The sequence below is a fragment of the Durio zibethinus genome, chromosome 23 (assembly GCF_047325235.1).
Source record: "Durio zibethinus cultivar Kanyao isolate XHJ-2024 chromosome 23, ASM4732523v1, whole genome shotgun sequence".
In the NCBI taxonomy this organism is placed as follows: Eukaryota; Viridiplantae; Streptophyta; class Magnoliopsida; order Malvales; family Malvaceae; genus Durio; species Durio zibethinus.
The window spans coordinates 18,451,359-18,523,447 of record NC_143184.1 but is presented as its reverse complement, the minus strand read 5'-3'; the positions used below and the strand labels follow the sequence as shown (position 1 = coordinate 18,523,447).

At 28.7% G+C, this 72,089-nt stretch overlaps 1 protein-coding gene and 2 pseudogenes across 2 annotated transcripts; all 3 read left to right on the top strand.

Moving 5' to 3' along the window:
* Positions 1-17,709: 17,709 nt before the first annotated feature.
* On the top strand, positions 17,710-19,288 carry LOC111313229 (protein RETICULATA-RELATED 3, chloroplastic pseudogene; annotated as a pseudogene).
* A 38,543-nt stretch (positions 19,289-57,831) lies between these two features.
* Positions 57,832-59,158, top strand: LOC111313628 (protein RETICULATA-RELATED 3, chloroplastic pseudogene; annotated as a pseudogene). The gene has a single exon (XR_016332776.1). The product of XR_016332776.1 is annotated as a protein RETICULATA-RELATED 3, chloroplastic pseudogene (transcript).
* Positions 59,159-67,522: 8,364 nt separating this feature from the next.
* On the top strand, positions 67,523-71,587 carry LOC111313629 (mannose-6-phosphate isomerase 2-like). The gene is made up of 5 exons (XM_022914301.2): positions 67,523-68,043; positions 68,529-68,696; positions 69,497-69,712; positions 70,540-70,806; positions 71,027-71,587. The coding sequence occupies exons 1-5, from the start codon at positions 67,741-67,743 to the stop codon at positions 71,339-71,341; spliced, it is 1,269 nt and encodes a 422-aa protein (XP_022770036.2). The 5' UTR covers positions 67,523-67,740; the 3' UTR covers positions 71,342-71,587.
* Positions 71,588-72,089: the final 502 nt, after the last annotated feature.

The following is a 72,089-nucleotide window of genomic DNA, read 5'->3' as shown; positions in this document are numbered from 1 at the left end:
AATCAACTACATTAGTTGAAAATTTGTAATTTTCTGAAACATGAAATGATTTCTATTAGAATAAAAAGAGTAATCATTCAAATGAACTAATACAATTTTAATGATTCGGAAAGATATCTTTATGATGAAAGAAAGTTATCTTTGATTGAATAATACAATCAAATAATCACAACTTTAGGATTTAATTTTTATAAATAAAAATTGTAAGTGTTCATTTGAAGTAGTTTAAGAAGTGGAATAGAATCGATAATTTATAAATTCTCTTTTTCTCCCAATCTTATCAAGAAGTGGCTAGTTTATTTGATAGTTTCCATAGAAATTAATGTTCAAAACTTGATATTTTTGTTTCTTCAAGGGATGTTTAGTGGTTTGATATCACAAATGTAAAAAAAAAATAAAAAAAAAGGTTTCAATGTATCTTCAAGGCGTTTCAGTTATATCTCTTATGCATACCATAATTAATAAGAATGAAATAAACCTTAAAGAAAGTGGCATTTGCATAATCTCTTGAAGTCAATTTTCTTTGCTTTTTCAAGGTGTTATCTTAAGTTCAACCGAAGTTTGAAAAAAAGACTGCAACCAAAAAATACAAGAAAATTATCATCAACAAAATCATGATAAAGCAAGTCTTAAATTTTCTAACACTGTAGGGGTCCTTGTCATTGAACAGATTAAGAACTTCCAATGTTGAACCAAATTACACAAAGGAAATGAAGGTAGAGCCACCAAATATTACATTCCTCTAATTGTTTCATGCTTGTATCCATGTGGGCTTAGTCGAAAAGAAAATTGAGGTCTTTAAGACCATTATTAAAGTTCGTGGAATTATTCTCCGAGCGTAACACTATGAATGTGTTGTTAACATGCTAGGTCAGGCAGGGCTTTTTAAGAAAGCTAAGACATTCATTGATAGTGATTTTGAATATCAAAGTGCATGTTATTGTCTAAACCCTATATCTCATAAAAATATTCACTTCCAAGTGTGTTCTCTTTGATGAATTAAAATTTCCAGTGTCTATTCTTGCTATGTCTTATGCTTCAAGCAACACTAACAGTTTCAGTGGACTCCTACTATTGATGTTCCTGTTCTAACTCAAATTCCTTAGCAATTGCCAACTCAATTATTTGATTATATAATTTTGTTTTGCCGAAATGGATGTTGGCTTTTGGTTGAGAATATGGATAGTAAGGATGTTGTTGAATTAGAGCATTAGACATTTCTAGGTTCTTAGCTTACTGAGTTTAATTAAGTTTTATTAATTAAGCTTGTGGGCTGAGTTATAAGGGTGAATTTAGAACGGCTGATAGAGAGCGTCAGGGACCGTTGGCCGCCTAAGTTATTTGAAATATATATGATAATTTTAAATATGATATAATAATATAATATAAAAATAATGTAAAAAATATAAAAGTCATATAATTTAAAATTTTAGTAAATATTACACATGAGTTAGGAAAAAATAAAAAATAAATTTTATATTTGAAATATTGACATAAATTTTCACATGAAAATTTTCATATTTTATCCGTATTTTATATGATAAAAACTAAGATTTTTTATTTTAATTTTCATAAAAAACCAAAAAATATATTTTTATATTTAATGTGTTAACCCAAATTATGATATGATAATTTTTATATTTTATATATGTATTTGATGCAAAACAAATACGAATATAATAATCATCTCAACTAAAAGTACTATTAAGAATAGCATTTTTCAATTAAGAATAAGATAAAATTCTATTTTGACCCCTCAAGATTTTTTTAATTTTTACTATAGGGGTTTTGCTTTTTAGCGGCATTTTTTTTACCGTTTAGCAGCGTTTATTAACATCACTATAAGGTTACGGCATTTGTGAAAAAACACCACGTAGAGTGTCGCCTATACATGCGTCGCGATAAATAGTGGTGTTTTTTAAAAACACCTTAATATTAATGGCGTTTATATCAGAAGTACCATCATTTTAACGGCGTTTATATCTTTGATACACCGCTACTTTAGAGGCTTTTGAATCTGAAAATGGCTCAATATTAGCGACATTCGTATTTTTTAGTTAATGCTATTTCAGTTGCGTTTTTCTGAGAAAAACGCTATTGCATTGAGGGCATTCGTAACAGAAAATGCTGCTACTTTAAAGGCGTTTGAATCTAAAAATGCCTAAATATTTACGGTGTTTGTATCTTTTGGGCGCCGCTAATTTAGTTGCGTTGTTATGAGAAAAACGTCATTGCTTTAGTGGTGTTTCTATAAAAAATGCCACCTAACTAGTGGCGTTTGCTGGAAATAGCGTCACTACTTATAGTGACATTTTATGCTACAAATGCTACTAAATTATTCATTTAGTGGCATTGCCCAATGCAAACGCTACCATTATATAAAAATGTATTTTTTTTTAGTTTCTTATAATAAATTTTATTTTCAATAAAGAGCTTAAATTCAGAAACTAAAATTAATATTAACTTTATTCACATTTAAATATACATCTAATTAATACAAAGTTTAATAATTAGTATAATAACATTCAAATATGATAAATAAATTAACCAAATAAAAAATTAAAATGTTTGAAATGGATAACTACATACATTTTGCTGGCTGCCAATTGATGAAAAAAATTTTTCACCTTGGTCACTAGTGTGCTCAACAACCTACTGAATAATGCCATACAATTTTTAACATTTCATTGTATGCTTATAGTAAATATTAAAAATTTTAATATTTACTAAATATAATACCTGAGTTGATGGAGCACCAAGATCATTTTCTAAAAATTGTTGTTGCACAAAATTCATAAAATGATCGAATTGATCATGCAACTGCTAAAATTTTATACGTTCTACCTCCATTCTAGCATGTTCTTCTTCAATTTTGGCACGCTACTTTTCTCTTTCTTCTTTCATTTGCTGAAAACATTGTTGCATAGTTTGCAACTCCCCTCTCAATATTAAAATGTCTCGCGAAGATTGACTTGCTCAAAGTGTAAATTACGGAGTGTTATGTCTATAGTAGACAGATAGTGTTAGACCTAATCCAAGGCCTCAGACCCGTCAATGCCTTTCTTTTCCAGCAACTTCTATAAATATCCGAGTTTTCATTTCTTACATGGTGAGAGAACCTTCAGATGCTACTTCAATCTCAGCAGCTATTTTCCCTTTTGCTTTCTCCTATGAATTTGTCATATACAACTATCAAGTTTAATAATTAATTGATTATATGTTAAAAAGAGTTAATTTTTACTTTATGTTAAAATAGATGATACAAATTACCACAATTTCTTATGTTTCAACATTCATGTACGATCCGTTTTTTTTTATATGTATTACGTGAAAAAGTTCCACACGTCTAATTGTACCACCCATCTTATTCTCCTATATAAAAATATATGTTATTTGATAGGATACATATCAACCGCAACTAATTTATGCATATCATTCTTGTCAATCAAGTATTAAAATTTCAAATAACTTTAATCTCCTTTATTTATATTTTGGCCTTGTAACAACACAATAGTCTTAAATATATACAAAGAATAAAAGTATTTTGGACTTTCACACATATCGATCATAGAAACCAAATTTAATTATTTTCTCCCAGTTTAATATGAAGGATTGAAGCCATTCAATATGTTGAAAAGCATCCAAAATTTATTTGTATATTTGCCTTTTATATGCAAAAATATTCTCAAACAAACATAACTGACAACATTTTCTCCCATATCAACCATAGAAACCAAATTCAATCAATCGGACAAGCTTAATATCAAGTATTGAAGCTATCGAAAGTGTTAAAATACAACAATAACAACAACTAGATAATAAAGGCGTAAATATACGTAAATAGTAACTTTTCATACATATCATCTGTGTAACGAAGTTTAAAACTTTCAATAAGTTTAATATCATGTATTGAAATAATCAGATCTATTAAAACATAATAATAAATGTTAATTTCCATATTTACCTTTTAACGATAGAAAAAGTTCATTCCTTGGAATAAGTTAATTATCATAAACTTACTATTTCTTTTTGCTTTCTTGTAAAAATTTTTTATCCACTTGTGTGACTATATTTTTGTTGCTTTCTGCTACCAATCCCAATTTGTTCTCTTTCCTATTATAAAAAATAATTACGTATATGATAGAAATACAAATATTACCAACTGAAACCATCAAACACTTTCATCATTTAATTCTATTATACAAAGTTATAAACTAGTACCTCTCTTTTTCTTGAAAACCAAAATCTAACCAGTTGTCCATATTTCCACCTAATCACATTATAGGGTAGATTTTGCATCATCGCCTCTACAGTAATATTTTGATCGAAATACTTATTCTTCAAACTATGCTTATAATCTTACCATTTCTTTCCCAATGACTTAAGCACAAATGAAGTTGGTATTTCAAGTATAAATCTTGACTGTAATAATACAATAAAAAAAGTTTCAATAAGTAAACAAAATGTAAAATAAAAATTTTGAATATATCTAATTAATTAGACTAATACCTCAATAAAGTTTAACGTATCAGCCTTAACTTCTTCTGCAATATTATGCCATGTTTCATAATGAATAGGCAATTTCATTCCATTACGGGCTAGCACGCCTAGAATTCCAGCCAATAGTTGAGCCTTTTCACCAATTGGTTGCCTATCAGAGTTTGTAGACACTACAATATGCTCGTTAGGAGATAGTGCAAACAATTCCTTCAAAGTTGTCCGGCCTCTAGTCCTCCATTGACCATTGTTATTAACTACAACAAATATAAAATATATTTGTAAAATCACAGTACTTTTATCATTATACTCAAATTATAAAATTGGAGTATATCATACCTGTATTCAAATTTAAAGCATAATCAATTGATGTCATACTATCTAAACCTGGACCTCCAATATTGCCAGATCCAATATCAGTTGAAGGGTTAGAAGTGATGGAGTTAGATCCGACAGTACGTTCATTTACCTCTAAAAGATTCAGTCCATAGCCAATATTTACAGATGCTGTAGACGGTTTTGAACTAATATCTCTGATATGTTTTCCTTTCCACCACTTCTCTGCATTGTAGCTTACCTACATCTTAAAAGTGAATATAGAAAAAATGTTAGTTTAGAAGATATATAAAGACATAAACAATTTAAGAAATCAAAACCTACGATATATAAAGAACATTTCAATTTAATTAAATCAAAATATAATGTATGATTTAGAAGACAATAATTATACAGTAGCGAATGTGACATTATTTACATACTATTATTTACTACATTATGTCCTAAACACTCGAATTATAGGTGCACGGAATCATGGTTTGTAAATGTCTTCAGTAACATCTTCGCGGACCCATTGAGCGTAGGTACTGGAGATATTCTTATCTAAGTTTTGTTTAGCAAAAGGATAATATTCAATTCCATGTTCAACATCATCTTTGGTATCTAACCCCGTATCAAATAAGTCTCTAGGTGTGTTTCGTAGAACAACAAACCAACCCAATTCTTTCAGATCTTCAGAGTAAAATACTTGTTTGACTCGAGATGAAAATATATAAGGTTTATCGATGAGTTGTTGTCTAGTGTGAATTAATCGAGAAAAATTCACAAGTGTAAATCTATACTGATCTTTCTTAAGACCTCTCGCACTATTCACATCTACCTAATCACACCGAAATAAGATAACTTTCCACTTGCCATAATAATCCAACTCAATGATGTCATTAATCATGCCATAATAGTCAACATTTCCCTCTAAAGGGTTTTTGTCCTTAGCACTAGCATAGCTAGTAGTTGATGAAGTCACAACAACTCCTGAATTTTGTGTACTTCTAAATCTCTCACGGGATTTTGTGTGAAATCTAAATCCATTAATGATGAAACCTTTGTATCATTTCATAATCCGGTTCAGACCGTGTGAAAGACACTTCACCTCTTCACTAACAAGCCTTCCACTCCAAACTTATAAAAGTAGAATAAATATATATGTTATTAATGTTATAATCACCATAAGCATTCTATGTAGATAAAAAATAATGGGAAGTATGGCATTACTTACAGTTGCTCCCAACCATTCATGAAAGTTTTCAGTGAACAACTTATCAACCTCTCGAGGGTTTGATCGTCGATAACATGTAGGATCTCTCAAATTATTTCTATACTCATTATAAAGCATCATGATAAAGTATTAATACTAAAAAAAAAACATAATAAATTATGCCTAATGTAATGAATAATTTTCTTGCTAAACAACTTACGTGCGAAACGATTCAATTGAGTCATGATGAATAAGAACATCTTGATGTGCTTGTGGCCAAAATTTATCATCTAACTCCACCAATTCAACTTTGCCTAAGGGTTGTCCAAAACTTTGAAAAAGATAATTGTAGGCCGAGTCTGTATGCTGTATACCAACATTTCTCGAAAGTCTATTAAATCTCATTTCAACATCTTTCAAATAATGAAAACAAAATGTCATACACTCTTCTACAAATATCTTTCAGCAATAGAACCTTTTGGATATCGTTTGTTGTAACAATAAGACTTTAACCTCCCCAAAAACCTATAGCATAGAATATTAGTCATATGTCATTTTAAGTAGATTGGCTTGATAATCAATAAAAATGTAATCAATTTATTAACAAATAATACCTTTCAATAGGATACATCCATCGATAATAAACCGGCCCTCCAACTTTTGCTTTATATGAAAAGTGGATAACCAAATGCATCATAATAGTGAAAAAGTTTGGAGGAAAGATCTTTTCTAAATGGCATAAAGTAATCACGGCTCAATCTTGAACTTTGTCAAGCTCTTCCATATTCATACATTTACGACATAGAGATTTAAATATGTTACTCAATTTAATTACCACAGAAATTACTTGCTTTAACATTGAAGAGCGTAAAGCAATTGGAAGTAAGTCTTGCATCAAAATGTTATAATCATGTGACTTCAATGAAAAAGGTTTTTGCTCCTTCATATTCACACATCTTGATATATTTGATGCATAGCTATCCGAAACTTTGACATTTTTTAAAACCTTGCAAAACACATCTTTTTCAGTTTTAGAAATCTCAAAACAAGCAGCAGGCAATCGATATTTGCCATTATGAAGCAACATCGGATAAAGGTCTAGGAAAATCCCTATATCAACTAGGTCAAATCGACTCTTTAAGTCATCATTGCATCTTCTATTCATATTGAAAATTGTCTCGATAAAATTTTTGTAAACATTCTTCTCTATATGCATCAAATCAAGGTTATGACGTAATAAATTATATTCCTAATAAGGCAACTCAAAAAAATATATTTTTTTTTCACAACTCATACTCATTAGGGTCATTTACTTCATCATCCTCTTCATCACTTTGAACATCAAGATCACTAACTTCTGTATGATTATCACCAACTTGCGTAATACGAGGCCAGGCACCTTCAAAGATTTTCCTCACTCTTTTCCTTGATGGAGTCATTTTTTCATATGTGAAATTGATATCTTTTAACTTTGACAAGATATTAGACCCACTAATGGGTAAAGGCGATCTAATCAACTTTTCATTTCCATCAAAGAGATGTTTTTTAGATCTAAATCGATGATTATCATCTAACCATCGACGATGTCCCATATAACAGAACTTTTTACCATTTCATAACCATGTCGAACATATTTGTGCAGCCTAACATGGACAAGCATAATGACCTTTTGTACTTCAACTAGATAAATTCACATATGTAGGAAAATCGTTCATAGTTCATAATAAAGCAGCACACATATTGAAGTTCTCTACTTTTGATGCATTATAGATCTCAACACCTTCTCATTATTGTTTTAACTCTTTAATAAAAAGTTGTAAGTATATGTCTATATCATTACCCAAACTTTTTTTCTTAAAAATTATCATAGACAATATAAATGATTGTTGCTTCATAGCAATCCATGATGATAAATTGTAAGGAATTGATACAACTGGCTAAGTATTATAAGAAATACTCATCATTTGGAATAGGTTGAATCCATTCGATGCTAGTCCAAGCATAACATTCCAATGATTAGATGCAAAGTCTGGAAACCTAGAATGAAATGACTTCCACGCCAAAAATTCTATAGGATACTTCAATGATCCATCATCCGTCCATTTTTCATGATGCCACCTTATTGAATCTATAGTTTTGGAAGACATGTAGAGTCGTTGAAGTCTTGGTATTAATGAAAAATAGCGTAAAACCCTAACAAGCTTTTTTTTGACACATAACTCATCACTATCATCATTCAACCTTTCATCGAGGTTTTGTTGACCTAACGAGAAATACCACACAAATGATAAGATTCTTAATTTTTTTATCCCCCCAATATAACATGCAATCATTGGGAAAACTATGAATTTTCTCATATCCGAGACCTAAATCCTTGATCATCTTCTTTGATTTCTTACAAAATTTAAGGATTTTTACAAAAAGAAATATTTCTTTCATAAACTGTAATAATAAAGTGAGAGAGTTTTTCGTCCATCCACATAAGCATTTCAAATGAAAAAGATGAACACAAAAAGACAACCTTTGAATGCTTCGATCCCTAAAAAAGTTTTTTATTCATCTCATCAAGCAACCTATAAAACTTAGATGCTTTTCTTATAGGTTGTTGGTCACATACACCTATCCCAGGTTCACCAAATTTATGCATTTCAATATTGGACTGATTAAATCCTTCATTTTGGGGAGAAAGATTACAAAAATTTTGGTTATGAATGCTAAAAGCATCTCGCAACATGCCTTTAATGTCATCTGCTATAAAGGGATCATGTTGGTGATGGAAAGCCTTTGATGTTAAAGGAACTATAGTGAAAGATCTTGAAGGTATAGACTCTCCATGAAAATACCAATTAACATATCCCGATAGAAATCCAATAAAATTATATGCTCATAAATAACTTTACGCATTTGCCACTCGATATTAGCACATTTCACACATGGGCATAATATTATATTATCTTCACTTGTATTCTCAAATGCAAAATTAAGAAAATTTTCTACTCCATCTCTATACTTTTGACTTTTGCATCCAACTCTTATCCATTTATTACTTGCTACATTATCAGACCAAATGTATATAAAAAATTAATATGAAAATGAACATGTAGAGTTGCATAGTTTACTATGTTTTAAACAAAAAATAATAATAAGACTAGTACTTACACAAAATGAGAACTCTTTATTGTGAAGTAATTTATCAGCTACCAAATCTTATGATTGTTAAAACTCTACTGCTAATGTAGACAGTACCCAAGAGTATGTGTATTTGGGATTGACATAAGGTCAAATAAGATGGGTTTTATAAAAAAAAAATTTCATAAAAAAAAATTATGAATTACAAAAGCTGAAGGAATAGTCGAATGAAGTAAAAGCTAAAGTCAATAAGTTATGAATAGTCAAAATAGGTTTCTAAAAGACAATGCTCGAATACTAAAAGTGGAAAGAAAAGGAAAGTAAATTATATTTGGTCTGAAAAAAGAAATAGTATAATAATGAAGATGAAGCTTGAAGTTGGTGCTTGATTGTACTAAGTTTGGGAAGATTTCTATTGGACAGGATTATGGAAGGTGTTTACTAACAAAAAATGCCAACAATAATTCCCTACTATAAATTTTTTGAATATATTATAGGCATCTTGAACATATCACTACACAAATTCTAACACTATTATTTATCCAACAAAAATGCCTTTAATAATTTATATCATAGTTTGTAGTTAATTATTGAAAGCAGTTGCAAAAAACAATGCCTTCAATAATTTCTCTGAAAAAAAATTTTGGATTATTAAAGGTATCTTTTATTATGACATGCCTTTAATATACCACGATGGTAATGGAAGGTGTTTCTTAGAAAAGGCACCTTTAATATACTTTTGAACTTAATAATTGATTAGTGAAGGTATTTGTTAATAACAGACGCCTTCAAAATTTATTCTTTTAATATTTTGGAAACTATTAAAGGCATCTTCTATTGTAAAATGTCTTCTATATACAGCCACATAAATTTTAACACTGTTATTGAAGGCGTACATCCAAGAAAGATGCCTTTAATAATTTTTATCACAGTTTGTAGATAATAACTGAAGGTAGTTACAAAAAATATCGCCTTCAATAATTTTCCTCTCGCAGATTTTTAAAAGCGTCTTTTATTATAAACCGCCTTCAATATACCATGATGGTAAGGGAAGGCGTTTATAAGAAAAAACGCCTTTAATATATCTTTAAACTTAGAAATCCATTAATGAAGGCGTTTGTTAATAACAGACGCCTTCAAAATTTATTCTTTTAATATTTTAAGAATTATTAAAGGCTTTTTCTACTGTAAAATACCTCTTATATACTGCCACACAAATTCTAACGCTGTTATTGAAGGCGTACATCCAAGAAAGATGCCTTTAATAATTTCTATCATAGTTTGTAAATAATGACTGAAGGCGGTTGTAGAAAATAATGCCTTCAATAATTTCTTTCAAAAAATTTTTACGGATTCTTAAAGACGTTTTTTTATTATAAATCGCCTTTAATATCCCACGATGGTAATGAAAGGCGTTTATTAGAAAAAATGCCTTCAATATACCTTTAAACTTAGTAATCCATTACTGAAGGTGTTTGTTAATAACAGACGCCTTCAAAATTTTCCCACAAAATATTTTGAGAATTATTAAAGGCATTTTCTACTGTAAAATGCCTTCTATATACCGTCACATAAATTCTAACACTGTTATTGAAGGTGTTCATCTAAGAAAGACGCATTTAATAATTCTTATCATAGTTTATAGATAATAACTGAAGGCGGTTGCAGAAAACAACGCCTTCAATAATTTTCCTTAAAAATTTTTCGTTGATTATTAAAAGCGTCTTTTATTATAAACTGCCTTCCATAAATTATTATAAGCTTTGGAAATCCATAACTATTGAAGGTAGTTTTTTATTAAAAATGCCTTTTATAATTTTTAAGAATTATAAAAGGCATTTTTTTTTTATAAAAAAATGCCTTTAATAAGTTGGTTGGACAATTTTAAAGGCTTATAATTAAAGGTGTCTTTTTTGTAAAAAATGCCTTCAATAATCTCCAATAAAATTTTCAGGTGATTATTGAAGGTGTTGCTCCATGGAAATGCTTTTAATAATTAATTTTATATTCATTTCCTTGCCTTGAATATAAGAATTTGCAGAGGCCTGATATACAGAACGACTAAAAGCTGCATTATTCAACCAAACAAACCAAACTCTTAAACACTTTTCTAGCAGACCATTGCTTTCTTTCTCCCATTCCTCGCCACCAACCTTTCATAAATCACCGTTGCAAACCTCTATTTTAATCGATAAGTCTTTTTTTTTTTAGTTTACTATATTATTTATGCCTTCAATAGTTGAATTTTTGTTTTTTCAGTTCCTTAATATTGACATATGTGTTTATATATTTTCATTAACATCATTGTCAGCGTAGTCATCCAAGATTCTATTCATATTGCAAGTATACTATTTCTATGTAGTACGCATTAAATATTATGGTTTGCTGAACCTTGTTAACTGATATTGTATTGTCGAATGGCATTGTATGATATTAAGGGTCTAAATAATATTTCATGTTGAATGGTTTGCTGAACCTTGTTGTCTGATATTGTTTTGCTAAATGGGTTTGAATGGGGACTGAATGGTGTTTCTTAGTGCTTTACTAAAGGGTGTGCATGAGCACATTGTTGAATGGTGTGCTAAATGTTGTTTCTATACATAGTATGGTATTGGTTATATTAAATTAAGTGCAATGATCAATTTAGAAGGTCATATTGTGTAATTCATATAATTATGATCAATATTGTACGTAATATGAACTTCGAACAACATCATTCTCCTTCTAATAAACATGCAGAAGAAAAAAATGTAGGCCAAAAAAAAAAGGGAAAGGGCCCAAAGAAACAAATCAAAGTGACTAACATAAAATTCATGTTGACTTCAATCAAAGTGGGTAGCTTGTATCAGAAGAAGCTGCCAAGATGGCTATTCATATTGGAGCCATCATCCGTTAGAGGATTTCAATTACGTACACCGATTGGCGATGAGTTCTTGATGATCTAAAGGATGAGATATGACAATCCGTTGTGGTATGTTTATTCAACTATTTCATAAAATTTGTTATATGATCATTTAATTGAAATTCAATGTGTTGATACTATTTGTGTTAACTTATTTAGGAACGGTTTGACGTCCCAATTGAGTGTAAAAAGATTGTATTGCAATCTACTAGGAAAGTTTTCAGAGACTTTAAAAGCAGATTGACAACCTAATATATTTTACCGTTGGCTGGTGAAAGTGATGTTTTGGCTATTCCACCTACAACATATACAGATGTCATAAGTGTTGAAGATTGGACAAATTTTATTCAACATCGACTTTCAGAAGATTTCTCGGTACGCAAACCCATTACCAAATTAGTCTAAGTTTATAAGTCTTTATGCAATATAGCCTTTGATCTTCACATGTGATTGACGTAATTTCTTGATTTTGTAAAAAATCAAATAATAACATCGGGACATTTAGCCCAAATAGCAATATCACCATCGGACAACAAGAAAAGGATATGCAACTGTGAAGTATAAGCTTGTATGTATTTGCACAGTTATTTTATACTCATTAATGAATATTTATGAACATTCATTTCATACATTCTAATTCTTTTTTTTACGGTAATTTAATAAGAATCTGTGAGCTCAAACACAAAAGTTTTCATATGGGATGTCTGAAAACAAAGACATCTACGGAAGGATGGATCATTCGTAAATGAAGCAACCGAGGAAATGGCAAAAAAGATTATATGTATAACTACTTTTTTGATATAATGTATGATTGGCATTGTGGTTGTATGCATGAGTGTATACTAGCTTATGTAGATTTGTTCTAATAGCCCCATTTATTATTGTCTTTCAAGATAATTATGCCGTCAAAGTAAAATCTGGTGAACTAGCAACCCAATATGACGAAGATCCTTTGTCTTTAGCATTAGGTGCTAAAGAAAGGCCTGGTCGGGTTTATGGGGTTGGTAAATTTTTCTTGCCATCAATGTATTTTGGTAAACAACCAAAAACCCCACGAATGAGAAATGCACAATATGAAGTAATAATTCAACAACAACAACAACAAATTAATGACCAGGAGCAATGCCTCAATGACCAACAGCAAATACTCTCTGCTTTGGAGTCCATGTTGGTAGCAATGCAACAAGTTATGCCAATACCCCAGCTTGATAGCATCGTCCCCGTACAAGAACCTTTCGTTGCAAGTAAGGAAGCCATCCCATCATTCGCTACAACCCAAGAAGTATGATATTGTTTATAATTTGAATATTAATTTGTTTATTATATTGATTGATTTGGTTTTAATACTTATATTTCATTAAATATTGTATGAGGATGTACAAAGTCAAAATCTGAGCCTTGCCCAGGCTTCCATGGATGAGTTAATAAAATATTCGCTAAAGAATTGTACTGACGAAAACTTCATATCCATTGAGTCTGGGGAAGACATATTTGATAAACAATCATTTTCTTTCATTAGTGTGGATGAGGTGAAAAAATTTTGTGAAATGGATGAATTATCAACTGCTGAAATCGTTACTTATATGAGGTTAGCTTATAAATACAAATATGCACATTCAATATGTAGTAAGTTAGTATTAGGTTGTAATACTAACCAGCAGTGTTGATTGTTATCGTGTAGCTTCTTGTATAGAGAGTTGAAGGGGAGACAGTTGACGAACAGATTTAGATTCATTTACCCCAACTTTATTAGTGAGCAGAGTAGCACAGTCGTGTATCGTGCTAATCATGTGATCCTATGCATGAAAGACTGGTTGATTATTATTTGCTTTTATATAATGCGCAATAAGTTATATTCCAACCTTACTTACTCCAACCTACTCTATTCTATGATCTGATGCGTATTTTGAGTATATCATTGTTATTATTTTGCAATCGTCATTGGGTGCTTATTGTGATTGACACCAAATTCTTAACGCCATACTTTCTTAATTTAGTTAATCCAATGGCGATGCCTAACCCCAATATTCAAACTTTTATAAAGAGTTATTACAGTACTTTATTATATTATATATGCTCTGTTTCTTTATAAGAAATTTTATTTATGTTCCCACTAATTTTTGTTCTTTTCAATTTAGGGTAATATCTACATTCAATAAGAAGATAAAGAAACTGAATGGGTGTCATTACCGGTAAATGTCAAAAGGAGCTGGATGAAGTCCGTAAAGAATGGTGTGATTATGTATTGTCATTTATCAATGTTGATAAACCTTTAGGTTAGACATTGTTGGTTGAATGTAAATATATATGCAACAAATTGTTATAATGTTTTTAACATGCCATGTTGAATGGAAACTTTAAGTTTGTACATTGGGGGTATTGATTTAATATTATTGTTATACTTAATATGAATACACTATGTGTACTTATTAAATTACTGAGTACGATTATTTCAGAAAAGTATATTAATATGGCAATGTTATCAGTTTTAATTTCGAATATGTGGTTAATTTTTTGAAATACAACAATGTTCATTATGCAAATTCCAAACTGTAATTCATAGTATCATATATATAAACCAAATGTTTTCTGGACATAAATATACAATTGACAGCAAACGTTTTTCTGGGCATAAACCTACAACTGACTTTACATATAAAGTATCAGTTATGTTTTTTTGATGCAATTAATGAAGGCATTTTTAGTAAGAAAATGCCTTCAATCACTTCTAACAGAAAACACTGAAGGCATTTTGGACAAAAAATGCCTTCAATAATACCAACTAAAAATTAATCGAATGGATTATGAAGGGTGTTTTCCTATGGGTAACGCCTTCAATAATCCCAACAAAATGTTTATGAAGGCATTTCTGGATATAGCCGCCTTCAACAATCCAATAATTAAAATTTATCGTTGGGAATATTAAAGTCATTTAGAGCCTAAAACGCCTTCGACCATCCCATATAAGTTTTGTTTATGGAATATTGAAGGCGTTAATTACAAAATTGCCTTTAAAAATCTAAAAAAAAAAAAATTATTGATTGAATTATAGAAGGCAAGTTCGGCCAAAAATGCCTTCAAGAATCGAGTCCATATTTTTGCTATCGATTATTAAGGGCGTCTCTCCACGAAAAATGCCTTCAATATTCTATGAAAAAAATTTTAAACCAATTGATGAAGGTGTTTTTGGCAAGAAAATGTCTAGACTAATTAATAACAAATAATCTATGCCTAAACCCAAAAAAAGGCTAAATTAAGGACAGATCGAACCAACAACCTTATAGTAAACATCCGTACAATCCAAATAATTTGATAACTTTAATATTGAAGGAATTTTTGCAGAAAATAAAAAAAATTTAATAAGCCTGGGAAATTTTTAATCTAAATATTAAAGGCATTTCTTGTAAAAAACGTCTTCATTAATCTAGTACAATTTTTTATGACGTGATTATTGAAGTTGTTATCTGTCAAAAATACACCTTAACTATTCACTGAAACTTTTAATAAAAAATATTCAAAGCGTTTTAGTCGAGAAACGCCTCTAATATCAAGCGTTGGGTGGCATTTATAAGTAACAACGCTGCTATTTGAATATTTAGTGGCATTTGGATAATAAACACTTAAAGTTTTATAAAAACACAGAAGCTAGTAGCGTTTGTAAGTGAAAAGTCGTTACAAAACTACCGCTAAAATGTCATTTTGCTGTAATGTTTACCTTAGTTTTGTAAAATTTATACCTTAATATGTTAACTTTTTAATTTTTAAACCTCATTATTATACATAATTTTCTACTTTCTTGAATTCAAAATTTTTCTTCTCAATCAATCAAATAAATACATTGACATCAATCTCATGTGATTTCAATTATTTTCTTTGCTAATAATATCAAAACAATTTAAGAAAATTAAACCATTACTATAATTTTTATACAAAATTAATTGTGCATTTAACTTTTCTCAAACTTTTTCTTCTTTTATTTTCTATAACCTTTTAAATTTCTTTTAAAAATACAATGCGCATTTAACCTTTTAAAATGTATAATGATTTCTTATAAACACGTAGAGGAAGCATGAATAGTGAAACGATCGATAACACCAATAGGAAAATAATTGGCTTAGATATAAAAAAACCTTTAGCAAAATTAAATGATTATTTGAAATTTTATTATTTTATTACAATAAAATTAAGATTTCAAATATTTTTTATCCAATTAAACCTTTAATCATTTATTTTTATCAAATTAAATCCTTAATCATCGATTTTTAAATGGTTGAATTCTCAATTACATTAAAATAAGTGTTAATGGTTATCTAATTTTTGTCTAATAAAAATTCAATTGATGAAAATAGATGTTTGAGAAATTAATTAATTGAAATAAATTGATATAAATTTAGATGATTATTTAATTTAAATTTAGGAGGTTTTTTATATTTATGTCAAAATAATTTTTATTGATACTAGAATGATTTCCCCAATCCACGTGAAGCATTAGTATTTTTAGAGCCATCAACATTAAACTTCATTCTACCGACTAACTAAGTGACCAAGAAGAAAGATTTGAAGTTTTGCTGCAAAAATTCAAAAAAAAAAAAATCTATTCAAGTTAATAAAAAATCATTAAAAGAGAGAAACCGGAGGTCATTGCACAATTACGCAATTCTATTATGAACGAGATTCTACGTTCATTTTTATTTTTTTTTAGCCCCTTAGTTACTGAATTATATCAAAGCTCTATGGATCAAAGACAAAATCATTTAATGCTCTCTCTTACCATTGAACACATTCTCAGCTTCTTTATGGAATTAAGCACAAGATATTCGTACTTGACTTTTTGAACAGAGCAAACATGCACATATTATTTAGTAAAATGCTTTGGTGCAACAAAATGCTATCTTAGTAGACTATTTTTAAATGATTAAGTTCTTGTTTGTTGGTACAAAAAAAAAAAACAAAAAACAAAAAACTAATGAAATAATGCTTGTAAATGTGTTTATTGATTTTTATTAATTATTCATTTATAATTAAAGAGTGATAATAGTTCGAATCGAATTTGATTTAATTTATTTTTTTGGATAATAGGTAAAATTTTGAATTTTTAAAATTGAATTCAAATCTAAATTGAATTTACATACAATTTTATTTAAATCGAATTTTACACATTTGATTTGATTTTAAATTTTATTTTTTTATTTTTTTAATATAATTTTTAATATATTTAAATAGATTTAAGCATAAAATAATTATTTTTATTTTATAAAAATTTAAAATATATATATATAAAAATAAATAAAAATATATAATTCAGTTTAATTCAATTTTTTATAGCTTTTTACTTTTCAATTTAAAATTCAACCTAAATCTAATATATATTTAACATCTAAACTTATCCAAACCAAATAAAAATAAATAAACTAAATCAAATCAAACATTACACTTCAAAAGAAATTTTAGTTTTCTTCACTTTTTTCCTCACCCTTATTCATAACATTTTCCATTGGTTTTCTTATCCTAAAAGAAACGTTTCACATCCATGTGGGGTTGCATTGCAGATTATTTAAAACATACACCCCTTAGTTACTGAATTATATCTATCAGGTTTTGATTAACTCTTTGCAGAGTTAAGTTTGAGGAATCCATTCAATACGATCAGATGGCGGCCATGGTTCAGTATCGTTTACCGATGCTGACAAGGCAATCCGCTTGCATGAGTCTGAGCCATCGATTCAAAACACAATCAGCAGACGTTGTTTCATCCCCTCGAAACCAAGCAATCCGCTTTCTGCTCTCAAAGATTTCCGATTCCAAACTTCACATTTCATGCGGTGGAGGAGGCGATGGAAACAATGGTGTTGGTCGTAGCAGAAGAGGTAGAAGAGATGAAAATTCCACCTCAAACTCCGGAAACAAATATTCATTTCAGGATTTTGGCATTCTGGGTGCTTTCCTAAGAGGATGGAGAGACAGTGTTGCAGCAGATCGCCAGTTTCCGTTCAAAGTGTTAATGGAACAGTTGGTGGGAGTCAGTGCTTGTGTTGTTGGGGACATGGCTTCTCGTCCTAATTTTGGTCTTAACGAGCTTGACTTCGTTTTCTCAACTCTTGTTGTCAGTTCCATTTTGAATTTCACTCTCATGTATCTCGTGACACCAACAACGTCAGCTTCTTCTTCAACTCTCCCTATTATCTTTTCAAAATGCCACCAAGTCATATCTTTGAATCTGGTGCATATGTCACGGTCCTAAAAAGGAGCCATAAATTTTATATCGACTATGTATTAAAATTGATCATGGGATATAAGAGTTCACATCACCTTCAACTTGTAAAGCACCTTTTATGAAACAAAATCATGAGATCAAGGGGGCCGAAATAGATAATACCTCACAAGTTAATATAAACCATGACAATTAGGCCGATCTGGGACACTGAATAAGACCATGCCTAGTTCTTGGAGCTGCAGGAGCCTATAGCTTAAATGATATCATAGCCAGCTCTAGGAGTACTAGTGATGTGCGGTGGGTTTTCGTTGGAGTAGGGAAGATGTTACGGTCCTAAAAAAGAGCCATGAATTCTACATTGGTTATGTACTTGAATCTCATATCGACTGTATACTAAAATTGGTTATGAGATATAAGAGTTTACATCACCTTCAACTTATGAGACACTTTTTGTAGGATAAAACTGTAAAGTCAGAGGGTCAAAGAATACAATACCTCACAAATTGGTATGAACCATGACAGTTAAATTAATCTAAGACATCGGATGAGCCTATACCTGAATCTTGGAGCCACACAAGCCTGGAGCTTAAGTCTAAACTCATAACACATCCACCTTCATGAACCATTTTAGGACTCTTATCTTCAAAAGAGCAGTTTTTGCTACTGTTGGATTTGGTGTAGGCCTTGTTGGAACTGCAATCTCAAATGGGTTGATCAAAATGAGGAAGAAAATGGATCCCAGCAGCTTTGAAACACTCAACAAACCTCCTTCTACCTTTTTGAATGCCCTTACTTGGGCTATTCACATGGGCATCAACAGCAATTTGAGATACCAAACCTTGCATGGGATTGAGTTCCTGTTGTCCAAGGGAGTGCCCCCTTGGTATTTAAGTCATCAGTAGTGGGTCTGAGATGCTTAAATAACATAATTGGAGAAATGTCATTTGTGATCCCAGCAAGGATGATAGGGTCACAGAATGTTGTTCTAGAGAAACCAGCAATGGTGAAGGTTTGATCTGCTGTCCAGAAGGAGAAATTGGTGGATGCATTTGACAATTTGGACAACAATAAAATAGTTTTTTAATACTTTTGCATGTTGTTTTAGTCATTTTCTCAGGCTTTGTCTAGCATGTGATCATAATAATTGTAATAAGATCCAAGAAATATCGAAATTTGATAGGAAAAAAAAAATCGACTTGTTTGAATTCAGATTATTGAGAAACTTAAAACAAAAAATTATTAGATCAACTCTTGATAATTTCTCTGAGACCTATTTGTATTTTTTGTTTTTGGAAACTAAAATTAACAAAAAAAAAAATGGTAGTAACAAAAATTAATGAATGAAAGAAAAATATATTGATTTCACTCATAGTACGAAGAACTGGTATAAAGCACAGATATTTCACTTTCATTAAGATAATTCACATTTTTTTCGAGATTGTATCAACTGGCGTAGCAAATTCTCAAAGCGTATCACCTTTAAGATACAATAGCTCAGCTATATCTTTGTAACTCTATAATTCTGCACTAACGAATAATAAATCTAAAAAAAAAAAAAAAAACTGAACACCTTCTTTACCTAAGAATTAAAAAATATCTAACTATGTGTGGTTTATAGAAATAATGAATAGAATGGATTGTTTGTTATTTGATTTTTAGAACCTATTTATAAGCTTTAGAATTTGCAACCAATAATAATTGAATTTATGATGAATATAAGCTAGTATTATTAGGAGCTAAAGAAACTTTATTATATAGGAGTTACATACTATTAAATATATAGTAACGATGAAAATGTTTTTATTATTAAAATAATGACAACAATTCCCTCTTTTATTTTAATAATAAGCTTTATAACAAATGCTATTCATTATTTTTTACGATTTGGACATAGATAAATTATTATGCATAATAAAGGTGCGCAGCCATATTAAACCTTTTACTTAGTGTAGTAGCAATTTTTTTTTCATAGTCAATAGTATGCCATTCGCATTACAATTTGATTGTAAAGAAACACAAAAATTTTATTACACACATAATAATTCAAATGTTCATGAGCTTCTAATAAGCCAACATATTAGGCCATATGCTTAATCCCAATTTTAGAGAATGATCTAGAAACTCGCCCAAACAAGCTTCATAAGAGTGGCCCTACTCCACCACCTACATAAATGAAATCTATTAAAGAATGTTCCCATAACTACTCATAATGAGCTATAGATTTCATTAAGATTTTTTTTATTAAAAAAATTCAACCTTCCGAAACATTAGTAGATAGACACACTTACATCATAGGGATGGATAAATGAGCTTAAAGCCTTGAAATGTGTATCATTCACCAAACCATCTCTCTATGATTTGTTTTTCCCATTGAACTTAACTCTTAGGATTTCTAATCATTACATTGGGTTTCTTTATTGTTATAATGTATAGATTCGTGGACCTATCGCTAGACATTGATTAGAGTAGTCACCACCAATCTTTTTTATTTATGTGTGATTGATCGCCTAATTAAATTTGTTCTATCTAAAGAAGAGTCTTATGATTGACTTAGATATCTTTAAATAGTATATTTTGATCTACAAAACCAGAGTTTAGGTTCAGAAGTACAGTTACGTGTGAGGAAGGTTATAGCACCCTCACAACACCCACCTAAAGGATGAAACTAGTTTGATTTCAAATTATCTAAGCCTTAACCATATTTGTAATTTACCAAATTTTTTAATATTTAAAAATAATCTTAAAATTGTCCCAATAGTTTGGTAGTAATTTAAGATAATTTTTTCACCTCATTAGTATTTATGAAGACTAGTATCCCACTTTGAAGAGGCTTCATCGTTAGATTTATTAAAGTATTTTATCAGTAAAGTCTCCCAATAGTTTGGTAAGACTTATTTAAAGTAAATCTTCCAATAGTTTAGTTAGATTTTATTACAAAAGATTTGTAAAAAAGTTTAAAATTTTCATTAAGTCTCTCAATAGTTTAGTAAGATTTAATTTAGAAAGTAATCATCCAATCATTTGAAGGATGAAAACATTTTTTGTTCTTTTTTTTTTTTAAATTGATTTTATGAAAATTTTCAATAGTTTGGTGGATTTCATAAAATTTAAATTTATGAAAATTCTCCGATAGTTTGATACAATTCATGAATTTATTTGAAAAGATTTTTTATATTGTTTTGTTTCCAAAAAAATTTGTAAAATAAAAAAATAAATGAAAGAAAAAAAACTCAAAATATAAAATGAATAAAAATAAAATAAAATAAAAAGAGATACCTACAAAACGGATTAGATCTGAAAGTAAATAGAAGCACGGATCAACTAAAACACACGTGGGTTAGGACCTTTCCCATCATTCTTTTTTAAATACTCATTGGCATGAACTGGTAGCGATTCTCTTCCAATGCTTCCCAAAGTTAGAATGTCCACTGTTAAGATTTTTGCCTTTTTTTTGTATTTTTTTATCCTTATTTCCTTGTGTTTTCTATTTCCTGAAGATACCAAAACTCAAATACTAACAAGCAAACTACTAATGTAGATTAGATACTACTATCTCCAAATTTTCCTCTTATTTTTTTGCCTCTTTCTGTCTTTTCCTTCAATCTCTGATTACTGGCAAGATCTAAAGATCCAGATATTGAATGTCTTTCATCGCCAATCCTAGAACACAGACTATCGCTGCTAAGTTGACTACCATCAAAGCTATCTGAATCATTCTTGCCACCCCATCTTATCTCCTTCTTCTCTTGTGTCCAAAAATCCACAAAAAAATCCATAATCAAGAACGTGTAATTCCTGTCTATTTATTGCCCTAGTCTGCTTGATTATTTTTTTTTTGTGGCGTGGCTTATGGTTCTGGGTCCTACCTTTGTGTGTTTATTGTGAAATTGGAAAATTTCAAGTAATAAGAGATTACTGGAAATTAGAAAATTGATGTGGTTGTACATTCTGTAAGTCTTAGCTCTCTTCCACACCTTGTTGGTAATGGATGCTTAATCTGAATGGCAATGTGAACGACACCAAACTGATTTGCTAGTACTGCCGCTCAAACAATGGGAGGATCAGGCCGTTTTAGTGAATGGCTTAGGCAATGAAGGGTGAGGGTGGTTTTTTATAGTATCCAATCCTTCTTTATTATGAATCAATTTTAGTAATGTAATTACAAAAATTACACACCAAAATTTCTTGCAAAATTTCCAACATAATTTTTCAAACTTCCCTCATTTTTTTAATAAAACAAATTAAATCAAATTAAAACTTTTCTTATTAGACCCAAAGCTTCCCAATCAGGTCTAATTAATAGTTGAGGGTTCATTTTTGTTCCAAAAAAATCATCCCAAATAAAATAAAGTATCTACAGCTACCCTTCTTTATGCATTTTCTATGAAATAAGAATTGTACAAAGATAAAAAAACATCCATTTTGTTCAAGTCTGAAAGTCGAAATTTAAGAAGTGATCAAAATATGCCAAAATGATCGAGACTAAACTACAAAATAAGAAATAAAATGATCTGGATTGAACCGAAATCAAAACAAGGGATTAAGATTGAACCGTAAGTTAGAAAAATAAAATGATTTGGACTGACCCGAGATCGAAATGAGTAACTGGGATTGAACCATAGGTCAAAAAAATAAAGTTCACAATTTCAACTTTAAATCCAAAGATTCATAATTTGGACATTCAAAAATTTGTGAGGTTCTGTAACAGAAGTTGAAAGATCCTAATATTTCAAGTTTAACAAAATTGCAAAGATTAAAAATTTGCAAAGGTTTTCAAATTCGCAAGACTCCAAGATTCACAGAGGTTCTAGATTCAAAAAGATTCTAGGTTTGCAAGGACTTTTAGATTTGCAAGAAAAACAATTTTACGAGATTTCAAGTTTCGTAAAGGTTTTAGATTCGCAAAGATTTTAGGTTCGTAAGGACTTTCAGATTCGCAAGAAAGATAGATTAATGAGATTTCAAGTTTCGTAAAGGTTCTAGATTTACATATATAGATTTACAAGATCTCAAGTTTTGCAAAGGTTCTAGATTCATAAAAATGCAAGGACTTTTAGATTCGTAAAAAAGAAAGATTCATAAGATTCTAATTTTTGCAAAGGTCAAAAAAATGATCTGGATCAAGTCAAGATTAGATAACCAGGAAGAAACCATGAGTCAAAAAATGAAACAACTATGACAAGTCAAGGTAAAAAATAAATGATTGAGACAAAACCATGAGTCATAAGAAATGATTTGGACTAAGCCAAGATCGAGTGACTGAGACAAAATCATGAGTCAAAAAATGAAATGACCAAGACCAAGTTGAGGTAAAAAATAAATGACCGGGACGAAATCATGAGTCATAAGAAATGATCTAGACTGAACCATGATTAAGTGATCGAAATAAAACCACGAGTTAAAAAATAAGATGACCAGGACCAAGTAAAGGTCAAAAATAAATGACCACGACAAAACCACAAGTCATAAGAAATGATCTGGACTAAGCCAAGATCGGATGACCGGAACGAAATCACGAGTCAAAAAATGAGGCAACCGAGACAAAGTCAAAGTCAAAAACAAATGACAGGATGAAACCATGAGTCATAAGAAATGATCTAGACTAAGTCAAGATCGAATGATCGGGACAAAACCATGAGTCAAAAAATAAGATGACCAGGATCGAGTCGATGTCGAAAATAAATGACCGAGATGAAATCACAAGTCATAAAAAATGACCTGGACTGAGCTAAGATCGGATAAGTGATAACAGAGTAGTGCAAGTGCATGCCTTATGTAAATGTAATGCATATAGAGTTGATGTCATGAAATTTCAATTGTGGTGACAAGGTTCTCAAGACTTCTTAAGTCCTTATTAGTTTCTCAGTATTAATAGTCTCAAAGCAAATTTTGTCAATTGATCTATGTTATTCTTCTCATCTGGTCACAACTCATAGGTCATGTCAACCAATCCGTCATTGAATTCATTATCAAGTCATCTTGTTTGCTCATTTGTAAATCATTTTCTCATGCTTTTTTTCATTTATCTCATCCTGGATTTCTTTCAAAAGAATGGAAAACTCTTTATGAAAAATGCCATTCATTTATTTGTCATCATTCAAACTAGTGACAAACATTACACATTTTCTTAGTTCATTTAGGGAATGTTCATTTGGTAAAAGGTAAGAAAAATGGATCTTTATTATTAAAAGAACAAAAGGTAGGGTCAAGAACAACTCAAGGGTGAACAAAGGCAAAATGCTATGATTTATTCAAATAGGACATTAGCATCTAAAATAATGATTATTCAGATAATTTTGAACTCAAAGTCAGGATCATCTTTCGAAAACATATTCTATTAATATCTTCAATCTTTAAGCTAATCATCATCCTTATTCTAAGGACCTTTACATGAAGTTATTTTTTTCAAGTTTTCATATTCACTTAAACTGCCCCTTCGGATTTTTAGTTTAAGTCTTTCTTTTTTCTCTTTTTTTTTTCTTGCTTGTTTCTCTCTTTTTTTTTGCCCTTTTTTTGTACTTTTTTTCACACTTTTTTTTTATTTTTCATTTCTCTTTCCTCTTTTATTCATTAATGACATTTTGATCAAAGCTTCACACCCTTCAATGGCAAACCTGCCCCAATTCAATTCATAATTCTCTAAATCAAGTATTCATATTTGATCAAAATAGACTTTTAAAGGACGTAAGTAGGTTAGGGTAAAAGTTTATGAAAAAAATAGATAAAATATGCCCAAATCATACTTGTAGGGTAATCAAACCAATAATCATTTCTTAATCTGGAGCATTTTGACATTTTGCCCCATCAATTTTTTTCTTTTTTATTTTTTTTTTCTTTTTGATGGAGCACATTGGCATTTTACTCCATCATTTTTTTTTTCTTTTTTCATTTTTTCATTTGTTAGGAAAACTTGATCACAAAAGTGTTTTACCCTAAAGATGAACAAATTTCTCAAACTTTACCCCCAGTGTAGGGGTGATCCTTGGTTTGGGTTCCTCAAAAGAAAATTTTAAAAGGCTCAAATCTAGTAACAAGGGATTTTTTTTTGGAAGGATAGAAGAAAGATAGCCATTTCTCATTTCAAAGATAAATACTCTCAATGATGAACATTCATTAACTAAGAGTAGACTTGTGAACGATTTTAAGGATCATGTATTGCATCACTTTTGAAATTCTTCTCTAGATTTATCTTTTTATTCAACAATCCTAATGGATCAATAATCTTCATCTATCAATCTAATCATCATGAATGATGTTTTCAAAATCAAATCCTGAATTATCATCATGACTATCTGAACATTCAGTTGTTAAAAATGAAGAATGGATATGAAAAAAAGGTATAAAAAGGTAAAAGTAGATAATTGTGATTCACTCAAAAGAGAAATGTCATGAAAATGCATCATATTTATCGTTTTTATTAAAATGATGAAAAATAAGATGAAATCTAAGTACATAAAAGAGATCTATATTCTCAAAAAATTTTAAGATGATAATTAGTTCCAATTAGCTCTTCCAAAGTCATGCCCCTAGATGATTGGACAAAGAGTCTTTGTGGATGTCAGCTCTCCTAATTCATTGAAGCTCATCAAGCTTGCTCAAATCAAATTTTGCACCTTATGCTTGAAAACAGGGCAAGTTTATATGGAGTAACACATATTTGCATTATGATAGTCACATATGGCATTAACATTATACCATTTAGGATAGGGTGACTTCAATAGTTCCAAAAAGACTGAAGATACTAGGTTATCTTTAATCAATTCTGAAAATAGCTTAATATAGGTTATGGGAATAAGGTCAATATAAACTCTCTCTTGATTGCCCCTGGATCTTTCCAAACCACTCGTTTGATTTTAGGCCTTGAAATTAGTATAGTAACAAGATTAGGCCCATATACAGGTGCTTGAAAAGCTGGTTGATGAGGACTTAAAGTGATGTTGTTCATGGTTGGGAAATAAAGTTGGTGAAAAACTTGTGCAACATTATTGGTTGTTGGGTAGTAAACAAGATGAACATATGGTGGATATGAAGCATAACTTCTGGATTGTTGGTTCTCAAAACTCACTGCTTGGGCTTCATCTTTTTCTTTCTTAGGCATCCCACATTTCTTGGCACTATTAGTCTTTTTCTCTTTAAGCTTGCCATTTTTTATGGCTTTTTTAAAAATGTCCCTTGAGATCACCATATCAGTAACATTTTTTATTGTATTTTCTATCATCTTCTCATAATAAGGTGACTTTAAAGTGCTTACAAACAGCACTATTATTTTTTTCTATTAAGGGAGGTTGCACCTGAACAATGATATCCCGCCATCTTTAAGCATACTTCTTAAAGGATTCAAATACTTTTTTCTGTATTTCTTATAATGAAAGGTGATTAAGGGCCATATCTATGATATGGTGGTATTGGTTAATGAAGAACTGAGTCAAATCCTTTCATGACTTTATGTGAGTCCTATCTAACTGAATATATCACCTTACAACAGACCCGATTAAGCTATCCTAAAACACTTGCATGAGTTATCATCTTATGATAATAGATTGTGATATGCGTATTAGGGCACTTGGTACCATCATACTTATCAAATTTTAATACCTTGAATTTTAAAAGAATCACAATATCTAAAATTAGGCAAAGGTTGGCAACATCCATAGATTCATAGAAATCAATGCCTTCTACAGTCACAATCTCTCTTCAATTATACTCATAGCTTAGTTAGTCTTAGAGTCTTCTGAAGATGTAACCGTTTGTAACTTCACTTCTTTGGTCTCATCCATTTTATAATTTTAGATGGGCTCATCTGTCTTGATAGGATTGATATAGCTTTGAACATTCCCTTGATTTGGTGTATAAGGCATTCTAGAACTCGAGAATATGGTTTGCTATGGCTGTAAACTTAGAATAGTTTAGGTCTGATGTGGACCAAAACCTAGTGGGTATGGTGATTGCAAACCATTTTCTTCCACCTCTTTTCCTTTGTTTATCTTTTCAAGAACATCTAAAATTTTGCTTAATTTTCCCTTAAGTATCTTCCAGGCTTTTTTTATCCTTTCAAGACAACTTGCATTATCTTGCTCCATTTTTTTGGCTCTAGCTCGAGTGTAGTACTAGTGTTAATCTAACCTTGAACCTTGATTTCCCACAATTATGGTGCAAATTTGGAATGATGTTTATGGATCTATCAGATTATGCATGAAAATGAATGCAGTGATGCATGAATGCATGCATACATAATAAAAAAGGGTTAGTAAGCATAATATTCAATCTGCATGTATGTGTATGAATATGCATAAGAAAAGAAATAAAAAAAGATAAGAAAATCGGTTAATCATCTCAATAAAAAAAATAAACACTATAAAGCAAACAAAATAACAACATGACCCTAAATTTTAGATTAACTATAAAGGGTGGATGGACATGGCTCTATCTATGGTTAGGCTCTTAAAGTTAACTATATACAATTTTGATTACCTTTAAACGGATCCCAAATTGTTCTTTACATCATAGTCCATCACAGACTAGTAAGGCATCCCAATCCTCACCCATCATAAGCTATAAGTGAAAAGGATTCAATTTAAGTGGGAGTCTTTCACAGGCCCATACGGAGACATGAAATCTCACGAGAGCATAGGTACCTCACTCTTTCCTAAAGGTAAAGCTCAGGTGGAGAGCTTATATTATGCATATGCAAATGAATGACAGCTATATACAATAAATAAATGAATAACTAACAAATATAAGCAATAAAAAATTAATAGGAAAGAGGGAAAAAATCCTAAATTTATTAGGCAAGGTTTTGATAATAAGAAATCATTCACTAGCCTGACTCTCGATGTCCCCAGCGAAGTCATCAAACTGTCATAACGTATAGATTCGTAGACCTACCGCTAGACATTGATTAGAGAAGTCACACAAATCTTTTTTGTTTAGGTGTGATTAGTCGCTTAATTAAATTTGTCCTATCTAAAGAGGAGTCTCATGATTGACTTAGGTATCTTTAAATAGTAGATTTTGATCTACAAAATAAAAGTTTAGGTTTGGAAATATGGTTATGCGTGGGGAAGATTATAGCACCCCAACAGCGCTCACCCAAATGATGGTACCAGTTTGATTTCAAATTATCCAAGCCTTAACTATATTTATAATTTACTAATTTTTTTAATATTGAAAATTAGTCTTAAAGTTGTCCCAATAGTTTGGTAATAATTTTAAATAATTTTCTCACCTCAAAAGTATTTGTGTAGATTAGTGTCCCACTTTGAAGAAGCTCCGTCATCAGATTTATTAGAGTATTTTATTAGTAAAGTCTCTCAATAGTTTGGTATAACTTACTTTAAAATAGATCTCTTAATAGTTTGATGAGATTTTATTGCAAAGGATTTATAAAAAAAAATTTGAGAATTTCATTAAGTTTCCCAATAGTTTGGTAAGACTTAATTTAAAAAGTAATCCTCTAATCGTTTAGAGGATGAAAGATTTTTTGTTTTTGTATTTTTTTGATTGATTTTATTAAAATTTTTCAATAGTTTGGTGCATTCCATAAAATTTAAATCCATGAAAATTTTTCAATAGTTTGGTAAGATTCATGAATTTATTTGAAAAGATTTTTTTAATATTCTTTTCGTTTCCAAAAAAAATTTACAAAATAAATTAAAAAATGAAAGAAAAAAAAAAACTCAAAATATAAAATGAATAAAAATAAAATAAAAATAAAAAAAGAGATACATGCAAAACAGATCAGATCTAAAAGCAAATAGATGCACGGATCAACCAAAACACACGTGGGTCAAGACCTCTCCCGTCATTCCCTTTGAAATACTCATTGGCACGAACTGGCTACTATTCTCCTCCAATGCTTCCCAAAGTTAGAACGTCCATTGTTAAGATTTTCGCCTCTTTTTTAGTATCTTTTATCCTTATTTCCTTGTGTTTTCTATTTCCCAAAGATACCAAAACCCATTTTTGCTAATATAACCAAAACCCAAAAATACTAACAATCAAATTGCTAATGTAGATTGGATACTGCTATCTCTAGATTTTCCTCTCATTTTTTTGCCTCTTATCTGTCTTTTCCTTTCAATCTCTGATTGCTGGCAAGATCTAAATATCTAAAAATCGAATGTCTGCCATCACCAATCCTAGAGCATAGACTATCACTGTTAAGTCGACTATCGTCAAAGCTATCTCAGTCACTCCTACCACTTCACCTTATCTCTCTTCTTCTCTTGTGTCCAGAAATTCATGAAAAACATCCTCAATCAAAAGCCTGTAATTCCTATCTATGTACTGCCTTAGTCTGCTTGATTTTTTTTTTAGTTGTGGCGTGGCTTATGGTTCTGGGTCCTACCTTTGTGTGTTTATTGTGAAACTAAAAAATTTCAAGTGATAAGAAATTGCTGGAAATTAGAAAATTGATGTGGTTGTACATTCTATAAGTCATGGCTCTTTTCCGCACCTTGTTGGTAATGGATGCTTATTCTAAATGGCGATGTAAGTGACACCAAATTGATTTATTGGTCACTATCACTCAAACAATGGGAGAATCAGACCGTTTCAGTGACTGACTTAGGCAGTGAAAGGTGAGGGTGATTTTTTATAGGATCTGATACTTCTTTATTAGGAAAACAGATAGTGGATTTGTTTCTGTCTTTTGTTGAATCTTTTTCAAGGCTCGATAGAGAATTTGATAAGCCAATGATTTTTTTTCCATGTTTCAGAATACGGTTAATCAACATGTTAACTAATCGATTACGATAAATTGGATCGGATTTTTCAGTTTTTTCTTCTGCAGTAACTCGACGTGACGTGAGCGTGAAAGGGGTTCAAGAATCCGTTTAAAATTTCCTACAAAATTTTCAACGTAATTTTTTAAACCTCACCTCTTTTTTTAATAGAACAAATTAAATCAAATTAAAACCTTTTTTATTAGGCCCAAAGCTTCCCAATTGAATCCAATTAATAGTTGAGGGTTCATTTTCATCTCAAAAAATTCATCCCGAACAAAATAGGGTGTCTACACTCATAAGAGATTCCAGATTCTTTGGGCAAAAGTTCCATCTCCCCCGATGTATTCCAAATCTTTTCTCTAGCAAGAGCTTTTGTTAAAAGATTAGCAAGATTATCATTTGTTCTAATATAATCACACTTATAATCTTGTTACTCAAATAGGAGCTCACTATAGTCTACCTCCTTCTAATAGATCTGGATTTACTATTGTAACAACAATTATGCATTATACCAATTGTAGCAATGCTATCACAATGTATTAGGATAGGTGGTATTGGCTTTTTCCATATTGAAACTTCATGTAATAAATCTCTTAACCAACTAGCCTCTTCACTTGCTAAAGCTAAAACAGTTAGCTTAGCCTCCATTGTGGATTTTACTATAATTTGTTGTTTCTTAGACTTCTAACAAATAGCACTACGACTTAAAGCAAAAATGAAACCTATTGTGGATAAAGAATCACTTGATAGTGTATTCCAATCAGCATCACTAAAATATTCAAGGGTAACAGATTATTTTTTATAGCGTAATGCATAACTTTTAGTACCACATAAATATTTCATCCATGATCTAGTGCATGCCAGTATTTTATGTTAGGCTTGCTAGAGAATCTATTTAAAACACCTACTGCATATGCTATACCAAATCTAGTACTATCACAAGTATAACACAAACTACCAATTATTCTTACATATTCCTCTTGATTAAAAATGTCTTTATCTTCAACGGTAGGAAATAAACTTACATGAGATAAAAATATAGTCACATGCTTGCATTCAATATAATTAAATTTCTTTAATATTTTATCTATATAATGTGACTGATCAAGTAAAATATATTCACTATTTCTAGTAATTTTCGTACCAAGTATAAAGTTAGCTTCACCAAGATCGTTCATTTCAAAATATTTCTTTAATAAATCTTTATCAACATTAATGGCATCCAAAGTACTTCCAAAAATTAAAAAAATTATTAATATATAAACATATAATCACTTGATAATTATCAAAAGACTTTAAAAAATTACATTTGTCACATTCACTAGACTTGAATTCATTATCTATCATGTATCTATCAAAATTTTCATACCATTGCTTAGGAGCTTGTTTAAGACCACATAAAGATTTAACTGACTTGCATACCTTATTTTCTTGACCAAGGATCACAAAACCTTCAGGTTGCTCCATATATATTTCTTCTTCTAATTCTCCATTTAAAAACTTTAGGTTGACTAAATTCTTTGATGTTCTATTTTTATGCTTCGTTGTCCCATTAGAAGCAAGTGAAGAAAGAGGTGCAACCCCATGAATTATTTCAAATGATTGAACAAAAGTACTAAAATCAATTGATCCATATTCTTATCCTCTATCACTACAAAATCTCTTAAATCTTTTTACCAAGTTGATTTTCAACTTCATTAAGAAAAATTTTTAAATCATCAAAACCATCACTATTATTTTTAACTAAATAAATATATGAATATTTTGAAAAATCATCTATGAAAGTTATAAAATACCTATTTCCTACTAGTGTTAAAACCTTTTCAAATTCACAATTATCTATATGTGTCAAATCTAATAAATCAATATTTCTTTCAACATTATTATGAGGCACTTTTTAATTTTTGACATACTACAAGAATCACTTTTTTCAAATTCATTATTCAAACTAGGAATTAAATCTTGATTAGTCATATTTTTTATATATTTACTATTAATATGACATAAACGAGCATGCCAAATATTAACACAAAAAAAAATATATAAACAGAATTAAAAGAAGTTTTATTCACTTCAATGCTTAATTTAAACATGCCATCAACATCATATTGTTTTCCTACAAATAACCCATTTTTAGTAATGACATATTGATCAAATTCTATGGTTTGTTTAAAGCCAACCTTATCAAGAAGAAAACTAGACATCAAGTTCTTTCTTATGTAAAGTGTGTGCAAAATATCTTTCAAAATAAGTGTTCTACTAGAAGTGAACTTTAATTCAATGTCTCATTGGTTAGGAACTTTAGTAGTGTGAGAGTCACCAAACATAACTTCTTTTACTTCATTAAAAGTAGAATAAGTCTTGAAATGTGCCTAGCAGCGCCAGAATCTACCCACCACCCATCAAATCCATTAACCATGTTAATTTCAGTTATCATCGCCACAAATGGCTCATGGAATGTATTGTATCACCACAAATTTCAGCTATCTTGCAAACCTATGTTTTTTTAAAATCATTTTTGTATTATATTACCATATCATATTTTAAATTATCATTTTTAAAGAATTGATGATTCTTGACATGTGCACATGTTATTTTCTTGGACCAATAAGTTGAAATTGCCATTAATTGTATATTGTAAATGTGGGAGATTAATTTAGCTTTGTATGAGCTATATAGAATTGCAAACTAAACCAAGAAAATTTTAACAAATTAACAAAATTGCAAACAATATGTATTTCATCAAATCCTTCAATACAATTGTAAATGTGAGAGCTTGTGTGAATCAAAAGTGTGTTATGTTTGAGAAGAGAGAATGAATTTGAAACAAGATCATCAAGTCTGTAATGTGACTGAACAAGTGCAATACAAGGTAACGGATGAAGTGGATTACAAGGGTTGTTGTCAAAGTGGATGACAATCACATGCACCTGACACCTCACTTGTCAATGGCTAGCAGCCAAGGCACTTTTAATGTCAATTTTGGCTTCAAATACTAGCTCCTTAGTATTAACATGTTTTCATAAAAGATTTGACTTTTGAACTCTCCACTCTTTATACAAGTGAAAGGGTGCCCTGGCAGCCCCTGGTTGAAACTAAAAGGGTGACCATATCAGGAACAAAATTTTGAGCCTTCACATACTTTTAAAAAACATTTACCTATAGTCTTGACAAGGTTTAGAACAAGTTGTTAATATAGTGGCTATCCAACTATAACTATGCAGTAGAGGTAGAAAATAAAAAGCCTTCTACAGAACATGGCTATGCAAATATGAGCAATTTCAAATTTGAAAATTTTAAAAGGACATTTGGTTGGCAAATTTTGTGATTTCTTTTAGGAATCTAAATTTTTGTAATGTGATTTTCACATTAGTTCATGGAATGTGATTCTTTGAAGGTTTCTAAAATTATCAATAATGTCATGAAGGAAAAATAGCCTAAAATCAAAAACCGTTTTCTCCCTAAAGTATTTTTAGATTCTTGGCAGAATGCATTATTTGTCCCACTTTTATCATAAATAATTGGTAGTTGGTGTCCATTATAACTTTCAATATCATAAAAATTATGCCATAAACCAAGGCTTAATAACATGTGCAAAAGCATTGAAGCCTCAACATTTTACATTTGGCATCAAGCATGGAAAAATATCATTTTATAAAAATAAAATTAATTCAATTATTTTAATTTATTTTTTAATTGATATTTTTACAATTAATTCGATTTTATTTAATAAAAATACAATACTAAAAATATTTAACGTATTTATATTATGTCAATAATATTATAATTATTTGAAATGACTTAAATGTTTGTAATAAAGTATTTATTTTCAATTGTTAAACGAATTATTATATTATGTATATTACTAACGTACGTATGTATATTATGTCAAGAGCTTTTTACAAGTTAAATTACTTATTTATTTATCTATTTAACATATAAGTTGTTTAATATGTAAAATAAATATGTGACACTTTGCATGTTAAATAAATATGTGACATTTTGCATGTCAGACACTTTGCATGTTAACATATACTTTGCATGTTTACTTATTGTTTATAAATAAGCACTTGTCATCTATTATATCCTTTAAGATAGAAAATTACATTTTTTTTCAAATTTATTTATTTTTTATTTAAAACACACAAATAAATTATAAATTATTATAAAATATTACATTGTATATTTGTTCTTTATTTTATAATATTTCATCATCATAAAATATTTTTTCAAAAATCAAGTTTTTTTGTTATAAAATATTGTATACAATTTTTAACAAAATATTATAAATTTCACACTATCACTTATTAATAGAAAATAACAAATTTAATTATTTAGATTACAACTTGAGATTTTCATAAATCGAACCAAGATGACACTTTTAAAGTCTTGATCAAAATCTAATTTGACTCGTCCATTAAAAACCCAGATAAGACCATTTTACTATTAAAATATTAAAATATTAAAAATATTTTAATAATTCTAAATATATTTTAAAATAAAAATTAAATAAAAATATTTTATTAATAAAATAATAATTTGATTGGATCGAACTTAGACTTTAAAAATCATGTTCAAAACTCGATTCGATTCGATCTTAACTTGTAAATATTGTTGATAGCTCAATTTATAAATAAATTTAATTACATTTTAATAAATTTTTTCTTGAAAAAATAAGAAAAAAATTAATTTAAAAATTAACATCACAAAAGTAACAAAAAAATACACAAAAATTAATATCCAAAGGAATAAATTTTACTAAACTTTTATTTCTTTTATAATTATTTTATTTTTTAATCTTAAACTTATAATATTATCAATTTATTATCCTACTTTGTAATTTTTTTTAATCTTGTTTGCCAATCTAATTAAAGATTTGACTGACCAAGAAAAAACAATTTCATTGCGATCATTAAAATTAATATATATTATTTTTAAAATTTAAAACTAAAACGATACTCACCTCCTAATATTATGAACAGTGCCTTTCTCTTTTCTGATTGTACCTATCCCTTGTAATATTTTTTGGAACTTAATTTGTTATTATTAGAGAGGAAACTTCCTTTAATCGTCTCAAGAAGGTATAATAATACTCCTCATATAGAAAATTGACGAATTTTCTTCCTCTCGATCGGCACATATAATGAAGTTTCCATACATAAAATCATATTTTACAAAATTCACACTAAGCTTCAAATTTCTTCATTCTAATCATTTTCAAGCTAGACAAAATTGAATAGCTACATATTCAACAAAACGTTCTGAAAGAAAAACCAATCATATTATGCCAGTATTTCATTTTTGCTTTTTCACGCATTGGATATTTTACTAGTTACAAAAAAAATAATAATAATAATAATAATAATAATAATTTCACTCAATCAAATATTAACAAACATGATAGAAGACATTATCAAGTCTATGATAGATTTGATAATTTTAAATATAATATAAAAATAAAATAAAAAAATAAAAATAATATGATTTAATATTTTAATAAAAATTAATTATATATGTTTGATAAATATTAAAAAATTATTTTATATTTAATGTGACACAAATTTAGCACAATTATTTTTATATTTTATATAAATTTAACACAAAATAAATATAGTAAAATATATGAAATGCAACCAGAAAACCGGATTTTTTCCACCTCCTAATAATCTGCAAAATAACACAAGCAAATACTCGTCGACAACCATAATTATCTTTCAATATAATTATTGGAAAAACAACTGCTGTCTTTCACACTTGAAAAAGCTGCCAAGTTCAAAAATTGAATTGTACAACTTGTACATACGTTTCACATCCTTTAAAACATTAGTATTACTCCAAATCGAAGCTTTACGAGAAAGAGCCACGAGTTTCCGCTCTCTATCAACCGAGACCTTTAACTAAGATAATCACCGTAATAATCCAAATTTCAATCCTGAAATGCCGCCACAAAAATTAATTTAATAAGAAAAAAAATTATTGCAGTTCTATATCTTCAGTTTATCACGAAATTATTTAAATTTCATTTCTCCATCTGAAAACAAAAGCATAGGTGAATGTATTTCTTACAGTAGAGTGCCATTAAACATCTAAAAATTAAAAAATTTTGGATGCTTTAAAAATTTTTTTGAACCTTTTTTTATTAATAAAATTGATAAATATTCTAGATATGAATTATGGATCTTTTAGATAACATATCACGAATTTACAAACGAAAAAATTGAGTAAGATGTAGTTGATAGTATTAATAATAATGTAATTATTTTTTTTAAATGTAAAAATTCATCGTGACGATTATTATAATATAATAATATATTATATTAAATTTTTTGTTTATAATTTTTTATATATATTATAAATAGACACGCAACAAAAAAAATCCAGATTCATAACTAAACATAAGGGGAGATATATTTACCGTTTCTCGAAACCACGTTAGTTCTTTTTTTTTTTCTTTTTAGCAATTTCAATGGTTTCCTTTCCTTGAAAAGGGGAAAAAATTTAAAATGAACCGGATTTGATGAAAAAAAAAAAAAAAAAGTGGCTTGTTTGAATTTAGATTATTGAGAAACTTTAAAAACAAAAAGGATGTTGATCAACTCCTGATAATTTATCAGAGCCCCATTTGTATTTAGTCTTAAAAATATATTTAAAGAGCTGAATTAAAATCTCCATTCCTCTAATTAAATAAATGAAAAAAAGAACTCTTTGACTTGATCCCAAATAATAATCTTCAATAACTATACCAGTTATAATTACGAAGTTATATTTAGTTTATGATTTTTGATTAAATTGATTGAATTTTAAATTTAATAATTAAAATTAAAAATTCAATATTTTACAATATTTCGATGAAAACCAAGGATGGCAATAATTGCCCGTTAGCCCCAGTTGAATAATGGAGCATTGAATTTTTTATTCCCTAGACTTAGCCTTGCATTTAAGCTTAAAGATAGAGGACCGGTAAAGCCTAATGTAAGAATGCCGAATCGTAGACCGGAGAAGCAGCTAACAAGAGGCTACCAGCCCTCATCAATAGCAACGGAGTCGTTCAGAAGAACTGCCTATTCTATTTAATATTCCGCCACCTAAGAAGCGAGAAAGAGAAGTCCTTTCAGTAAGCAGAATTGATCACCGAAGACATGAGAGCGGATGGCGAATCCTTTATCTTTTGGCTTGCGTTTACAAATATTAAAGAGAGGAACCTTGAAATAGGAACTCCAAGGCAATTAGTATATATGTATTGTATAAGATAATTTATGTATTCGTATTATATTTTACATAAAAATTAAATTTATAATTCATGTCAATATAAAAATATAAAATATTTTTTTTTATTTTATTAAATTTATATATGATTTTGTTAAAATTAAAATTGTATTATTTTCGTATCATTTTCATATAATATCATCATGTCGTGTTTTAAATTACTAAATATAAAGACAATCTATTATTCTTGGTGTGTGCACATGTTATTTTCTTGCACCTCTAAGTCAAAAATCACCATTAATTATATATTATAAATGTGAAAGATTAATTTAGCTTTGTGTGATCTATATAGAATTACAAACTAAACCAAAAAAATTTAACAAATTAACAAAATTACAAACCAAACCAAATAAATAAACAAAATTTCCGTCCAAACAATACATTTTTCAGCAAATCCTTTAGTAGAATCATGAATGTGAGAGAGCTTGTGTGGATCTCCTTCCAAGTTCAATTAGTTTTTTAAAACTAATGCATGCCCTTTTTCTAAAACCCTCTGCCTACTTCCACCTTAATTCATGATTTGTTGCATTTCTCTAAACGAGGAACCCATATTTCAAGAACCACTCAAGTGAATGTTATGTTTGAGAAGATGAATTTGAGATTGGATGATCAAGTCTGTAACGTGTCATAATATATAGATCCGTAAATCTATAACTAGATTTAACAAATGGAGTTGCCATCAATCTTTTTTACTAAATGTGATTGGTCACTTAAAAAATCTATCCTTTTAAAGAGCTCATAAGCTTGACTAAGGGTCCCTAAAAGAATAGATTCGAGTTTACAAACCAAAACAGGATTCGTGAGTTCGATTACATGTGGATAAAGTTATAACACCCCCACATGCTCATCCGAATGATGGTACCATATTATTTTAAATTTATCCTAAAGTTTTGAATCTAATGGTTTCACAATTTTATGTTAAATATTGAAAATAATTATAACATTCTTCCATCAATCTAGTAGAATTCTTAAAAATATTTTCTCACCTTAAGAATATTCAAGAATCTCATTTGTTTTCTTGAAGAGACTCCTCGTCGAAAAAAAAGTTTATTTATTATTCTTTTTTATTGAAAATATATCTAATTATTCCAACATTTGAGCCAAATTAGAAATTTTATTTTTTTGAATTTCTAAATTTTCTACCATTTGGGTCTATTTAGAAATTCTCTCTTTATTTTTTTTTTTTTTATTTCTAAATTTTTCATCATTTGGGACAATTTAGAAATTTTTTTTTTTTGAAATTTTTAAATTTTTCACCATTTGGGCCTATTTAGAAATTCTTTTTATTTCTCTTTTTTTACAAAGAAAATAATATGATAATTATTTTTATTAAAATTTCATTTAAATTTTTTTACTATTTCAGACAAATTTAAAGAAATTTCTCACCTAGAGATTTCTTAAGAATTTATCATTTGAAATTTTTAAGAATCTCATCCTTGGATAATTATCGAATATTTTCAATCCAAATTTTTATTTTTATTATTTTTATTTTTTTGGATTGAAAATAAATATTAATTATTGTTATTGAAACTTTATCTAAATTATTCCACAATTTGGGATAAATTTAAACAAAATTTCTCATATAGAAATTTTATAAAAATTTACCATTTAAAATTTCTATAAATTTCATCATTGGATAATTAATATTTATTTTCAAAAAATATTTTTTTATTTTTTTTAAATTTAATCATGCAAAAAAAACTAAAAAAATCCAAAAAAAAAACCCAAAAATGAATCGACTCAGCTTGTGGCTGTAATTCAGCTTGGTTACAAGGATCAGCTAATACGCAGGTTAAAAGCGGGTCGTGCTGTGGGTCGGGTCACTCGGATGAAAAACACGTAGATCCTAGGTCTTCTTAAACTCCAAAACAACGTCGTTTTGGTGACGTTATAAAATGCTGAGTTTCAGCTCCTCCCCTCAGATTTCTCATTCTCTTTCTTTCTCTTCCCCATTTTCTTCTCTCATTCTCTCTCTAATTGGATAAACTCCGATTGAATCATTCATCGAATTCTGGAAATCCCATCGAAATCTAGGTTAGGTTATCAGAAGTTCACTGAAAAATTCAATCAGTGCCAAAATCTTCAAACCAGATTTTGGGAAACCTGTTAGAAAATTCAAACAATGCCAAAAACTAGCCAAAAAATTTAACTAGCATTGAAAAATTCATCGAAAACTAGAAATTTTCTAGATTTTTCCAAAAAACCCCCTTTTCCTAAACCCAAAAGTCTTCAAAAAAATTTTTACTACTTTCTACATGATGTGATTCTATGATTTTTTTTTTTTATTTTTGCTCTTTTCAACACCCTTTTTTTTGCTTTTATTTTTCTATACATTCTTTTGATCTTTGTGGAAGCATCTATTTATAGGGTTTTGATTCAAAGAATCCTAAACCCGAGAAGAGTTTCACTCCCTTTTAATTTCAATTTCAATCTTTAAATCCAATCTAAACACCTCACATATAGTCCTGCACAAACTCATAGTTTTTTTTTTCCATTTTTTTCCATTTATCATTTATTTAATCAATAGAAACCAAATTAACTAGAACCCCAAACAAATTAGGGTATCTATAGCTGCCCCTCTTTGCACACTTTCTGTGAAACAATAATTGTGCAAAAACGTAAACAACCTAATTAACTCAACACACTTATTTTTGTTTGTTTTTTTGTTTTTTTTTATTTTTTTTTAAAACTTAACAAAGCTCCTCTAAACAGTGGTTCAACGACTTTTGAAAATAAATTAAGCTCATCTAAACAGAGGCACCATAATTTTTGAAAAATAAAATGCTCATCTAAATAGAGGCACCACTACTTTGAAAAATGCTCATCTAAACAAAGGCACCACAACTTTTTGAAAAATAAATTGTTCCTCTAAACAGAAGCACCACAACTTTGTAAAATAAATTTCTCCTTTAAATAGAGGCACCACAACTTTGAAAAAAAAAAAAAGCTCCTCTAAACAGAGGCACCATAACTTTAAAAAAATAAAATGCTCCTCTAAAAAAAGGCACCACAACTTTGGAAAATCAAAATGCTTCTTTAAACAGAGACACTATAACTTTGAAAAAATAAAATGCTCCTTGACGATTATGTCTAAGGGAGTCATAAATTAGATCTAATGAAATTTGTAACGGGAACTCAAATATTCACAATTTGAGCTCAAAAATCAAAGGTTCAGATTCGCAAGAACCTTTCAATTTCACAAGAATTCATTGAAATTTTATTCTCAAAATTTTAGTTTCATAAGAATTCAAATTTGCAAGATTTCAAAATTCGCATTTGCAAATTGTAAGATTTGCATCCAATATTTAGAGATTTTCATTTGAATTTTAAAAATTCATATCCAAAAGTTTAAAGCTTCTCATTCGAGTCCAAAGGCTCACATTTGACAAATAATTAAGGTTTCACACCTCAAAATTTCTCATTTGAAATTCAAAGATTCTCATTTGAGTTTAAAGATTCACATTAGACAAATTTTGGGTTTCACACCTCAAAGATTCTCATTTGAGTTCGAAAATTCACATTCAACAAATTTTGAGTTTCACACCTCAAAGATTCTCATTTGAAATTCAAAGATTCTCATTTGAAATTCAAAGATTCACACTTAAAAACTTAAAACTCAAAAATTCTCATTTGAAAATGCCTTAAAGATTATCATTTAAGACTCAAAGATTCTCATTTGAAAACTCAAAGATTCTCATTTGAAATTCAAAAATTTTTATTTTAGGATTCACAATCTTGTCTTAAAAGACCTTATTAAAAGATTCAAAATTTCTTTTCTAGATGACTACCAAGCTTTTACCAAAGTCAAAATTTTGTATGTAATAAATGTCATGATCAATGATGCAAATGCTTTCTTAATGATGCAAATGCAACAATCTAGATTCTCACAATGCCATATTTTCAATCATGATTCAAATATTTACTGCATAATGCAAATGAATAGCTAAACCAAAGTTTCAAATATTCTCCAAACAACAATGCAAATGCAATGCATATAATGTGGATGTCAATGTCATGAAATTCTAATAAAAATGGTAACATGATTCTCAAGACCCCATCATTTCACCTTTTTCCCAATTTTATCTTTTCAGCACTCTAAAATAAATTTCGTCAATCGATCCTTGTCATTTCCATCACTTGATCATCATTCACAAACTTCTCAGCATTAGCAATTTCAAAACAAGTTTCTGTCTCCTTCACTCGATTGCCACCCATTGGCTTCTTAGCATAAACCAATTTAGAACAAGTTTCGTTCATTAATCTATATTATTTTAATCATTTAATCATAGCTAACAAGCTTTTTAGCACTAGCCATTTCATCAATTGATCCACATTTTCCATGACTTGACTCATAGGCTTATCAACACTAACAAAACAAATTTCATCCCTTGCTCTACACTATTTTCATCTTTTGACCACAACTCATAAGTTATGTTGACCAATTCATCCTCATATTCATCACTTGGCCATATCACCTTTTCAAATTTTACCCTCTCTTCATCACCAAATTTATCATTTGGTCACAACATGCGTCCTTTCAAATCATATTTTCAAGTTTTTACACTTTTTTCATTTTTTTCCCTTATCATCTTGGATTCTTTTTCAAAGGAATGCAAGTTTCTTTTATGCACATTGTCATTCATTTATTATCATTTCAAATCATGACAAATATAATGTAACCATACATTTTTTCTATTTATTCTGGGGATACAGTAGTAAAAGAGCACAAGGAAAACTGAGAGAAAAATAATTAATGAGGAATGAGTTTGGTATAAAAATAATTGGGCAAAGAATCAAATTTAAAGCATATCCTTATGAATCGTATTGAATAAATAGAATAACAATAATGAATACTCAACAATTTTTAACATTAATCCAGAATTTTTTTTCAAAAACTCATTCCATTGGCTTTTTAAAATCACATTGAGCTTATTGAACTTTGCCCTAGTTTTGAGGGATCTTCAGATATCTTTAACCTTTCATACATGTGAACTATCTATCCAACTCTTAACTCAGAGATTTTTTACCCAAATAGCCCTTTCAGGTTTTCAATTTGAGTTTTTCTTTTCTCTCATTTTCATCTTTTTTCCATTCTTTCATTTTTTTTTTCTTTTTTTTCTTTTTTTTCTTTTTCATCTTTTGCCATCCATGAGTGGTATCTCTCACACTTTAATCTCTAAAGCAATGTAGCACAATTCCATTATTTCATCACAAGTATGCCTTAGTCCAACATATGATCATTCAATTTGATCATTCACACTTAATCCAAATAGACTTTTAAAGGTTGTAATGTAGGTTATGGTGAGGGGTCATAGGCTCAAAACATGTGTTTAAAGGGTTCAAAACCAAAGAATCATTTCTTACCATTTGATACAACTTGGCATTTTGCCCCATTCCATATCATTTCCCTACTTTTATAAGCAACCAACTGAAGTCCAGGGTGATTCCCATATATCCCTTCATGAATTTCTCTTAAGACTTAGTTTGCTTCTTCGTCATCCATACATCATAAGTAGGATAGGTTGAAAGATTTTTTGTATAATTTTTTATTAATTATCGTGTACCAAGAAACCTTTCTTATTAAGACTTTAGCTCAAACCCTATCTTAAGTAGTTTTCCTATAGTTAGTTATGTATTGATGGAGGTCATCCAAGTTTCTTTTTCCTTAATCTCTCCAACCAGTTTCTATTCATTACTTTTTTGTGTCAATTCTTCCACTAAAACTTGGCTTGAGTTCTCTATTATTATCCTTAAAGCCAATTTGGATAGAGAGTCAACAAGTGAGTTTTTAGACCTTGGTATTTTCTTCAACTCGACTTTTTGAAAACAAATGATAAGAGCCAGTGCTATTTTTAAATATCTCTAGTTTCTTTTTCACGAGCTTCAAACTCACTATTTATCTAATTGACCACTAATTAAGAGTAGTTGTATATGATTATATACTTAACATTTAGTTCAACTACTAGTTTTAAGCCAATTATCAGTGTTTCATGCTTGACCTCATTATTAGATACCTTGAATCTAAATTTTACTATGTACTGATATTGTAAGCCTTCTAGGCTTATCAAAATAAGGCCAACTTTTTGCTATGGCTAATGGTTGATCTACTAACAAAAAGTTTCCATTTTTTTTTCTATAACTTTCTCATTTTTTTTAGGTTGTTCATCAAGATGAGCCAATGTGAGCTTTACAACTAAATCTACTAGCACTTAAAATTTTAGGGTCAACTTAGGGAGTATATGTAAGTCGAATTCACTAAGCTCTACCTTTTACTTGATTAGTCTTTTTTATAGTTCTAGCTTTTATAAGACCTACCTAAGCAATCGGTTAGTCAATACATGAATTGTGTGAGCTTGAAAATATGGCTTAAGTTTTTTGGCACACCTAAATAATCGCATATACTAATTTTTCTTAGTGTTGTTTATCTATGACCCTGTTAGTACCTTGCTCATAAAGTAGATCAGCTTCTATCTTCTTCTTTTTTTCGTGGATCAAAATTGAACTGATGGCCTTGTCAGTAATGGTTAGATATAGGTATAAGATCTCGTCAGACCTTGACTTGAAAATGATGGGTGAAGAGGATAAGAACTCTTTAAGCTCATCAAATGCTTTTTGACAATAAGTGGTCCATCTAAAATTAAAGATGTTTCTAAAGATTTTAAAACATGATAGGTATCGTTCTATCGACCTGGACATAAACCTGTTCAAAATGGCTATTTTTTCAATTAACCTTTACCTTTTTTAATCAAGGTTGGTGCTTTTATGTCTAAGATTGCTTGAACTTTCTTTAGGTTCACCTCTATCCCCCTTTGTTAATCATATAGACAAGAAATTTACCCGACGTGACTCTAAAGGTGCACTTGCTTAAATTAAGCCTTATGTTGTATTTTTTTCAAGATGTTAAGGTCTCTTCGAGATCCTTCAAGTATTCGATCAGGCTCTTGCTTTTTACTATCATGTTGACTACATATACCTCTATATTACAGTCTATCTGATTTTTTAAGACCTTCTTAACCAATCTTTGGTAAGTCATCCTTGTATTTTTTAAGTCACAAGGCATCACATTGTAGTAATAAAGACCTTTCTCAGTGATAAAAGTAGTTTTTTCCTTATCTTCCTTTGATATTTTAATTTGGTTATACTTAGAGTAGGCATCCATAAAACTAAAAAGGTCATGCTAGGCACTGTTATCCACTAATCGATCGATGCTAAGAAAAAGAATATCATTTTTTGGGTATGTTTTGTTAAGGTCGGTAAAGTCAACATACATCTTCTATTTTTTACTATGCTTATTAACCTTGATCACATTAGTGATTCATTCAAGGTAATAAACCTCTCTAATAAAGCTTGTTTACAATAGCTTGCCAACCTCCTCTTCAATAATCTTTTGTCTTTCCTGGGCAAAGGTCTTTTTCGTTTACCAAACTAATTTTAATGTTTGAGTTAGTGTGCAACCTATGGAATATTACATTGATATCAATTTCAGGCATATCAGACGATGTTCAGGCAAATAAATCGATATTATTTCTTAACAGTTGAATTAACTATTCTTTGTGTTCAAGTTTAATTCCAATTTACATATGTTTTTCAAGAATGTTCTCCCAAAGTGGTATAGTTATAAGGTCTTCCATCGGCTCAAGTCAATTCTCGTATGAATCAGGTCTTTGATTAATTATTTTTTTCTATTTAGTCATGTGGAGACCATTTTTTATAAAGATAGATCCTAACTTGAAGATTAGTTTATTATTGATAAATGATCAGAATGTAAGATTGAACAGAAGGTTTGTATTTTTCATTTTAGTCTTTCTTTTGGCCAGCGTATTAGCTCAGTCCTAAAAACATGTAAGTATTCATGCTAGCTTAAGAGCTCGTTCACCTTTAAGATCTATTCAAAAGTTTTAAAAATGAAACAAAAAATGTATCTTCTATTGAGCTTAAGAGCTTAGAGTAGTTTAAGAGTGTTTTTTTATTAGGTCAATTTTATGTTGTAGGTATTTACTCATATTTTCTCATTTTTTCCTCAATTTCTGTTGTCTACTTCTCTTCTTTAACTTTTTCGATCTTAGCTAAACTATCGGTCTACTTTTCAGTCTTTCTCTTCATTATTGTGACGTAACATTATCGTACCGTAAACTGATATCTTCTTACCTCTCCAACCCCATGAGACATTAGAAATTTTACCTTTAGATAAAGAGCTAAGCTTATGAGCCATATAATAGACTAACTATATCATATTTTAGGTAAATAGGATATTTATAATTATAAATTCTATGACTAATGTGACTGTCCTTGATTCCATCCCCAAAGAGATCGATAATTTAATAATTTTTTTTACTAGTATATGCTCATTCCCAAATCTAATTAGGGTCATGGTGATCGGTTGTAACTGATCTTCTTTAATTTTCATCTTCTTCATGGTGGCATGGCACATTATGTTGGTCAAACTTTCATTATCAAACAAGATCCTTTTAACCGCGTAATTTTACACCACTACTATGATCATTATGGTATCATCATGGGATATTAAATTCTTTTCAAGTCTTTCGAACTGAATGAGATCGATTGGTTTTTTCAGTCTTTCTTTTTTTTTATTAATAAGTTAATAAGCATGACTATGTCTTGATTAGATTTTGTTTTAACCGAGGAGAGCTCATTCTAATAATCATGTTAATTTTTCAATAACTATTTTGTTATCGGTAGTTTGGCCTTTCTTCTGTCTTTGCCTATCTCTTTGAGTTTTTTTTCCTATTTTCTTTTGGCCTACCTTCTTTATCCCTTATAGGTTCTCTTTAGTCCCATCTATAGTCGATTTATTTTACCCTTGCTTTGGTCAATCTATAAACTATCGCATCTAACCTCTTATGATCAAAGCTTCAATCTCGTTTTTGAGGTTAACACAGTCTTCAATGTTGTGACTTATATCTCTATGGAAGGCATATCTTTTGGTCGAATCCCTCTTTATGTTTTACCTCAGTAGCTTTGATAATCTAAGCTTTGGATTTCTTTTGATTTGTGTCAAAATCTTCTATCAAGAGATATTCAATACAATATAATTTTTTTTTCTATTGGGGCTTATGGCCCTATGTAGTCTCTCTCTTAAGGAAGGATCATAGAAATCTTTATCTTTTTTACAACCAAGGAAGAGGAATGAGCCTCTTTCACCTAGGCCACCAAAAAGAAGGATGAGCCTCTCTCACCTCGGTTATTTCTTATTGTAGCTTCAATATTTTATGTATTTCTCAGCTATAAGTAGGACGTTGGTCAAAGTCTTGGACGTCTTTAAAGAAAAAGTCAGCTTGATGTGGTATTCTTTGTCATTGAGTCCACTTGTTTTAGGTCTTTCACTTATAAGGTTTTCACATTAAAATACGTGATATAATCTTTTAAAGATTCATTCCAACCTTGATGAATCGATATCAAACTTAATGTCATCTTTTTCATTCTTCGACTACTTACAAATTAAGACCAGAAAGAATGGTTGAGCTCTTTAAATATCACGATTGACCTTAGTTTTAGGCCACTATACTATGATCAAGCTATGCCCTTAAGGGTAGTAGCAAAGCCTTTACACATCAAAGCTTCGTTTGCACCATGCATCATCATATTAGTTTTATAAAGTTTAGATAATCAAAGGGATCAAAAATACCATCATAAATTTCTAAAGTCGACATTTTGAACCCTTTTGGAGGTATAACTTTGTCAATTTCTTCAATGAAGGGTAATATTTCCAAAATTTTGAGCTCACACTCAAAAGCTACTACCTTCACTTTTAGCTCTTTCTCCATGGCTTACATTTGAGTTTTCAAGTCTCTGTTTGGTTGGGGTTCCAGGTCAATTTATTTTGATCTTTGGGTTGTAGTGTTTATTGAGTTGTGACTTTGGTAGTGGTGAGCGATTGGATATCATGGTCTTCTTTCCTGAAAGTCGAGAAGGCTTTTACCTCTTCATAGCTTGATTGCCTTTCCATAACTTATTGGCTAGAGGTGATTAGGTCAAGTACCTTTGAGGCCTATAGTGAAGTTATAATCTATAACATTTGCTTAAGAGCTTGTATTTGCTCGGTTAGAGCCTAAAATTGGTCCACGGTTGGACCAGCCTATTATAGGGCAGATCGATCTTAATGCTAGCTATTATGTGTTTCTATTCTGACCAGGGTGGCAGTCTCTCTTTCCTCCAAAACTCTTTTCTTATGTGACATTTTCTTATGCCCGGTTGATGAATAGAAAGCCCTTACCTGGCATGCTAAATGTTAGTGTTGAGCTCCAATATGATAGTACTCTTGGAAGAATAAGAAAGAGAAAAGAGCGATTAGATGCGAAGGTTGGGAATATTCCCTGCTTTTATACTTTGACACACAAGTTAAAGATCAAAATGAAAAGAGATTGAAATGAGAGAAAAGCAAATGGTTAAAGCAAAATAGAACCTGGGATAATAATACATTGATGTCTATATTTTTTGATGAGAGATAAAAGACCAATGGGAAACAATAGTGATGTGGTCAAACTAATGTAGTACTAAACGTGTCAAGTCAGCTCAAATATCTAAAATACCCTTAATTATTTACAAGAGTCTCTAATGAGTAAAAGACTATCATACCCTTTGAACCACTAAATACTTCCAACAAAAGCATTATTTGTCACAATTACAAGCAAGTGCTCCATGCAACAACAAAACAAAACATCTAAAACCAATCATTTCAATGTACTATTTAGTTAAAGAAAATAAAGTTTCTATGAATCCCATTAAGTTCTTCATTTTTAAAAAGGAAAATGGACATTTTATTTTGTATATTTTTTCTCTGATTATGTCTATCCATCCCTCTAAATATTTTTTAAAATTTTTTTTATAAGATTTGAATTATTATTTTCAACAAATTAAATTTTAACATGCATGATAAAGAGTATTATCAAGTTTACGATAAATATGATAATTTTTAAATATGATATAAAAATAAAATGAAAATGAAAATAATGAGTTAATATTTTAACAAAAATTATATATATTTAGTAAAAATTAAAAAAAATTGGTATTTGATATAACACGTATTTAACATAATTATTTTTATATTTTATTCATATTTAACATAAAATAAATATAATACAGATGCCCGAATGTTCGAACTACAACCAAAAACAGGATTTTTTTCACCTAATAATCCTGCAAAAAAACACAAGCAACAATCGTAAATTACTCATCAAAAACCATAATTATCTTTCAATATAAATTATTGGAAAAAAAATAATTGCTGTCTTTCACAGTTGAAAAGGCTGCCAAGTTCACAAATTGAATTGTACAACTTATCCATGTGTTTCACATCTTTAAAAACGTTAGTCGTATTTGAAATTGAAGCTTCATGAGAAAGAGACAGGAAGTTTCCCTTCTCAATTAACCAAGGCTTCCAACTAAGACAGCATTCCAAAATTTGATTCATGAAATGTCCCCACATAAATTAATTTAATAAGAAAAAGAATATCATTTTTTGGGTATGTTTTGTTAAGGTCGGTAAAGCCAACATACATCCTCTATTTTTTGCTATCTTTATTAACCTTGATCATATTAATGATTCATTCAAGGTAATAAACATCTTTAATGAAGCTTGTTTACAATAGCTTGCCAACCTCCTCTTCAATAATCTTTTATCTTTCTTGGGCAAAGGTCTTTTTCTTTTACCAAACTGATTTTAATGTTTGAGTTGGTGTGCAACCTATGGAACATTACATTGATATCAATTTCAGGCATATCAGACAATGTTCAGGCATATCAGACAATGTTCAGGCAAATAAATCAGTATTATTTCTTAAAAGTCGAATTAACTATTCTTTGTGTTCAAGTTTAATTCTAATTTACATATGTTTTTCAAGAATGTTCTAACAAAATGGTATAGTTATAAGGTCTTCCATCGGCTCAAGTCAATTCCCGTCTGAATCAGGTCTTTGATCAATTACTTTTTTCTATTTAATCATGTGGAGACCATTTTTTATAAAGAAAGATCCTGACATGAAGATTAGTATATTATTGATAAATGATCAGAATGTAAGATTGAACAGAATGTTTGTATTTTTCATTTTAGTCCTTCTTTTGGCCAACGTGTTAGCTTAGTCCTAATAACATGTAAGTATTCATGCTAGTTTAAGAGCTCGTTCACCTTTAAGATTTATTCAAAATTTTTAAAAATGAAACAAAAAATGTATCTTCTATTGAGCTTAAGAGCTTAGAGCAGTTTAAAAGTGTTTTTCTATTAGGTCAATTTTATGTTGTAGGGGCTTACTCATATTTTCTCATTTTTTTCTCAATTTTTGTTGTCTACTTCTCTTCTTCAACCTTCTTGATCTTAGCTAAACTATCGATCTACTTCTCAGTCCTTCTCTTCATTATTATGACGTAACATTATCGTACCGTGAACTGATCTCTTCTTACCTCTCCAACCCCATGAGGCATTAAAAATTTTACCTTTAGATAAAGAGCTAAGCTTATGAGCCATATAATAGACTAACTAGATCGATCCAATATCATATTTTAGGCAAATAGGATGTTTATAATCATAAATTCTGTGACCAATGTGACTGTCCTCGATTCCATCCCTAAAGATATCGATAATTTAATAATCCTTTTTACTAGTACCGCTCATTCCCAAATCTAATTAGGGTCGTGGTGATCAGTTGTAACTGATCTTCTTTAAATTTCATCTTCTTCATGGTGGCATGGCACATTATGTTGGTCAAATTTTCATTATCAAACAAGATCCTTTTAACCACGTAATTTTACACCACTATTATGATCATTATGGTATCATCATTGGGTATTAAATTCTTTTCAAGTCTTTCGAACTGAATGAGATCGATTGGTTTTTCCACTCCTTGTTTTTCTTTGTTGATAAGTCAATAGGCATGACTATGCCATGATTAGATTTTTTTTTTTTTAGCCGAAGAGAGCTCATTCTAATAATCACGTTAATTTCTCGATAACTAGTCTATTATCGGTAGTTTGGCCTGTCTCCTGTCTTTGCCCATCTCTTTGAGATTTTTTTTCCTCTTTTCTTTTGGCCTACCTTCTTTATCCCTTATGGGTTCTCTTTAGTCCCATCTATAGTCGGTTTATTTTACCCTTGCTTTTGTCAATCTATAAACTATCACATCTAACCTCTTATGATCAAAGCTTCAATCTTATTTTTGAGGTTAACATAGTCTTCAATGTTATGACTTATATCTCTATGAAAGGCACATCTTTTGGTCGAATCCCTCTTATGTTTTGCCTCAGTAGCTTTGATCATCTAAACTTTGGATTTCTTTTGATTTGTATCAAAATCCTCTATCAAGAGATATTCAATACAATATAATTTCTTTTTCTATTAGGGCTTATAGCCCTATGTAGTCTCTCTCTTAAGGAAGGATCATAGAAATTTTTATCTTTTTTACAACCAAAGAAGAAGAATGAGCCTCTTTCACCTAGGCCATCAAAAAGAGGGATGAGCTTCTCTCACCTCGATTATTTCTTATTGTAGCTTCAACATTTATGTATTTTTCAGCTATAAGTAGGACGTTGGTCAAAGTCTTGGACATCTTTAAAGATAAAGTTAGCTTGATGTAGTATTCTTTGTCATTGAGTCCACTTGTTTTAGGTCTTTCACTTATAAGGCTTTCACGTTAAAATACGTGATATAATCCTTTAAAAATTCATTCCAACCTTAATGAATCGACATCAAACTTAATGTCATCCTTTTCATTCTTCAACTACTTACAAATTAAGACTAGAAAGAATGGCTGAGCTCTTTAAATATCACGATTGACCTTAGTTTTAGCCACTATACTATGATCAAGCTACGCCCTTAAGGGAAGTAGCAAAGCCTTTACACATCAAAGCTTTGTTTGCACCCTGCATCATCATATTAGTTTTATAAAGTTTAAATAATCAAAAGGATCAAAAATACCATCATAAGTTTCTAAGGTCGACATTTTGAACCCCTTTAGAGGCATAACTTTGTCAATTTCTTCAATGAAGGGCAACATTTCCAAAATTTTGAGCTCACACTCAAAAGCTACTACCTTCACTTTTAGCTCTTTCTCCGTGGCTTACATCCGAGCTTTCAAGTCTTTGTTTGGTTGGGGTTTCAAGTCGATTTATTTTTATATTTGGGTTGAGTGTTTATTGAGTTATGACTTTGGTAGTGGTGAGCAACTAGATATCATGCTCTTCTTTCCTGAAAGCTGAGAAAGCTTTTACCTCTTCATAGCTTGATTGCCTTTCCATAACTTATTGGCTAGAGATGATTAGGTCAGGTACCTTTGAGGCCTATAGTGAAATTATAATCTATAACATTTGCTTAAGAGCTTGTATTTGCTCGGTTAGAGCCTAAAATTGGTCCCGGTTGGACTAGCCTATTATAGGGTAGGTCGATCTTAATGCTAGCTATTATGTGTTTCTATTCTAACCAGGGTGGCAGTCTCTCTTTCCTCCAAAACTCTTTTCTTAGGCGACATTTTCTTATGCCCGGTTGATGAATAGAAAGCCTTTACCTGACGTGCCAAATGTTAGTGTTGAGCTCCGATATGAGAGTACTCTTGAAAGAACAAAAAAGGGAAAAAAGCGATTAGATGCGAAGGTTGAGAATATTCCCTGCTTTTATATTCTGACACACAAGTTAAAGATCAGAATGGAAAGTAAGGTTGGCATCGGGTCAGGTTCGGGGTGGGTTTTGCTCGCCCCGAACTCGACCCCACTTTATGCTTTATTAAACTCGAATCCGACTTTACCCGAAAATTATTTTGTTTTTTCATACCCGAACCCGACCCGATATTATGTAAATCGTACTTGACTCGACCCGACCCGACCCGAAATTAATAAAATATTATTTTTTAAAATATAAAATATTATTTTTTAAATATAAATATTTAAAAATATAATTATATAAATATATATATAAATAAAAAATTAAATAATTAATTAAAAAAAATTTTTATATAATATCGGGTCGGGTTCGGGTTTACCTTCAAATCGGGTTTTAGGTAAACCCGAACCCGACCCGATATTATATAAAAAAATATTTTTAATTAATTATTTAATTTTTTATTTATATATATTTATATAAATCGGGTTTTAAGTAAACCCAAACCCGACCCGACCCAAAACTAAAATTTCAAAAAAAAAAAATCGACCCCATAAGGTCGAGTCAGGCCGAAACCTGTCAAGAACGGGTTAGTTCGTCGTCCCTAATGAAAAGAGATCGAAATGAGAGAAAAGTAAATGGTTAAAGCAAAATAGAACCTGGGATAATAATACATTGATGTCTATATTTTTTAATGAGAGATAGAAGACTAATGAAAAACAATAATAATGTGGCCAAACTAATATAATACTAAACGTGTCAAGTCAACTCAAATATCTAAAAAACTCCTAATTATTTACAAAAATCTCTAATGAGTAAAAAACTATCATACCCTTTGAACCATTAAATACTTCTAGCAAAAGCATTATTTGTCACAATTACAAGCAAGTGCTCCATGCAACAACAAAACAAAACATCTAAAACCAATCATTTCAATGTACTATTTAATCAGAGAAAATAAAGTTTCTATGAATCCCATAAAGTTCTTTATTTTTAAAAAGGAAAATAAACATTTTATTTTGTATATTTTTTTCCTGTTTATGCCTATCCATCCCTTTAAATATTTTTTTAAATTTTTTTTATAAAATTTGAATTATTATTTTCAACAAATTAAATTTTAACATGCATGATAAAGAGTATTATCAAGTTTATGATAAATATGATAATTTTAAATATGATATAAAAATAAAATAAAAATAAAAATAATGAGTTAATATTTTAACAAAAATTATATATATTTAGTAAAAACTAAAAAACAAATTGGTATTTGATATAACACGTATTTAACATAATTATTTTTATATTTTATTCATATTTAACATAAAATAAATATAATACAGATGCCCGAATGTTCGAACTACAACCAAAAACAGGATTTTTTCCACCTCATAATCCTGCAAAAGAACACAAGCAACAACCGTAAATTACTCATCAAAAACCATAATTATCTTTCAATATAAATTATTGGAAAAAAAAACAACTGCTGTCTTTCACAGTTGAAAAGGCTGCCAAGTTCACAAATTGAATTGTACAACTTATCCATGTGTTTCACATCTTTAAAAACATTAGTCGTATTCGAAATTGAAGCTTCACGAGAAAGAGACAGGAAGTTTCCCTTCTCAATTAACCAAGGCTTCCAACTAAGACAACAATCGTGGCATTCCAAAATTTGATTCATGAAATGTCCCCCACATAAATTAATTTAATAAGAAAACAAACAAAATTATTGCACTTCTATAGTTTCAATTTATCACGAAATTAATTAAATTTCATTTCTCCATTTGAAATAAAAGCATAAGCGAATCAATTTCTCATTGCACTTCTATAGCTTCAATCTATCACGAAATTTACTAAATTTCATTTCTAAAAGCATAAGCGAATCAATTTCTCACAGTAGAGTGTTTCACTTAAAATTTAAAAATAATAAAATTTTAAAAATCTTTAGAATATCTTAAAATTTTTTTAATATTTTACATCAATAAAATTAATAAATTCGTAAATAATTATGGTAGATATGAACTTTCAACATTTTAGATAAAATGTCGATGATCTCACAAATAGTAATATTAAAAAGGATGCAGTCGATAATATTAATAATCATGTAATTATTTTTTAAAAATATAAAAATTTGTAGTAACAATTATAATAATATAATAATAATTACTTTAAATTTTATTTATAATTTTTACAAATATTATAAATAAACACCCATCAAAAAAATCTTAAATCAACATTAAAAAGGGGAGATTTATTTACCGTTTCTCGGAACCAAGTGGATTCATTTTTTTTTTCAACAATTTCAATGGTTTCATTTTCTCAAAAAAGAAAAGAAAAAGGAAAACCGTGACTGTGATTTTCCGATGAAAATGAAGGAGGGAAGCTGGGAAAGCACGTGAGCAATTAGAGAAGAAGAAAAAATAATGGGCATGAATCCTCTGGATTTGACCAAACCCATTCACCTTGGATCATCAAATACGGGTCTAATCCCACTTGAATAATATCCTTTATGCTACGTATAGATTGAGGGGTGAGGGAAAAGAAGAGGAAAAACAAAGGAGAAATAAAAAAAAATTTTCTTATTTAATTTATCATTTACATTTTAATAAAGGAAAGAAAGTTGAGCATTTTCTCAAAAGTTTCAATTTTTAATTATCTTAAATTGAAATAAACTAAAAGAAAATGAAAGGATTAAAATTTTTTAAATATAAAATAATTTTTATATTCTTATTATATTTTATTATTTTTCAAAAAGTATTATTATTATAATATTTAAGCTTAACCATTGCTACAACCTTTAAATCTTTTGCAACTCATTCCTTAATTTTTTTCCTATTAATAATTTTGAATTCTATATATTTTTTAATTTATGGTTAGGTCTAAATTTTTTTTTATTTTGTTATCACTTCACAATTTCGAAATAATAAAATTAAAAGAATATGACGAAATATGTACAATTGTACGAAAATACTAATACTTAAACAAATTTATGTTAGTTTTATCTTAATAATAAGTCTTTAAGTATTTAATTTTTCTCATTTATAGATTAATTTTGAAAAAAATATTGTAGTAGAAAATTAATTCCAAACGTGCATTTTTATTAATTAATTATAATATTCTCTGTAATTGAAATTATTTTTATTAACTTTCAAAATTATTTAAAATAGTTAATATCAAAATTATTCACATGACAAAAAAATATTTTATTTTAAAAGGGTATAATTGAAACTATATAATATAGTATAATATCTCATTATCTTTCCTTTTCACAATATAACCGAATAAAAACGTCGTGATCAATCCAATTTTTTCCCTTTCTTGTACTCATTTAAGCTATCTAAACAAAAGAATGAAGTATTATTTCCTTTTCTTTAATAACTTTTTTTTTCTTTCTTATTTTTTTTTTTCCTTTCCTTTTTTTTATTAACTTTAATTCAAACATAGACTTAAAATTTATGTTTGATGCATTATCAATATATAGATTCTTTACACTATCATTCAATCAAATGATACAACTTCATTAATCACCAAACATAAATCTTTATTAGCCATTAAAATAAATACACAAACTTTTTTTTTAAATCCTTACTATTAAATTGACATCATTAATTAATTGATAGTGTATATAATTTATATATTAACAATATATCAAATACAAAAAATATTCTTTAACACGTTTTGTTAATGCTATTTAATTTGTTATTGTACTTTTTTATATTTAAAAAATTAAATAGTGAAATGAAAAATATATAGAATGAGCAAGGTAGCTCATTAATTTAACAAAAAGGTAATTTTTTTTCAATATTTCTCAAGGTAAATTAAATTAATAAAAAATTTTCAAAATTGATTTATAGTAAATTTTTAAAAATTTTTCGACATAAATTAAATTTATGAAATTTCCTTAAAAAGTAAAAAATAATAGACATAAAGTATTTGTATAAAGTAGTTTCAATAAATATGAGTAAAATATCATAAAAGCTTTGATGTTTATTAGTAATAATTTAATCACATTTTGAGATTTTATTTTATGATTACATTGTTATCATTAAAAAATTTATTAGTATTTTTTTTATTCCATAAATAAATATATACGTTAAGTTATGCAATAAAACATAAAATATTTTTTAAATACATGTAAATAACACCTGCAACTGCAATTAATTTTCACATATTTAATTTTCATAATTAAAAAAATTATGATTATATTAACATTAATATATATTAAAACAAAATAAATAAACAATTATGTAAATAAACAATTACTGTTTAACATGATTTAATTTAAAATTATTTTTAATTGTTAGTTCAATGAAAAATTATAAATATAAAAAATATTTCCAGCGAAGCGAGGGAAACATGTAGATCTTTATATATTAAGGCATTAGTAGTGTATGACTCATCAATTGTTCATCTACTTGTTTTACCCAGCAACTTCCGTGAAAGGCTGATCCCCTTTCTATTCATTCAGAGAAGAAAAAAAAAATCTATGATTCTATATGATTGATATCTACAAATGGTGTCTTCTCTACTCATAATTGGGCATGCTTAGAACTGGAAACGTTTTACTTACAATTTTATTATAATCTTGTAATTAATTAATTATAATAAAAATTTATATAAGAATCTATCTCTTATAAATGTGAATTTTATTTTATTTTAAGATATTAATTAATTATAATGTAATAATTATAAGTGATTTACTTCTTTGAAAAAATAGTTACCCTCCATGGTGTCTGTTTGTTGTGTTAGTTATTGATTTATAACATTTTTTTAGTAATGCAATAGCTTTATGTTTAAATAGGATATAACATTTTATGATCATATTAACAAACTAATAATGTATTAAAATTTGTAAATATGATATAATGAGATATGTAGTAATCCTTTAACTTTTTAAGAATAAATACAAGATAGAATGTTATTAAAAAAAATAAATATAATGTATATTTTTATGATCAAATTGGGTTATTGTAATAAATCATACACAACTTCAATCAAGCTCCACTTCAATGGTACTTTTTTATTTGGGAATAAGGAATACTTTTTTGGATAAAAGGAAAAGGAATATCTATCAGAATTGAAAACCAATCAGAATATATACCTATTCTATTTGGCTTACAAATTAATTATTCCTAGTTTTCTATCTACCATCGTCACAAGAGTATATTATTTATAGTAATTATAATATAATTAATTAATTACAATTTAAAATTATGTGAGGTCGATCAAAATTTTATATAAAATTAAAACTTATAAGTGATAGACCATTATATAAAGTTTTATTATGATTTGATAATTATAACATTATAATAAAAAAAGTTGTAATTGAATACCACATCATCACTTTTTTTATAATTAAATAACACAAGCAAATTCCCTTTTATATGTTATATATATAATTACCTTTATTATTATTATTATTATTATTATTATTATTATTATTATTATTATTATTATTATTAAATACAAAAATAACTCATATACTTTTTATCAATTTAATATTTTAAAAAATAAATTTCATTATTAGGTATTGAACTTTCATTCTATCATATGCTTTCATATTCCAAATTAATATTATAAGTAAAGTTATTGACATGACATAAAGCTCAATCATCATCGTATCATTGTAGCCACGTTAATGTTAGAAGAAATTTTCAAAAAATACAATTAAAAAAATTCAACTACCTATATATTTTGCACATAAAATTACAAATCCAATCATTATAAAAAAAATTTAATTCTATTGAACTTTTTATTTCTAAAGCTAAACCTTTTAATGATTGCTTTTATTCTTTATTTTTTAAAAAATTTATTAGTTAGATTTTAATAGTTCTTTAAATATTCAACAAATTCCTTTTACATGTAAAAAGATATTTATAATTTTTTTATTTAATCATATTATTATTATAACTTTATTTAATATTAAATTTTTATTACATTTTCATCAATTCATCTTATTTTCATATCGAACCCTCCAAAACAAAAAATACGGTTTCGCCCCTACTCTTAGTTACTGAATTATATCAATCAAGATTAGATTAACTCTGTGTAGGGTAAAGTTTGAGGAATCAATTCAGTGCGATCAGATGGCGACCATGGTTCAGTATCGTTTCTCGATGACAAGGCAATTTGCTTACATGAGTTTGAGCCACCGTTTCAAAGCACAATCGGCAGATGTTGTTGCATCCCCTCGAAACCAAGGAATCCGCTTTCTGCTCTCGAAGATTTCCAGTTCCAAACTCCATAATTCATGTGGTGGAGAAGGCGGTGGAAACAATGGTGTTGGTCGTAGCTTAGGAGGTAGAGGAGATGAGAATTCCAACTCCAAAAACAAATATTCGTGGCAGGATTTTGGCATTCTGGGTGTTTTCCTAAGGGGATGGAGAAACAGGGTTGCAGCAGATCGGCAGTTTCCGTTCAAAGTTTTAATGGAACAGATGGTGGGAGTCAGTGCTTGTGTTGTTGGGGACATGGCTTCTCGTCCTAATTTTGGTCTTAAAGAGCTTGATTTCGTTTTCTCAACTCTTATTGTCAGTTCCATTCTGAATTTCACTCTCATGTATCTCTTGGCACCAACAACCTCAGCTTCTTCTTCAACTCTCCCTGCTATCTTTTCAAAATGTCCTCCAAGTCACATGTTTGAACCTGGTGCATACACCTTCATGAACCGTTTTGGGACTCTTATCTTCAAAGGGGCAGTTTTTGCTGCTGTTGGATTTGGTGCAGGACTTGTTGGAACTGCAATCTCAAATGGGTTGATCAAAATGAGGAAGAAAATGGATCCCAGCAGCTTTGAAACACTCAACAAACCTCCTCCTACCTTGTTGAATGCCCTTACTTGGGCTATTCAGATGGGCGTCAGCAGCAATTTGAGGTACCAAACCTTGAATGGGATTGAGTTCCTGTTGGCCAAGGGAGTCCCCCCCTTGGTATTTAAGTCATCAGTGGTGTTTCTGAGATGCTTAAATAACGCCGTCGGAGGAATGTCATTTGTGATATTAGCAAGGATGACAGGGTCACAGAGTGTCGTTGTGGAGAAGCCAGCAAAAGTGAAGGTTTGATCTGCTGTCCAGAAGGAGAAATTGGTGGACGCATTTGACAATTTGGACACCAATCAATTAGTTATTTGGTACTTTTGCATGTTATTTTAGTCAGTTTCCCAGGCTTTGTCTAGCATGCGATCATAATAATTGTAATAAGATCCGAGGTATATCCGGATATGATGAAAGAGAAAACTGACTTGTTTGAATTTAGTCTTAAAAATATATTTAAAGAGCTGAAATAAAATCCCCATTCCTCTAATTAAAAATGAAAAAGAAATCTTTGACTTGATCCCATTCAATAAATATACCGGTAAAGCCTAATATAAGAATGCCGAATCGTAGAGCGGAGTTATGAATAGCAGAGGAGTCGTTCAGAAGAACTGCCCACTCTATTTTATATTCCGCAACCTAAAAAGCGAGAAAGAGAAGTCCTTTCATTAAGCAGCAGTGATCAACGAAGACCTATAGATAGCAAGTCCTTTATCTCTTGGCTTGGGTTTGCAAGTATTAAAAAGATGGGCCTCGAACTGGGAACTCCAAAGGCAATTAGACCGTTTTTATATTTGTATAATATTCTAAAATATTTTAATATTTTTAATTATATTTTAAAATATAAATTAAATAAAAATATTTTATTTATAAAAATAATAATTTAATTAGGTCAAACTTAGATTTTAAAAATTATATTTAAAACTTTGATTCATATCGAATTTAACTTGTAGATTTTATCGATAGATTAATTTGTTGACAAGTTTAATTGTAATTTAGCAAATTTGTTTGAAAAGAAATAAAAAATATTAATTAATTTAAAAATTAACATCACAAAAATAGTAATAAAAATCTATAAAAATTAATATCCAAAAAGAATAAATTTTATCAAACTTTTATTTATTTTTTTTTACAATTATTTTATCTCTTAACTTTAACCCTATAATACTATCAATTTATTATCTTACTTCGTAATATTTTTATTTTTTATTTAACAATTCAACTAACAAAAACGACAGTTTCATTATAAATATCAATATATTATTTTTTAAAAATTTAGAAATTAAATGAAACTCATCTCAAACTCATCATTTTACATGAGGAAAATGGACATTTTATTCTGTATAATGAATGCCTTTCTTATCTCTGATCGCACCCACATATCCCTCCTAATACTTTTTTGGCACTTAATTTGTTGTTATTAGAGAGGAAACCTCCTTTAATTGTCTCAAGGAGATCTAATAATAATCCTCGCTCAGAAAATTGACGAAATTTCTTCTTTTTGATGGAAAACCTCCTTTAATTGCTGTCTTTCACATGAAAAAGCTGCCAAGTTGAAAAGTCGAATTGTACAACCAATCCATGTGTTTCACATTATTAGTACTCGAAATCGAAGCTTCACAAGAAAGAGCCACAAAGTTTCCCGTTTCTGTTAACCCGAACCTCCGACTAAGATAATCACCGAAACAATCCAAAATTTGAATCTTGAAATGTCGCCTTCAAAATTATTGCAGTTTTATAGTTTTAATTTATCAAAAAATTAATTAAATTTTATTTTTTCGCTTGAAAAACAAAAGCATAAAGCGAATCTATTTCTCATGGTAAAGTATTTATAGCAATTTAAAAACTAAAAAATAACAAATTTAAAAAAAAAATTAGATATTTTAAAATTTTTTAAACTTTTTTTTTCAGCAAATTGATAAATATATGAATAATTATTATAGATATGAACTGTCAACATTTTACAAACGAAAATATCAAAAAAGATGTACTTGATAATATTAATAATGATATAATTATTTTTTTATCAAGATATAAAAAATCCTTGTGATAATTATAATAATATATTATTTTAAATTTTATTTATAATTTTTATATATTATAAGTGAATATTTTTTAAAAATTAGATTCATCGTTAAAAATGAGAGATTTATTTACCGTTTATCGAAACCAAGTTGTCGAGTTGATTCATTTTTTCTCGACAATTTCAATGGTTTCCTTTTCTCAGAAACGAAAAGAAAAAGGAAAATGAAACGTGACTATGATTTTCCGGTGAAAATGAAGGAGGGGACCTGGGAAAGCACGTGAGCAAATAGAGAAATAAAAACAAAAGAAAAAACAAAATGAGTATGAATCCACTGGATTCGGCCACGCCCGTTCACCTTGGATCATCAAACTTGGCTCTAATCCCACTTCAATAATATCCTTGAGCCTAAGTACAGGTTGAGAGGTAAGGGAAGGGAACGGAAAGGAAAGGAAAGCAAAAGATATAAGACATAAGAAATAAGAAAATTTTTTTCTTATTTTATTTATCATTTATATTTTAATAAAAAAAAAAGGTTAAACATCTCTCCCTTTCTCTCAAAAACTTTAATTTTTAATTATCCTAAATTGAAATAGACATAAAGAAAAGGAAAGGATTAAACATTTTTAAATATAAAGTGATCTTTATATCTTTGTATATTTTATCATTTTTCAAAAAATATCATTATAAGCTTAACCATTAACGCTGTCTTTAAATTTTTTGGAACTCATTCTTCAATTATCTGTCTATCAATAACTTCAAATCCTATATTTTTTTAAAATTCTTGCTTAGGTCTTAATTTTTTTTTGCATTTTGTTCTTTTCATTCAAAGAACATGACAAAATATGTACAACTGTACGAAAATGGTAATACTTAAACAAATTTATAGTTAGTTTTATCTTAATAATAAATCTTTAGGTTTTTAATGTTCTCATTTATGTATTAATTTTGAAAAAAAAAATATTGTATTGGAAAAATAATTCCAAACGTGCATTTTTTATTAATTAATTATTAATAATATTTTCTTAAATTAAAATTATTTTTATTGACTTTCAAAATTATTTAAAATAGTTAATATCAAGATTATTCACATGATAGAAAAAATATTTTATTCTAAAAAGGTATAATTAGAGCTATATAATATAATATCTCCTTCGCTTTCCCTTTCCCAACTTAACTGAACAAAAACGTTATAATCAATCCATTCCTTACCTTTCTTTTACTCATTTTAACTATCCAAACAAGATAATGAAATATCATTTCCTTTCCTTTAAAAATTTTTCTTTTCTTTTCTTATCATTTCATTTTCTTTCCTTTCTTTTACCAACTTTCAATCCAAAATTAGGCTTCAAATTTATAATTGAAGCATTATCAATATATAAATTTTATATACTATCAATTAATTAAATTATGCCCCTTCATTAATCACCAAACATAAAATCTTTATTAGCTATTAAGATAAATATACAAACTTAATTTATTTTTTTAAAATTCTTATTAATAAACTAATATAATCTTATTCACAAACAGTACATATAATTTATTTATTGATAGTTCATCAAATACAAACTCTATTCTTTAACCCATTTTGATGACGCTATTTATTTTGCTATTATTCATTTTTTATATTTAAAAACTTAAATAGGAAAATTAAAAATATATAAAATGGGCGAGGTAACTCTTTAATTTAACAAAAAGGTAATTTTAATCAATATTTTTCAATGTAAATTAAATTACTCAAAGTTTTTCAAAATTGATTTAATAGTAAAATTTTAAAATTTTTTCAACATAAATTAAATTTATGAAATTTCTTGAAAAAGAAAAAAATAATAAACACAAAATATTTGTATTAAATAGTTTCAATAAATATGAATAAAGTATCATAAAAATTTTATATTTATTAATAATAATTTAATCACATTTTGAGATTTTATTTTAAATGATAATTCATTTTTATAATTACATTGTTATCATTAAAAATTTGATAACATGAAAATTAATATATTTTTTATTCCATAAATAATTATATACGATAAGTTATGCAATAAAATATAAATATTTTTTAAGTACATGTAAATAACACTTGCAAATTTAATTAATGTTCACATATTTAATTTTCATAATTTAAAAAAATTATGATTATATTAACATTAATTAATTTTATTATAATTTTGTAATCAATTAACTATAATAAAACAATTATATAAGAATTTATCCCTTATAAATATGAATTTTATTTAATTTTAAGTAATTAATTGTATTGTAATAATTGTAAACGATTTACTTTTTTTTTTAAATAGTTATCCTCCATGTTGTCTGATTGTGGTGTGAGCTATTGATACATGAAATTTTTTAGTAATGCAATGGGATATAACATTTTATGATCATATTAACAAACTAATAATGTATTAAAATTTGTGAATATGATATAATGAGATATGTAGTAATCCTTTAACTTTTTAAGAATAAATATAAGATAGAATTTAAAAAAAATAAATAAATATAATGTACACATTTATGATCAAATTGGGTTATTGTAATAAATCATACACAACTTCAATCAAACTCCACTTCAATGGTACTTTTTTATTCGGGAATAAGGAATACTTTTTTGGATAAAAGGAAAAGGAATATATATATCAGAATTGAAAAGCAATTAGAATAGATACCCATTTTATTTGGCTTACAAATTAATTATTCCTAGTTTTCTATCCACCACCATCACCTTTTTACTAAAATATATATGCAAATTATGTTTGATATAATATCAATCTCAATTTCATATTCGAATTCGATCGTAACCAAACTTATTATCCATTCAAGATAATCGTAAAAATTCTCTTGTCCGTATTCATTTAAATCAAAAGGCTTGTTAACACCTAAACATAATATATATTTTTCTGATCCAATTGGATTATTGCAATCAATAGTACACAATTAAAATTAACTATTAAGTATCCAAACTTTCATTCCTTCCTTAGTTTGATACATTAGACTAATATCGTTACTCAAGTTACTAACATGATAATATGTGTCAAAAAGTCTAATTATCATTACATCATCATAACCATGTCAGCATTAAAAAAAATAAACAAAATTTTAAAAATGAAAAAAATGGAAGAAATTAAGAAAAAATCTAAGAAATTAAAAAAATTCAATTTCTTTTGAAAAATTAATAAATTGAAAATTGTGGAAAATCCAAAAAACTAAAAACTTTAAAAAAATTCCAAAAATTAAAAAATTTTAAAAATTGAAATAGGAAAAAATGATCAATTAAAATTCAAGAAAAATGGAACAAAAAATTCAAAAACTGAAAAAAATAAAAATAGTAAAATTTTTTGAAAAAAAAAAACATATATTTAAAAAATCTAAGAAAAATATAAAAAATTAAAAAAAAATCCAAAGAATTTAAAATATATATATATATGAAAAAATCCCACAAAATCAATTTTTTTTTAAAAATTCAAACAAAATTGAAAAAAGAAAAAAAATTAAAAATTAAAAAAATCTAAAAAACAAAAAAAAATCCTACAATGCCAAACTTTATTTTTTATTTTTATATATTGATATTTTTGGATATTTCTTTTTCATATTTTAAAATTCTTTTTTTTATTTTTGATTTTTTAAATTTTTGTGAAAATTTTAAACTTTTTGTTTTTTTTTAATTTTTTAATATTGACTTATCAGGACCCACGTGCCAACCCATTTTCTGACCTGACCTATACGCAAAGTTTTTATTTGTTATTTTTTAATTTTGATTTTCTTTTGATTTTGATTTTTTATTATTTTAATTGTTATTTGAATTAAAAAGGATGAGTAAAAGAAAAGAAAAAACCTTTGATGTGGTTTTTTATAATTTGCATTTTTTTAGGATGTTTAATTGCATGATTTTTTTATATTTGTGTGAATTATTACCTAATATTTTATTTACATAATTATGATTTAATATTATTGCATGATTTTTTATGATATTTTTGCATGACACTTATGGCATGATTTATTAATATTTGCATGATTGAAGGATTATTTTTGGAAGACATTTTATGTTATTGCAAGATTTTTTTATTGCATGATATTTTTTGTATGATTTATTATATATATTTGCATAATTGTTTGATATTTTCTATGAGATTTTTTATAAAATTTTTATATGATAATATTGTGTAAATAAATAAAAAAATGGATTTGAAGCTAATTAAAATAAAGAATAAAACTATTTTTGATTAAAGTTTAAATAAGATAATATTTAATTAATTTAGTATCAATTTTGAAGGTGATGGGTGCTAATTTTTTTTTACACGTAATTAACTTTCAAATTTAATTTTGATGACTTTGAAACTTAGTTCTATCTGTGTAGATAAAAATTTATTTTTTTAAGAACTCTTAATTTATAATTATGATAACTTTTAAAAAATAAAATTATACAAATGCTCAACTTATGTTTTTATGTCTAATGAGTAAATTTTAAAATTTGAATATTATAACAATTATTAGAAAAAAATAAACCTATTTCGATTATTTTTAAGAGATTAATTAATTTTATTTTTTAAATTTTCAAAATCAGAAGAATTAACTACTCACCTCTAAACAAATGTAATACTTACTCTGATAATGGGTCGTTGTCTTCCTTAAAATAGCACAAAAAAAAATAATAATAATAAGAGAATTGGATGTTGTCGCTGCACAACGTGGAAATCCCTATGCTTCTTTTTTTTTTTTTTTCACTTAAAATTTTCGTTTTTTTAAAACTATATTTTTGAAGTCAAACCTTTTTTTAACGAAAGTTTAACTGCCACGTAAAGCATTCGCAACCTGCCACGTAGAATCATTGACAGTTAACTCGCTATCTTAATCAAAATTAATTAATAATTAATTATATTCTTTTCTAGGTGCGGATCACCTGAAAAAGTCGGCCCCAGGGTCATCAATTGTAAGAACAGTAACAGCCACCGACACGTCATTGATTTTGACGGTGTGTCTACGTTGGTGATGTTATCAATGCCTTTTCCTTTGTCGATATTTTCCTCGATTTTATAGAATTCTCAAGCGACAATATGTCGGTTTTTAGCCATTTTTTTTTTTTTTCAGATTTTATTTGGTTTAGGGAAAAAACAGCCTAAGGACCGTTCAAGATCCCCCGACTTTATTTAGTGTATTTTTAATGAAAGTTTAATTAATGAATGAAATGGCCAAATTGGAACTAAGCTTTGATTAAAGTTTGATTGCAAAATATATAAATTTTAATTCAATTAATTTATAAAATAACATCTAATAAATTTTAAAATTAAATTTTAAAATATTTAAATATTTATTTTTAAATTGCTGAATTTTATAAACAAATGTTTTTCATAAAAAAAAAGAAAATTTAATTTAATTGACTTCCTCAAGTTTCTAGATTATCTTTACCTTGACGAAGAAAAAGATCATGTTAAGTTTTGATTCAATCAAGTTGAATTTTTATTTGAAAAAAAAAATAGTTGAATTCTTTTAAATTGCAATGCCCAAAATAAAAGACTATTTCAATGTTCAAATTTGTCCTGAATTATGAAGAATTTTTTCCTTTTTTAGATATTAAAATTTGTTATTGTACTTTTCTTTGAAATTAAAATAATTTTTTATTATCATATTTTAAAATTTATTTGAATAAAATATAAATATAAATATTCAATACGTAAAAATATACACATAGTGTATCAAATTAAAAAAAAATTATAAAATTTAGGTTAAAATAAAAAAATTTTAAAATTTAACTCTTAAACATATTTTTTAAATAATAATAATTTATAAGTAAAAGGAAATACGGGACAATATAAAAAAATTAAATGAGAAAAAATAGGGAGAAAAAGCAAGTGTGAAAGGATTAAGATGACTTAAAAAAAAAAAAAAAAAGGGAATAGAATGGAATTTTTTTTTTTATCGGATAAGGATTAGGACGGATATTAGATAAACATATTTTGTTATTGGATTATAGTCCAAGTTATACTTTTATTAGAATTTGGACTTCAATCTTTTTTTCTAAGGCTTTGTTTGATAAATTATTATAAATTTTGAAAATTTTAACATTTTAATTGTTTTCAATGTATTTGATAATACATTTTAAATTTCACTTAATTTTTTTTTCAATCAGAAAGTGTTGATAAAGATAAGAAGATATAGATGCTTACCATTTAATGCAAAATTCATTCAGTAATTTTTTCTGTAAAATTTTTTTGAATTATTATTTCTTAAAAACACTATTTATTATTTATAATGAAAATAAGGGTAAAAATAAAATTTTAAAATTCGATATATTATAGTTATTAAATAATATATTTATATTCAATATTTAATTTGTTTTCAGTATTTAATTTTTAATAAAATACTAAATAATTTTTATAATTCAAATTCAATACTCATCAAATTTAGTATTAAAAATTTAATATTTAATATTTCAATTTATCAAACAAAACTTTAATGTTTATAGATATATTTATTTTATTTTTTGTTTAGTTTTAGGTATTTAAAGGATAAGTAAAAAACTACTGATGTTTGAATAAAATTTTTATTAATGTTTAAAGATTATAGATTCGAATGAATTTATCCATATAATATTATCTTTAATGAGAATTTTAGAAACATGTAAAAGTTATAAGATTGAACCAATTTAAATGTATAATATTCTTTAACTTCAAAATATATATAATATTCTCTATAGTCGTAAGTATGAAAAACAAAGAAATTAAGAATAAATTAGACAATTAAAATAATGGAAAAGAAAAAAAGGGGGCATGAAAGTTCGTGCGGAAGTGGGAATATTAAAAACGAACTGCCATGAAAGCAAAGCACAGTCATGGTTCCAGAGAGAGACCCCACCTCGACTTCTTCCAATCTTTCTCAATCTAAACTCTCTCTTTCCCAACTTGTTTCCCTCTCTCTTGTTACCCCGTTCAAACTCTTCAAATACCAGCAAACAATGCCCGTTCCTTTCCTTCTCACCTTTCTCTAGTCTTTTTTTCTTTTCTTTTTTCTTTGTTGGGTCTTTCTCTTTTTCAAATTTCAACAATGGCAAAGGCTAATGCTGACAAGTTGAAGCGGTTAAGAGCTTGGGTGCAAAACTACGATTGGGGAAGATGTGGGGCGGATGCACAAGTGGCGAGGCTGTTGGCTTTGAATTGCGGGGCTAAGGTTGAGCTTGACAGGCCTTACGCTGAGTTGTGGATGGGAACCCATGACTCTGGACCAAGTTTTTTGGCTGATGATGAAGAAGAAAATATGGGTTTGAAAGAGTGGCTTGGGAAGAATCCAAATGTGCTTGGTCATAAGGTTTTGGAAAAATGGGGGTCTGATCTTCCTTTTTTGTTCAAGGTTTGCTCTTTCTTTTACTTGGATTTGTGTGCTTTCTCTGTTTTTTTTCTTTTTTCTTTTCTCCTTTGGATTAGTTGAAAATTGAGTTTTGATTTTTGTCTGTGTTTTTCTCTTTGAATTTTATTGGTTTACTGGGTTTTCTTTTTAAAGTTTTCTCTCTTAATAGGAATGGAAATTGAATTTTCGCTTTTTTTTTATTACCATTTTTTCGGTTTTAAGTTGAATGTAACTGAATTTTGATTTGATGTGGTGTTGGTGGTAGTTTAATCTTTCTTTAGTTATCTATAAGTTTAAATTTTAATTTTTGGGCGATTTTGATCTCAATTTAATTGAGATATTGGAATGAACCTTGGATAGTTCGTGCTAAAGAATTAAGCTTGAGAGTTAAAAATAGATATCAACATAACTTTAACTACAGTATTAGTAAATTTGTCATTAATTTGTCTAATTTGGTTCAGTGGTTATGTCCGTGTGCTGTAATATAGGTACTTTCAGTGGCAAAAGCCCTGTCAATACAGGCGCATCCGGATAAAGAATTGGCCAAAGAATTGCATAAGTTGCAGCCAAACCTTTATAAGGATGGTAATCACAAACCTGAGATGGCTTTGGCAATAACAGAGTTCAGGGCCCTTTGTGGGTTCATTACTCTTGAGGTATTAAATTAATTGCGCTCAGTTTTTGGTGGAACTTTTGGTTTTTTTTTTTATATTGTTCTCCTGCTAATTGTCTCTTCTGAGAATGAAAAACCCTGTCCTTATGTTTGATTAAACTCTCTCAGTAGAGACACATGGTAGCCTTTAGTAATGTATTATCTATGCTGTCAAGTTGTAATCATGTTGAATAACTATTGGGGAAATGATATGCATGACCAAACTTCAGTCTGAATCGCATCGAAATTAGAGACAGAAGATAATTAATCATAACTTTCCATGAATATTACATCCACTGCCACTGTTTCTGGTTGGACTTGTTTTGGCCTATATAGCTGGAAGGTGAATATGATACTTGCTATCAATTTGGTAAAATTTAATGTGTCACTGCACCAAAACGTTCTCATGTCTATTGATCTTAAAGGGATTTATTCATATTTAAAGTTTATTTTCTGTATATATAAGCTAATTATGATGCACCAGGACAGTTACTCAGGTCATCATATTTTGGAGAAGTTTGATACCTAGTCAAGCAATTTCACAGTGCTTCTGCATGCCTGAGGAAATAACCTTTTTTAATTGTGAAAAAACGCCCATCTTCAAGTGTCTCCTCAAACATCTTTCTACTTATTTTCAGATATTTACAAATTATGTTTGAAATGTCTTGAAGATTATAGGTATTATTTTATGTGGTTTTTCCAAAACTTTCATGTTATTCGGTTTAGCTGAATTTATTTATCATTTGCTTGTGATTCTATCAACTATAGTTATTTATTTGAAGCAAGTATCTATATTCTTTGCAGGAGCTTAAGGGTGTGCTTGAAGATGTTCCTGAAATTGTAGAATTGGTTGGCAGTGCATCAGCAAACCAAGTCTTAGATATTGACAACCGAGATGGGGCAGAGACAGTAAAATCTGCTCTGGAATCGGTTTTTACCCAACTTATGTCAGCTAGCAAGGAGATGACAACTAAAGCAATATCAAAACTGAAAAGTCGGCTGCACATTAAAAAAAGTCAGGTCTGCAGAAAGTTCATCATTATAGATTTTTTTCCATACTGCATGGAGGCATAAAACCGAGAAAGAAATCAGGAGTCATCACCTAGTTATGTTCCTTAGAAACATAAGCTGGACAGGGAGCATTGATGTGGTCCTTCCCTTTAGAGTTCCTTCAGAAAATGACTGTTCTGAAGACTTGAAAATATGCTTTATATTAGTCTGTTTTAAACTTATGTGAGCATATGAAAAAAATGGCTCCTAACCAAATCTTTATTTTATTTAAAGAAAAACCTTCAACATCGTGAGAAAATTTTTAATACTGACAATAACAAACTGATTTTCCTTCTAGGCTTTGATTTTGGAGATCTTCTGTTCTTTATCAGCTTACCACTTTAAGTTATAAATGTTATTTAAATACTTGAATGTATTGACATGAAAAAAGTTCATCTATATTTTCCCAATGGTCAAAAGCCTACATCATTGCTTATTCAGGCAGCTAAGTCGCAGGCTTAAACTGGTATGGTCAGCTTATTTTGCATAGTTCTATGTTGTTTCTGTATGAAATCAGCCCGGGACAAATATGCTGCTGCATTATAAATTTGGTTGCAAAGAGTGCATGGTAGATTTTTTTTCTCTTTTCCCTTGTTGGCAAGAGATATCAGACTTTTCTAATAATTAATTCGTTCTATAATCTTTGATATATTATATTCTCTTTTTCTTTCCAGCTTGTAAAGTTGTTAAATAGTAGCTGTTCTGTGTAGTTTCTCTTCCCTCCTTTTCTCTTCTAGCTATGTTCTTGACCTTTCTATGATAACACTGTTACTCTTTATTTCTTTTTCTTGCATCAGTTGAGGTGTCTGACAGAGAAGGAACAGTTGGTGTTGCACTTGGAAAAGCAATATCCAGGTGACATAGGTGTCATATCTGCCTTCTTTTTCAATTATGTGAAACTTAATCCTGGTGAAGCATTGTATCTTGGGGCAAATGAGCCCCATGCATACTTAAGTGGAGAGTGCATCGAATGCATGGCAACTTCAGACAATGTTGTCCGGGCTGGTCTTACCCCCAAGCATCGCGATATTCAAACTCTTTGTTCCATGCTAACATATAAGCAGGTACAAGTATTTAATCAAGGTTTTAAACAGAAGTTCCGAACCTGTAACTTAAGTTAGTTGATTCATGCAATCACCCTTTAAGAGGTGACATTTAGCAAGTTTAGAGTTTGAATCTTAATACTTGTATCCCTTTCTTATATTCTACCTCCTTTGTTTAAAAATAAAAAAAGTAACTGAAGTTCCGAAACTTCAAATTTTGATTCTTGTTTATCTGATCCAGGGCTATCCCGAAATCCTGAAAGGGTTTCCATTGAGTCCGTACATAACAAGGTATCTCCCACCCTTTGACGAGTTTGAGGTTGATCGTTGCATTCTTCCGAAAGGGCATTCAACGGTTTTCCCAGCCATCCCTGGCCCTTCTATTTTCCTCATCTTTCTTGGGGAGGGAACACTGTATTATGGATCATGGGAAGATATGGTTAATGAAGGAGACGTGCTCTTTGCACCAGCCAAAACTGAGATTACCATTACTACGACATCTGAGCTGCAGCTATACAGGGCAGGGGTGAACAGCAGGTTCTTTCACGCCTTGTGAATTTAGAACAGAGCCGCAGCCTTCAGCCCTAGCGAGTAAATAGTATATTAATTATTTATTTTTGCATGTATCTATGCTATTTTTTGCTGCCCTTTATTGTAATTTTAGGACATGCAAATATATAGTAAAAGTTATTAGTATTACCACTATAATCTGACGGTTCAGACCCACTTTTTTGTTGCAGTATTATTTTTTATTTTTTAAAATTATATTTTAAAAATAAAGAAAGTAAAATTTTTATGTTAACTTTTAATGGAAGATAATATATAAGAACCAGCAAAATTTAACAGAACAAAGATCTAGAGAGATATGGAAATGAGCCATTAATATCCCTCGAACTTAGTGAGAGGATTCATGGGAGAGCCAGATGAGATGAGCCCAGGACGTGGTGAATTTTATGAATATCCATATTTTTGTATCTGCAAAAAGCCACTCAGTGATATTATTGACAACAAGAATGGAGAACTTTAGTAAAAAAAAATCGAGTGTTGAGGAAGAGAGGCAAGAAAGAAAAGCCAGTTTTAGGACCCAGAAAGATTTCCGGATTAAAGGGGAAAAAAGGATGTTGCAGACGGATTTCATCATGACCAGAATTTGTTTTTCTATTGATTGACAATGATCTAAATAATGATGCGTCTGCCAAGTGTCTTGTCATCTTTTATCATATCGACAGAAAATTTGAAAGAACATTGCCATTTGAGCCAAAATACAGGCGGACATTGATCTGGTTTCCTCTCAGTTTCTTTGG

Bases quoted from the DNA above. Each gene is read 5' to 3' on its own strand.
- LOC111313629 (XM_022914301.2), top strand. From the start codon at position 67,741: ATGGCAAAGGCTAATGCTGACAAGTTGAAGCGGTTAAGAGCTTGGGTG. The intron at 68,044-68,528 runs GTTTGCTCTTTC...GCTGTAATATAG, and splicing joins ATCTTCCTTTTTTGTTCAAG to GTACTTTCAGTGGCAAAAGC. The intron at 68,697-69,496 runs GTATTAAATTAA...TATTCTTTGCAG, and splicing joins GTGGGTTCATTACTCTTGAG to GAGCTTAAGGGTGTGCTTGA.